Source organism: Hippopotamus amphibius, chromosome 13 (assembly GCF_030028045.1).
Source record: "Hippopotamus amphibius kiboko isolate mHipAmp2 chromosome 13, mHipAmp2.hap2, whole genome shotgun sequence".
Classification (NCBI taxonomy): domain Eukaryota; kingdom Metazoa; phylum Chordata; class Mammalia; order Artiodactyla; family Hippopotamidae; genus Hippopotamus; species Hippopotamus amphibius.
The window spans coordinates 52,334,956-52,407,044 of NC_080198.1; the positions used below are offsets into that span (position 1 = coordinate 52,334,956).

A 72,089-nucleotide genomic window follows, 5' to 3' on the forward strand; every position below is an offset into this window, starting at 1 on the left:
GTCCAGGTCTTCCTGGTTCATTTCAGAGTCACTTTTGGCCGAGGCGAGGTGAGGAAAAGCTCTGTCCCAGAAGCTCAGGTCGGGGTCATGAACCCACTTCTTTCTAATTATGTTCCAGGGTCAAGTTACCCAGAGAGTGGCTTCTGTGGTTAGAAAACTATTATCAAATCTAGCCCAAGCAACCCTCGACAGCTGACCTCATCTCTCCATGCAAATGAAAATTCTCTTATCTGCCTTGTAGGTTGAGAATGATATGAGCTTATTTATATGCAACCTGCTGGCAGACGGTATCAGTTATCTGTTGTCCCAGGGATGCTTGGTAACAGATGACCACAAAACCTCAAGGGCATATAACAATAAGTGTTTATTGCTCATGTGTTTGGTTCTGCTTGGGTTTGGCTAGATGGTTCTGCAGTTCTAGGCCAGGCTTGCTCATATGCCTGTGGCTTGTCTAGCTGTTGGCTGGCTGGTCTAGGCTGAGACAAACCGTATACCTCTCATTCTCTGTCAGGGTAGCCTGGGCAGAGGTTCAAGAGAACAAGCCCTAATGAGCAAGCCTATTGCATGTCTCTGCTTATGATGCATCCGCTAACACCGCAGAGGCTGATGTGAGCACATAAATGATTGACTCTAGTGTCAAAGAGTGAGACAGATCACCCTGCCAGCAAAGGGAAGCCACAGCAGGCTATATAGCGAGAGCCGTGGATACAAGAGGGGGAAAGCATTGGGGATATTTTGTAATATACCCCAGTAGACATTGAGTGGCTTTAAAGAACAACTGTCAGAGTTTTGGCTATCCAGCATCTGAACTTTTTTCCTACCTTTGGGATATTCCCCACCTCATAGGTCTTGATGAGGGACAGAACCCATCTCCCCCCAAAGAAGTGAAAAAAAACCTGAAATCCTTGCTTTCCTAGTGTTTCTGTGCCTTTAGAGTCCAACTCCACCATCTAGTCCCAACTATCCTGATATACCTGCCTGGACCCTGAATGTAGAGCTGGGATACAAAGAAGCACGGAGAATCCACCCAGGTGGTGGCAGCAGTGATGGAGTCCTCACACAGTTTGGGGGCAGAACTCTTAGAGGTGCTAGTGGGGGTTCCCTGAGAGTGGCAGAATGATCACATCAATGGTCTGAACTTGTTGCCCGCCTGTATCAGGTCCTTGGTTGTGTGGTTTTGCAATGCCTTCACCAAAGAGAACGTCTAGTTTCCTAGTCCTTAAAGTAGGCTTGTCTTATGACTTGCTTTGGCCAATAAGGTGATGGTGTTGCCAATTCAGAGCTTCAAGAGACATCAGGTGCCTTTGCAATTCGTCTGCTCCTCTGCCATCGCCATGGGAATATGCCTGGTCTGGATATGTGACAGAGCTGAGTCATCCTGGTGACCCTGGTGAAGGCCAGTCCAGAAAAGCTAATAGCTGCAAAGCTGGAGGGGTCCAGGCAAGATTCCAGAGCTGCCTCCCAGCCTTGGAGTGTCCCGGACACACGAGCAACATATACTTATTATCAACCTGCACCGTGTGTTTGTGGCTGCTAGTTAGACAGCATTCTTGTAGAAACAGTTAATGGATACTTGTGTCCAGTGGTGGGGTTTCGAGTGGTCCTCCGTGCCCAGCGTCTCTTTGCTCCTGTCCATTTTCAGGGACTGGTCTTCCAGCATTCTTGGCAATTACGCAAGTGACCCAGGATCTTTTCAGCAAATACCCTTTGTGTTTACATCAGCCAGAGCCGGTTTCTGTTTCCCACATTGAAGAACTCTGTCTAATACTGTGCAAAGATCGTGCTAGTTCTTAATATTATTCTCCCATTTCTGCCTCTGTTTGAACTGGCACTTATCTTCCTGAACGCGTTTCCTTCCTGAATAAAACAGCATCTGACACTCTGTCTTCCCCAAGAACCCTCTCCTGACTAATTGGGAGGTGCTGGTTTCTCCTTGTCACGTTTCTTCTTCAAGTGGCAGCATCTTCTCAGCCTCACTTGTTACTGTCTTCCACCGCGCTCAGAGCAGCAGCGAAGAAACTGCCCTTGTTCTCGTAGAAGCCATTCATCTGCTGGGTGTTTACAGAATTATCAGTGTTTGTTCATGTCATCATTGCCCATTATAGAGAGTAAATGTGCAATGGACACAGATTGTATTGATTTAAGTGATTTTCTGTACACCACGTAGACGTTCTCTTCATTCAGGTGAGTAGATCAGCTCTTTGGTGATGATGAGTAACTCAGATACTGGACAGAGACAGGCAGCTGGTGGCCAGTCTAATTTGCTTCCGAGGAGATTGCCTGAACTGAGCTGTGACATTAGAATTGAAGAAGTGTTTTGGGACTGTTGGCATGTTGAAAAGAGTGTGGACCTTGGCGCCAAAGGCTGAGTTTGCATCCCGGCTGTGTACCTTGTGAAAATGACTTAGACTTTCCAACCCCCAGTTTCCTGAGCTCTAATATGGGGACACAGAGCAGTACTTTTCCCATTCATTGGTCACAGTTGTCGCGACAATCAAAAGAAACACTGCTCACAGATGTGCTTTGTAAATTGTAAAAAAAGAAAATGTCTAAGAGCAAGGGAATAATGATGGATGCTAACTATTGTGCTCTCCTGACCCTAGGTTCACTTTTTTAGGGAGGCCAGGAGAAGATGAGAAGTCAGCACAGGCCAAGAGTCTGGAGTCAGTGTCCAAGAGGGCGTGTAACGGAGAAGAATTACTTTTGACCATGACTAATAGAGACCTGGAATGTAATGGCTTAAACAATTATTCAAGATTTTATTTTCTAATCTAAAGAGAAGTCCTGAGGTGGGCAATTGAGGGCTAATGTGGTAGCTCCAGGTACAGAGACTCAGGCTTCTAGAAATCCCCTCTGTCTATTCTTATGGTGTGAGCCCCCCCTTTTTTTGCATTTTATTTATATGTTTATTACTTAAACTTAAAAAATTGGAGTATAGTTGATTTACAATGTTAGTCTACTTAGTTTCTGATGCACAGCAAAGTGATTCAATTATATATATATATATGCATATATATATATTCTTTTTCAGATTCTTTTCCATTATAGTTTGTTACAAGATATTAAATATAGTTCCCTGTGCTATACAGTAGGTCCTTGGTGTTTACTTATTTTATATCTATTAGTGTGCATATGTTAATCCCAAACTCTTAATTTATCCCTCCCCCACTTTTCCCCTTTGGTAATTATAAGTTTGTTTTCTATGTCTGTGAGTTTGTTTCTGTTTCATAGATAAGTGCATTTGTATCATTTTTTTTAAGATTCCACATATAACTGATATATATGATATTTGTCTTTCTCTGTCTGACTTACTTTGCTTAGTATGATCATCTCTAGGTCCAACCATGTTGCTGCAAATGGCATTATTTCGTTCTTATTTATGGCTGAGTAGTATAGTGTGATCCTTTTTTCATAAGCACTGAAGAAAGCTGCCAAGGCACCAGCCATTATGTCTGTATCTCAGGCAGGAAGCATGGGAGAGGGTACTCACCAGCTGAGTCATTCCCCTTTAAAGACCTTCTCAGAAAACACCTTCAAGTGACTTCTGCTTGCATCTCATTGGTTAAGGGAGGTGGGTAAAATTACCTTACTACCTTTGCATACTGTCACCCCAAATAGACTTGGAGTTCTATTAGTAAGGAAGAATGGGGGCATTTTGCTGTCTCTTCCACAGATTTTTATGCTCTGACACCCCAGAATCATGATGCACAGTCCTCAGAGGGAAACGTGACATTTGGAGACGGTATAGCATTACTGGCTGAGTCTGAATCTGGAGGACAGATCATCCTGGTTTCAAATTTGCCTCCATCACTTGTACACCTGTGCAAAGAATGGCACTTCAATAAAATGAAATGCAGCATACCCAGACTCACAAAGTGGAGAAAATGAGGGTCATTGTTTCTAATTCTGCTTTAAAGAGCCATATAATTCATTCATTCATTCATTCATCCATCCACTTCTGTACTTCTCAAATGTATATTTATTTATTTTGGGGAGGGATTCATTTTCCTTCTCCCCTCCAACTCTATTGAGACACAATTGACATATAACACTGTATAAGTTAAGGGGTACAATATGCTGATTTGATACCCATATATATTGAGAAATGATCATCTCGCCTATTACTGTTTTTTGGTGTATGAAAAGCAGTTAAGATCTACTCTCTAAAAATATGGAACACCTGAGGAATTTGCACGTCATTGTTACGCGGGGGCCATGCTATCTTCTTGACGTTGTTCCAGTTTTAGTACCTGTGCTGCTGAAGCGAGCACTAGGAAATCTTTGTCGAGAATCTATCACGTACCAGGTATCACATTAGGTTCTGAGGAACCTTTATGGGCTCACATTCTAATGAGGGAATGGGGCTGGGGGAGAGACAGGTATATATATAATTATAGCAACAGTCAAAACGTTTCATGACGTACTGTCAGTAAAGCTGTACTATCACCTGTTGGTGAGAACAGAAATAAGGAAAGGACATTTGGCAATATTTATCAAAATTGCAAGTGCATATATCTGTGGACCCAGTGATTCCACTTCAGGGAGTCTATCCAAAGGAAATAATGGTGCAAAATATCATAAGCACAAGATTATTTATTGCAGCATTATTTGTCATACAAAGATGGGAGGCAACCAAAATGTCCCTAGATTATGGTACCTCCAGGTAATGGAATGCCATAGAGCTCTCCAAAAGAATGAAGCTTGATACAGAAAGAGCTCCAAAATATACTAAAGTGCAGACGCAGACGAGTGTAAAAGCATCTTTGTAAAAAGCAAGGAAGAAAAGAACATACTTAAGTATATATACATTGAATACCCCAAGAAGGATACTGAAGAAATTGTTATTGGCGGCTCTGCAGAGGAGAACTAGGTGTCTATAAGATAGGGTTATACAATCTTTTATCTTTCAAATTACCAATTGTGTGAAAATATTGCTTTTCAAAAAACAAAGCTTAAACTTTCAGAAAAGAAATAGTTACATCGAATGAGCAAAGTACAAATGGAAGTATGTGTAAAGTGCTATTGGGATGCTAGGTAGATTTGTGTATTATAATTATAAGGCATCCAATGGGGAGAGTTGGTGTCAGAATAGGTAACTTCTAATATCCATAGAATCCTGTGCTTCTTTTTTTTTTTTTGACTTGTATTTATTACTGATTAAAGACTAGATTCCAAAAAGTTAGATGTTAACCTAGAAAAAACTGATATCCTGAAAATGACAAATGATTTTTATCTGGGAAGACGACTCCAATGCTTATGGTTTTATTGCTCTGTAGAACGTTAACCAGTATTGAATCTTGTTTAGCAATCTTATTCCAGCCTTGATAGGGGTGTGTGTGTGTGTGTGTGTGTGTATAACCTCCTTTCACCAGCTTGATCATCTGGTGCTGTCATCGATAAGTTAAATGAATCTTTGACGTATGCTTACAATACATATGCACGAGAACTTTAATTTTTTGGAAAAATTTATACCTTGACAATATAAATGGGAGAAACTTCACAATTGAAAGACCAAGAATACTGAATAAAACACACAAATCTGCCCATATGTTGTTGGTAAGAGATGTATTTAAAACTAATATATAAAACGTTTGGAACAACTAATGCAACAGATGAGGATTGTCAGGCAACTGCTAACTGAAGGAAGGACAATATTGTGGAGCCCTATACCCTCCTGTGCTTCTATGATGATAAGAGGTGACATTAGAGGATGCCTGAACTCCTTTCAAACGCCAGAATTCTGTCATTCAATGGTTTTAAGAAATTGAAGGAGCAGAGGTTTGTGTATATGTGTGGCGGGGAAGGGAGAGCTTTAATAAATGCTAGGAGTGCTCCCAGTAACTGTCCCATCAATAAGGAAAAACAGTTAATTTATGCATGTCTTCTTCGTGGTGCAGAGGGAGGAGGCCTGCTTCCTGTGCTGATGGGCATGGTGCTGCCTGCTAGCTGCTCAGGTACTGCTCTGCCTCTTTAAATCAAACCCACCCAGGCGAGTAAATTTAGTACCAGAAGTGGGAGGCTTCTGAATAATTAAAGATTTTCCCTTTGTTTTCTTGATCTATATGTTTCTCTGAGCACACCAGCTATTTTGTTAGCCTCCCACTGTGGGAAAGATGCAACTTTGTGACTTTGGCAATTGTCTAGGAGGTTTGAAGGAAAAAAACTTAGCCAAGATTTAGTAGGTGATTTATCTCAGTTTTTAATAAACCAGGGAAGAAATGTTATGAGCCAAGGAGCAGCACTGGGAAAAACAAGCCAAGGCCAGAGACAAAAATAACCCATAGAAAAGATGCTTGCCTGCAGCAAACAGGATGCCAGGGTGACTGCCAGCCCAGACTCCTTTGGGAGGCCTGGCCTCCCCCAACAGGGGTTCCCAAGCTGTCTGGGAAGGCCCCCCTCTTGAATGAGGCCAGACCTGGTGAAGGCACAGTGGATCTGCAATGCACACGGTGGCCAATTACCATTCATCTGCTACTGGGCTTCTGGGTACCACAGTCTCTTCTGGATTCTTGCACAGAGTTTTGTGACCTCCATGTGGTCAGATTTGCTAGATTTTTCGTCCCGATCTGAAAGGAAAAGTTTATGTACAAGTCACCCTTAACGATTTTCCATTTTAATCCCTCAGCCTTCCTAGAATGGTCTTGGGGGCCACTCCTCCAGGGAAGGGCAGTCCCATTTGCTGCTAGGTCCTTAGGCCACCTCCTAGGTGAGCAGGAATCAGAGGTGTCTGCTGTACACTTGAGAGGGTTCCTAACAAAAGACTCAACCTCCCCTCAGTCAGGTGGAAAGACTCCAGTTTCCCAAGTTCAGATGCCATGGAGAAGGGCATATCCTGGAGAGGCCTGGGGGTCCAGCTGCCTCCGCCCCCCCACTCTGCCCTCTGCCCCTGAGTTTCAGAGTGACAATGAATATGCTTCTTGCCAGAGTAGGTCTTTCACATAACTAACTAAACTAACCTCCACCTCATGCCTTAAACATTTTTTTTATTGTGAAAAGATGTATATAACGTGAAATGAACCATTTTAACTGTTTTTAAGTGTACAGTCCATTAGGTACATTCACATCTTTGTACAAACATCACCACCATCCAGAATTTTTCATCCCTCCAAACTGAAACCTGGTATCCATTAAACAATAACTCCCCGCCTGCCTCCCCCCAGCCCCTGGCAACCACCATTCTACATTCTGCTTCTATGAATTTGACACCTCTGGGTACCTCTTTTGAGTGGGATTGTATTATCCCTTTACAACTGGCTCACTTTACTTTTCAAGGTTCATCCATGCTGCCCTGCCTCCCACCCCTCTTTAGTTTTTGTTCCCATCCCCACAGGCTCTGGTCTCTCCTCCCCTCACCACTTTCCCCACTCCCTGCCCCTCCACTCCTTATTCCCCATATTCTCTGGGACCCTCATTCTGATCCTTAAACTAGTCACAGAATATAGCCTCCATCTTCTCCCAGATACTTTGCCTAGAGCAGGGGACCCAGATCACATTCTATGAAAATGGACCTTTGGTATGGAGAAAAGGGAACCCTTTTACACTGTTGGTGGGAATGTAAATTGGTACAGCCACAATGGGAAATAGTAGGGAGGTTCCTCAGAAAACTAAAAATAGAGCTACCTTATGATCCAGCAATCCCACTCCTGGGGATATATCCAGAGAAAACTCTGATTTGAAAAGATACATACACCCCTGTGTTCATAGCAGCACTATTTACAATAGCCAAGACAGGGAAGCAACCCGAGTATCCATCGACAGATGAACGGATAAAGAAGATGTGGTATATACATGCAATGGAATATTACTCAGCCATAAAAAAGAATGAAATAATGCCATTTGCAGAAACATGGATGGACATAGAGATTATTATACTAAATGGAATGGCAGAGACAGAGAAATTTCATATGATATCACTTACATGTGGAATCTAATTTAAAAAAATGATACAAATGAACTTATGTGTAAAACAGAAACAGACTCAGACTTAGAAAACAAACTTACAGTTACCAAAGGAAAAAGGTGGACGTGGGTAAATTAGGCATTTGGGATTAATAGATACACATTACTATATATAAAATAGGTAACGAACAAGGACTTACTGTATAGCAGAGGGAACTATATTCAGTAACTTGCAATGACCTATAATGGACAAGAATCTGAAAAAGAATGTGTGTGTGTATATATACTATGTAATTGAGTCACTTTGCTGTACAACTATACTTCAGTAAAAAAAAAGTAATAAATAAATTAAATAAATAAATAAAGAAAATAAAACTGGTATCTTTGTAAGAACTGATTTTAAGGTCACATCCTGGCAGGAGTTATTATAATATTATCAAGAAAGAAGCTAGGAAACAGTGAAAGAAAGAGCCCAGAGGACGAGAGGAAGGTATTCACAGGGAGCCTCCCAACTCAGTTGAAACCTGGTGTTGTTGGAAGCCTCCATCCCCGGCAGCCTTTTTGGGATGGGGGTGGGGTGGCTCCCCCTCCCTCAGGCTGTTCCTTTCCCAGCTTTGGGGGAATTGTCCGGGGTCCTGCATTACGGAATAGCAGAACAAGAGCAGTGGGGTGGCAGGGGCTCCACAAATACGAGTGCATTTCCTGAGGTCTTAATGTTCAAACAGAGCAAGGGCTTGGCTATGTGAAGGGGACGCATTACCAAATCCTATTAAAAATAGTACCTAATTTCTTAATTTCCTTCCTGCTGGTCAGGTGAGGGCTGATATATCTGGAAACCTACTGGTGGAAACCCCACAGGTTGTTAATCAGGTGAGCTGGCTGGGAGGTAACTGTTACCCAGAACCGGCTGCAGTGAGGAGTGACCGAGTTTTAATGGGAGAATCAGACTCTGATTTTTCTGTTATTGTACTTAACACAATTGGCCATTATTTCTAAGTAAAGGGAACTGCCGGTAGCCTCTGTGTGGGATTTCTCTGGAAAGGCTGCTGCAGCTTACATTCATCCCTTCCTTTTGTCAGGTCATTTGTGATGGGTTAGATCAGACACGTAAACAAATAAGTTCTCTCCTATTTGATTCATCAATCTCTTGTTGGCTGTTGTTTTTTATTGGCACTCTCAGTCTTAGCTACTGAGTAATGAAATATTGTGACTGTAGTTGAAGTAGCTGAATTCAGTGCCAGTGTTTATAGGGCTCACATATTCTTGTTGTCTGTTGGTGAAGGATGGGTGGAGGGAGGCCTAGTTTTTTCTTCACTGCCCTCCCAGAGGAAGGATGCACGAGAGCAGACTCCAGGGTAGTGCGGGAAGTTGAGGAGATCCAAGAGGAGGAAATAATTGGGTGGTCAGAATGGGCTTTGGCATTTGACTCAACCTCTGCTGCTTGGCACATTCTGAAAGCGGCCTCAAGAAAGGGAGGTAGAAAAAGAGCCTGACAGAAGAGTTGCTGAATTCTAGAGTGTCTTTGAGGCCAGCTGGTCCATCGGCACCTTGCTCCCTGCTTCACCTAATTGACCACCCTGCCTCTGGGAAAGGGATCTCCCCTTGGGAGTCTCTTTCCTTAAAAACATCTTTGTAACCTGGAAATGCTCAACTTGGCCTCACCTGGTTCCCTTGATGCTGTGTGTCAACCCTTATTTTTATCACTTCCATATGAGGTGGAGAAAAGCCAGCCGCCACCCTCAGTGGATTTCCTCAGCCCCCATCACCCTAGAAGATGAACACTGTTGTGTTTCCCTTCCTTCATGTCTTCTCCAGGCTTACCAGAAAGCCAGTCTCCTTATTGAAGGTTGGCATCCTTTGCCCACACCTGCCTCTGAGATCTAATGGGTTAAATGCACAGGCTCTGCGGTTGCCTAATCTCCCAGAGGAGGGGCGTGTTGTGTTAGTAATTCTTTAATATAGGGATGGGGAGGTTTGCCCTGAAGGAATGGGGGTGGGGCGGGTTGGGGAATACAGTGAATGGGGAGTGAACTGCTGGAGAGTGCAGGGCCTGAAGCTGGGCTGCCTGGTGGAAATTCTGCCACATGCTGGCTGGGTGACCTTGAGTCAGATTCTTTCCTATGAAAAAGAATTTTAACAGAACCTCCATTCTAGAGCTTTGTAATAGGATTACAGATGACACCATGGGAATGGCTGAACACAGCACCTGGGACATGGACCACTTAATGTTGGGTGTTATTATCATCATCATTCACATCATTATTTGCTACACTGTGAGCTGCTTGTGGACAGGGACTAGATTTATCTGCACATAGGAGGGCTCAGTGAGTGTTTCCTGAATGAGGGAACAAAGGTTACACTGTGTTAATCTTTCAGCCTGTTCTATTTTTAAAATTTGTTTTTATTTATTTATTTATAAACTTAAAAAAATTGAAGTATGGTTGATTTACAGTTTCAGGAGTACCACAAAGTGATTTAATTATGCACACACATATATCTATACATGCATATATACAAGGGTGAGTCAAAAATTACCTACACTCTGGCTGTAGAATTTATTTTAATTAACTTTTAGGAAAGACAAATACATCATTTTACAACATAATCTCCTTGCTTTTCAATACACTTTGTCTATCTATCAACAAGCTTTCGTATTCCCTCATTAAAAAATATTTTAGGCTGAGCTGTGAGCCACAAATGCACCACTGTCTTCGCTTCTTCATCAGAAGTGAATCTTTGTCCTTGTAGGGCTGCTTTCAGGGGACCAAACAGGTGAAAGTGCGATGGAGCAAGGTCAGGACTATAGGGAGGATGCTTTAACACCTCAAAACAAAGTTTTTGCAGAGTGTCGACAGTGTGGGCGGAAGTGTGCAGATGTGCAGTCAAGCAAGATCACAATGCCCTTGGATAGCAGTCCGAAGTTCAGGCTTCAGCTCTTCAATAAGCATCTCTATCCGTTCATACACACTTTTTCGCTACAAAACCCTTTCTCCATACTGTGCACAGAGTCTTCGATAAATAACGGCACCAGGTACACCTTCAGACCACAAAAAACCGAATCACTGCATGGTGCTCTTCTTTCACGCAAATCACAAGCGGGGGAATCCATTTTTGCTTGCACTGAAGTTACAGATGAACTAATGTAACACATTCACACCTGCATAGCAGTGACTGGGGAGACGGTAGCCTTGAACGGAAAGCACTGATAAGACAGTGTGCCCAACAGAAGTTTTAATATAACTGGAGTGCAGATAATTTTTGACTCACCCCCGTGTGTGTGTGTGTGTGTGTGTGTGTGTGTGTAAATATACATATATACTCTTTTTCAGGTTCTTTTCATTATAGGTTATTACAAGATATTGAGTATAGTTCCCTGTGCTATATAATAGGTCTTGTTATTTATCTATTTCATATATATAGTACGGTGTACCTATTAATCCCCAGCCTATTTTGTGTAGCTATTAATCCCCTAGGACTGATTCTTGAGGCTTCCTTTTGTGTTTTTTTCCCCTTCAATCTCAAAGACAATAAAATAATAAGTGTTATTTGGGGAATAAAGGAAAATAAAATACTTACCTCCAATCTCACCAAACTAATAATGATTCTCAGTTTTTTCTATTTATATCTGGTCCTTATAGTAGATTATTGTCCAAAAATATTTACTCCCTCACCTGCACTTCCATGGGGAGAAGTATGCGTCCCTGCTCAGGGGATGTTGGACTTGGCTGTGTTACTTGCTTTGATCCCATGGGGTATGAAGTGTGCTTTCTTATCCCTTTATTTTGCTCAGCCACATGATTTACTTTGACAACGGGATGTGATGATGTGAGCAGAGGCTTAAAGTGCACTTGTGCAGCTGGACTTTCCCTCCTGTACCACTGTCATTGCCACAGGAAGAGTTTCCCTCAGCTGCTGTTGCCCTTTCAGCCTGGGCCCCAGGATGGGCATGCATGGACCAGACCTGAGTACAACCAGCATCAGGGACACAAGCCCAGCTGGACCACAGCATGATGCAAATCTGCCTAGTCAAGCCTAGTCTGAACGGGTAGATCTATAGCTAAGTAGCAGACATATGAGGAAGAGGTGCTTGTTGTTCATTTTTCAGCAAAGCTGACTGATACACTTATAAAATGTGAACATAAATTGTACATAGGCACAAGTAGAACGTAATACTATTTTATATTTTACTTTAATTCACTATGTATTGTATGGTAGCTGTGTTTCTCTATATTGCCATACAGTTTTGATAATTTTCAAGTAGCAACACTATCCTTTCTCAGTTTCATCTAGACTTTGTGTATGTCATTTACAGTGTCTTGTATACAGTTAATCCTTTCAACAATCCTAGGAGGTAAGCCTGACTCACCATTCCATCATCTCAGAGCTAGAGGTGATGTGACATACACTGAAGAATCTGGACTCTGGAGCCAGGCTGCCTGGTTTCAAATCCTGGCTCTGCCACTTCTTAGCTATGTGACCTTGGGAAAATCATTTAACCTCTTATGGTTGTTTCCTCACCTGTAAGGATGATCATAATAATAGGACCTACCTTACTGAGCTGCAGTTGTGAAATTTTAATGAGTTAATATACCTAAATATTTAGACTAGCGCCTGTGTTAGGTATCATGATAGTTGAGGAAACTGAATTTCAGAGAGGTTAGTAAGTTATAGTAAATCTATACTTTAATGATTCCCACATATTGAGCAAGTATTTGGATTTTCAGGGGTTTTTCTCCTGGAAATTATAAAATAAATATGCACAGAAAAAGTTGCCTTGGCAAATGTTGTTGGTGAACTGTTAGGCACTGTCCAAGAAGGCAGGGAGTCTTGGCTAATGGTCTTTGGGTATTAAGGCTCCATTCTCAGAGAGAGGAATTAGGTTCCAGGCAGTTTAATACTTGACTCAGAGTCACACGGTGGTAAGAGGCAGGGAAAGAACAATCTGGGTTTTTTGACTCCAACCCCAGGGATTTTTCATGGCGCCAGGCTGTTTCTCTAAAAACAATAATTGTTCATTTACAGATAGAGGGAGCGATCTATCGAAGATTAATTTTGCTGTGTAGCAGGGTGACCCACTTAAAGCTTAGCTAGGGTCCTGTTTTTCACTGCTCTAGCAAGACACACTAAACAGTTCCCTGGCTTATGTTTGGGTTCAAGAATAAAAGGGGAGGATGGGAAAGTATTCCTCCCCCATACGAGTAAAGAGCCTTCTCTCTCCTCTCTCCCCTGGACCCTTGAAGGGGGTTTGGTCTCTTCTTCAATGTTACCATTCCCTAGTGTTTTGAAAGCAGGAAGCCAGCAATGTTCATATTCCAGGGTCAAAGAGGTGAAGCTGCCTGGGGGTTTCTTGGTTTTGAGGGTCTGAATCCTTCTGTCATTGCCCCAGTGTCCTCCTGAACAGAAGGGGAGTGGAGGAAATCTTTAATGTTTGCAATGTTGCAGAGGGAACTGATGGGTGCCAGGTTTGTGGCTGTGGATCTGCAGGAGAGGAAAATGGAATAAACGATAGTTCTGCTTGGCAAGTGATGGGCTCCTGAACCCCTTTCTGACTTGGTTTCCCCGCTGGAGCCATGGTAGAAATAGTTCTTGCAGGAGTGAAAGGGCCAAGGCCCTGGATACTAAGTGAGAGGCATCTGGAGCTGGCCTTGCAGTGGAGTGAGTGGAGGCATCCTCTCTCCTGGGACAGTGGTTGCCGTGCTTGGAGCTGGACCAAGCCTTGGGTTGGCGTCACCACCAATGATCCAGAAGTATCATTGGCCCTGGAGCATCAAAAGGCCAAGGTGAGAAGCAAAGACATCGGTGGTAATAGATGGCAGGGTAGACCCCAGTCCTCTTCCAGTTGGTGGGGAAGTTGGGCTGACTCTTTTCTCCTAAGATTTTTGATTTTGAGGTTTCTGTTTCATGTAGTAATAGTTCCTGAGGAGGTAAGTTCCCCAGGGGAAAGAGAACCAGCCTCACTGCCAACATGGCAGTGGGGGTGTGGGGTGGGGAGGGGAAGGGCGGCAAGAGCTTGGGTTTCTTCTGATTTGACTTGAGGACCTAAAGCGAGGGGAACATCTCTGAACTAGGATGGTGTGAAGCTCTCCAAACCAGGAAGTCATAGCTCCTAGGAGTTAAGAGAACATTAGCAATGTCCTTGTTTTTCAGAAGGAAAAAAAAAATCAAGCATGCCTTCTTCTGATTGACCCATAGTATTTCCTCAGCACCCCAAGGGAAGCAATGGCTGGAGCAAAGGAGATGAAATTTTAAGTGTGAATTGCTTTTATATTCAGACGAAAACTACCAAACATGGTTCATGTTGCAAAATATAAAAAAGCCATACAGAATATTTAATGACATGGAAAGGTGTTCCCAACATACAGCCCAGTGAAAAAGCAAGTTCATTAGCAGGATGTTCAGTGCAATCTCCTTTTGCAACACAAGACAGATCTCCGCAGAGGAAAAGATCTGAAAAGGTGTATTCCAACATGCTCCCTGTGCTTATTCTTTGTTTGATGCAATAATGGGTGCTTTTTATTTCTCCATTCTGCTTGTCTGAACTGTTTGAATATTTTTATGATAAACAGGTATTGCTTTTGTAATAAGAAAAAAGTGCAACATAGGCTTTTATTTTTAAAAACTGAAAGCAAATCTAAACAACAACAAAAAACCCTGCCGCCTTTGTGTTCAGGACGGCGGAGATGGTAGAGCTCTTTCATCTAATGGGGGTGTAGATGTCAGGGCTGGAGGATAATGACTCAAAGCTGGTGGAAACGCAGCCTGCGGAACAAGTTTCAAACAGGAAAGTGCTTGTGGGTGACCTCTGAGGTCAGCTGCAGAGCTTACTACAGATTACACAAAGAGAGAAAGAGGATCCAAAAGGGCGTAGGGTAGGGTCGGTTGGGCAGGCGTGTCCCAGTTTAAACAAAGCGGCTTTGATGTGCGTCCCAGTGGGCTGGCACAGGAATGTAGGGCCCGTCTTTCACCTGCAGCCATTAGAGAGTCATAAACACCCATCTCCAAAGGGAAGATCCATCAGCTCCACGTCAACCACAAAGGAGAGATTTACAGGTAATTTCCCCTCCCAGTGCAAAAGTGTGATTAAGCATATGCTTGGAAGGATTTTTTTTTTTCTCTTTCCCACACTGTAAATAGAGATGCTTTGTTTTTCTCTCATTCCCGGTGATGTTTTTAATGACTTTTGCAGACACAGACTGATGTTCGGTGCTTACAATGTGCTTTCCTCACATCTATCAGGAGAGTGAGGCATAAGGACTCTGCCATTTCCCACTCTGAGATGATGCGGAGCTGCAAAGGTGCAGAGTTCTGGGCTGTGCTGGAGATCTGCTGGCCCCAAATTCCTGCAGAGCCCACTGCGCCTCCCTCCAGGCCCAACCCAGAGCACCCCAGGGAGGGGTGGACTATGTCGGGGGAAAGGGAATACACCCAGCCCCATATTTCAGATCAATTAGCTAAGGGAATGCCTGGGGGGATGGGGTCCATTTTAAGACCAACCATCTTGAGAGCTCTTCTATTTAGACAACAGGATTGGAGTGCCAAGACCTTGAGCTGAAGTCAGACGTTTGTTTGTTCAGCTCCACACCCTGCTGTAGATGGGCTGTGTGATCTTAGAAAGTGTAAGAAGTTTCCTGGAGACTTCAGTTTTGTTTTGTTTTTTTAATTGAAGTACAGTGGATTTACAATGTTGTGTTAGTTTCGAAACTGCAGAAATGCATCTTGGGAGCTCCTAGGAGCTCTGGTTCTTTATGTCTCAGCCCAGAAAGAATTCAACGAGAGGCAAAGTGATAGATAAGTGATTTATTAGAATAGGATGCTTGTGAGGTTTACAAGCCAGCGGGCAAGGGAGTGCCACGCTGAGAACTTATTGGGCTCCAGTTTTAAAATCAAAGGAAAAGTGGGAGGGGGAGAAGACCACCTTCCTCTTCATTCTTGAGTAGACGTCACGCTTCCATCATCAGCTCCTCCTCCACATCAGGCAGGGGCATTTTTTGTTCCTACATGGTCAAGCTGGGACTGTCATGGTGCAATGGAAGTGAGCAAAAAGTGGTGACATATGCTAAAACATGGTAAATCATCTCAGGTTTTAATATAATGTCTGTCACCTTTTCCTTATATTTTTGTTTTTCGTGTGTGCAGGGGAGCATGTCCTAGGGATCATTAACTTGCTGAGCTCACTGGGCAGGATGTGGGTCTCACGCCACCATTGTTTTATTGTTTGGAGGCATGTCTCATGCTTCTGTTTCATGGTTTTGTTGCTGAGCAGGCTTGCTTGGTTTTGTGGTTAAGCAGAACCTGCTTTCTTGAGTGATCATTAATTACGGGGTCTCCCAAATGTTTTCCTCTGCTTACCATACCCTAATGGGATTAACTATTTAATCACCTACTTTGTGCCTTTACTCTGCCTCTATCAGTTTCAGGTGTACAGCAAAGTAATTCTTGTGTATATATATATTTCCAGATTCTTTTCCATTGTAGGTTATTACAATGGATATAGTTCCCTGTGCTATACAGTACATCCTGTTGTTTATTTTATATATAGTAGTGTGTATATTTTGATCCCAAACTCCTAATTTATCCCTCTCCCAACACTTCCCCTTTGGTAACCATAAGTTTGTTTTCTATGAGTCTCTTTCAATTTTGTAAATACGTTCATTTGTGTCATTTTTTTAGATTCCACATATAAATGATGTCATGTGATATTTGTCTTTCTCTGTCTGACTTACTTCACTTAGTATGATCATCTCTAGGTCCATCCGTGTTGTTGTACATGCATCATTTCCTTCTTTTTTATGGCTGAGTAATATTCCATTGTATATATGTACCACATTTCTTTATCCATTCATCTGCTGGAGACTTAACTTCTGACGTCTGTAAACCAGGGGTGACCTTCTTGTGTTGGAGGTATGCTAAATGAGAGGCCTTTCGGTGCTTCAGTTGAGGTAGGTGCTGATGATTCCAGCAGCCCAGAATGAGGTGCTAGTGAGGCTGACTAAGCAGGACTTGAAAGGAGGCACAAACCCTACCTGAGTACCTACCCAGGAGAGAGCACTTAGGTGTGCACGCCTCCCTCAGAATCTTGCATGTGAAAACCTACACATCAAAGCCCATTATATTTTTTGAAAGTGTTTGCTAATGTGAGGGGCAAAAAATGAAATCTCGTTGTTTGAGTTTGCATTAGCAGTTTTGATTATTGTAAAATATAACAAGTATTAGCATGTTTATTGACCATTTGTATTTCTTTGTTGGCTCTTGACCTCTTCATGGTTTCCAATTTTTCCATTAGCCTCTCTCAGACCAGTTAAATTTAACTGTACATTTTAACGTGCACCAGTCTGCACAGGAAGAGGCAACAGTCCAAACAGCTCTGATTTCCAGCTCAGTAGAAAGACAACCTGGTGAGCCCTACACTTCCTTTTCCCACAGGGAAATCAGAACCTGTGCACATTCGTCTCCCACTAGACCTTTTCAGGTTTAACAAAACGACAGTAGATACTAGAAATAAACAGTCAAAGACAGAAAATGCTCAAGAAAAAAGCAGAACCCATAATGGAAAAATACCACTCTTACCCACAGAGCTTCAAAAAAGTGAAATTAGCTGAGTGGTGGATGGGCCCATCTTATTGCCACGTGGCCCCAGGAGCAGGAAGGAGCAGATGGTCATTCTGCACACAGGGCAGGACCCCAGAGACAATTGCTGCAGCCTCTTAAGGGCGAGTTATCTGTCTCACTCCAAGGCATCAAGAAACAATTCCAGCATTGTCAACAGCATTTTCAGGTCCTGGCTCAACATTTTTAGAGAAAGGTCTTAAATTATTTTGTCATCAAATCAAGCTCAATTCCATCTCTCAACAGAAGATAAAAGAGCTGTGTGGCTACAGAGTGTTACAGAAGAGACCCAGGGTTTGGAGAATCTTATAAAACAAAACGTCTGTTCCTCTCACCGTTTCTTACCTTCAGAGAATTTCTGAGGCTTATGTAGTGGAAGGTCAAGGGGACAAAATGTATCTCACTGTCTTCCTTTGGTTCAGTCAATATGATATGAGGGGTGGGGTAGGAGAAGCCACAATATGGTTCTTATTTTACCTTTCATCCCTCAAAGTCTTTGGCAGCTCTTTGAGTTATCAAAGGTGCCAAATCTCTCAAAATTCTCTCAACCCAACATAGATGACAACTTCAGTGAACATTAGTACTCTCTAAGAAGCTAAGGTTGCAAGAAAGAAAGAAACCAGAATCCTTGGAGTTTTGTAACTTGGCTATTTTAGAAGTTTTTGGAGCCTGTTTCTATGAGCTCTGGTTCCAGAAAATAATTAGCAGCAAATGGAAGCACTGCAGGAAAGCCTGGGGAACACTGGGCAATGTCCATGGGCCTTTAACAAGGGAGAGTTTCCTGGAAAACCAGAGCCAGCATCTTGTACCAGTTTCATTTTCCTGGTTAGCTCCTGGTTGGGTGCTTAGAAGAGATAAAATTGAAATTTTCTTTCCTGGAGGTAGGAAGAGGAGAGTCCCAGTCATATAATGGAGGAGGAAACAGGATATTTCTGTGGTCTTCTCTACACAGTAATGCCTGCTCCATTGCTCCCAGAGTCACACTCTGTTGGGTCAGACAGTTCAGTGAATGTCTTTGTTGGCTCCGGCTGCCATGACAAATATCATAGATTGGGTGGCTTAAACAACAGAAATTAATTTTCTCACTGTTCTGGAGGCTGGAAGTCCAAGATCAGGGTGCCAGCATGGTCGAGTTCCTGCGAGAGCCCTCTTTCTGGTTTGTAGATAGCTGTCTTCTCACTGTGTCCTCACTTGACAAGAAAGAGAGAGACAGAGACAGAGAGACACAGAGAGAGAGGGACAGGGAGAGAGGGAGGGAGAGGGAGAGAGGGAGAAGGAGGGAGGGGGAGCATGCTAGCACTTTGGTGTCTCTCCTCATAAGGGCACTAATCCCATCATGAGGACCCCACCCTCATGACCTCACCTAGACCTAATTACCTCCCCAAGGCCCCACCTCCAAACACTAACACATTGGGGGTTAGGGCTTCAACATGAATTCAACATGAATTTGGGGGGTGGGCAGGACACATATGGTCCACAGCATGATGCTGATGGAAACAGGGTTGAGGTCCTGATGTAGTTCTCCTTTGAGGACCTTGCTCCTCCTCCTGTCTTGTCTCTACTTCCACCATTTCTTGGCTCCTCTGGGTGTCGTGTTAGGTCCTGAGGCAGAGGTCCTCTCTGGTACCTTGCTAGCCGAGACAAGGAGCTGCAGCTGTGGTTATAGGACGTCTCACCTCATCATGAAAGTGATGTTGGCTATATCTCTGTAAGTTAGTATTTCTTTAGCGTGCCTCGCATCCCACCATGGTTCAGTGCCTTGAAGCAAGCCAAGCGCTCTGGTAAATAAGAAGAGCAAGTCCTCCAGCCCACCTGGGGACCACTGGAGCGGGAGTGGACAAACTTTTTCTTCTTCTTTCAAATGGTCAAGTATTACACGTGAAAGTTTTTTTATTTTTTTTTAATTTTTTTGGCACACGGGCTTAGTTGCTCCGCGGCATGTGGGATCTTCCTGGAGCTGGGATCGAACCCGTGACCTCTGCATTGGCAGGCGGATTCTTAACCACTGCGCCACCTAGGAAGCCCCACGTGAAAGTTTTTGTGGGCCATGACCAATGGACTCTGTCATCACACTGTGAAAGCTGCCGTAGAAAATATGTAAATTAGTGAGTGTGGCTGTTCTCCAATAAAACATTATTTACCAAAAAAACAGGCTGCCAGCCAATCTGGCTCAGGGCTCACAGTCTCTGACCCTGAGCCCCTCTCACCCTCTTTCCTGCTCCAGCACGCCCTATTAACGACCACTTTGATTGCCTTCATTGCCTGTGTTCTCATGGCAAGTGACTTGGTCTCTGCCTTTAGAGCTTAGGCCTATTCTGCTGATGGCTGGCTTGGATGGTCCCTCATCTGAGGAGTGAGCCCATAATGGGCTGTGAGCTGGCCCCTTGATCGTGTGAGACAAAGGCCAATCAGACAGAACGAGATGATGACTGCATCATCTGCTTTGGGCTATTTCAGGAACTTGGATGCCCTTTTCAGTGCATTCATCATCCCTGGGGAGACTCTGGAGCCCATAGATCAATGGCCATCAGTCTAATCCTGGTTGCCAGGCACCTGTAGCTATGGTAATCCACTAGGCATCTCAATTTAGATCTTGATTGTATGAATCTCTTGAAAAAGAAGGAGATGGCAGGTTGCTAACAAGTGGATTTACTCACTAAACAGGATTAACCATGGAGTCCGAACACCCTAATCTTAGAAAGACAGAGATCCTTCCTCCACACATCAGCTGCACTCTCAGGGGGCCTGTCGAATGATGAGCAGCCTGACAGGTGTCACTTCCCCCATAAGGAATTTCATTCCTGGAGCCCTGTCCATTGCTACCTCTAGGGTCCTAGCCACCACAGTGCAAAGGACTTTTGTACCTGGATTGCTCCCCTGGCTCCCACCTCTGCCCTCCAGGGCCACCATATTTAATATTAATCTAGCAGAGAGTGTGTTCTTTAAAAAAAAAAAAAAAACCAGAGCTTGATCACTGCTCAAGATTCTGCAGTGGTTCGCCAGAGAAAAAGTCAAAGTCTTGACAAATGCCTACAAGGCCCCAGGTGATTTGACATCCTCTCCCACCCATTCCTCTTTACTTTTTTTTAAATGTTTAAATTTTATTTTATTTTGATTTATTTTTTTATTGAAGTATAGTTGATTTACAATGTTGTGTTAATTTCAGGTATACAGCAAAGTGATTCAGTTATACACACACACAATTTTTTTCAGATTCTTTTCCATTATAAATTATTACAAGATATTGAGTAGAGTTCCCTGTGTTATACAGTAGGTCCTTGTTGATTATCTATTTTATATATATGAGTGTGTATATGTGAATCCCAACCTCCTAATTTATCCATCCAGCTCCTTTCCCCTTTGGTAACCATAAGTTTGTTTTCGATATCAGTAAGTCTGTTTCTGTTTTGTAGATAAGTTCATTTGTACCTTTTCTTAGATTCTATGTATAAATGACATATGGTACTTGCCTTTCTCTGTCTGACTCCCTTCACTTGGTATCATCTCCAGGTCCATCCACGTTGCTGCAAGTCTGCCTATTCCTCTTGCAGCTTCATCTTCTCTCGCTCTCCCTGGTGCTGGCTCCAGGGCAGCCACACTCTTCTCCACATTATTCAAACCCAGTGAAGGCTTCCCAACTCCTTCACTTAAACTAACACCCTTCCCTCACACCCTGAGCCCTTCATCCTCATGTATTTTCCTCCAGAACACTTATACTAACATACTACGTAAGTCTTTATTCATCTGTGTATTATCTCTCTTCCCCACTAGAATTTAAAACTCCAAGAGGGCAGGGAAGTCGTCTACTTGATTCAAAATTTTATCTCCAGGGCCTAGAACAATATTGATACATAAAAGGTCCTCCTGTATATATCTCTCTCTGTGTGTGTATGTGTATTTCAACAAACGAGTGGGTGAATGCATGACTGATGGAAGTAACCTGTGGATTTTCTCTATGTTCCAAAAGTTCTTCTCTTAATAAATGATCCACAGGCATAGATGTATCCATTTTTAGCTAGATAGAAAGTAATCAGGACCATATAAAACTATTAGGACCATTAGTTCTAGTGAGGGAGGCAGAATAAATGAATTCCTGTCCAAACAGGATCTAGTTTTGTTTGGAGGCTGTAAATCTCGGGAGTGAGATTCTATTGTACATCGTGCTTTTCTACATCGCATTATATTTTACCTCAATTCTTTGCTCACACAAATGAGTAAAATACTTACTAAAAACCAGTACGGAGTGAGCTGGGTTAGCCTTTCCCAAAGGGTTTCATGGAACATTAAGTCTAGAGAGCTGTTCTGTGGAAGAGGGGTGCCCTTACATGTCAGTGTAGAAAGCCTCAGATCATAATAGCTAACAATTATAAAAGCTAACATGGGTTGGTTGTTACATTACATGCACATTACCAACTTCTCTCTTTAATCCTGTTCATCCCACCATGTTATAACACACATTAGTATATTAAAGGCTCTGAGAAGTCCTGTACTAAAGAAACCTTTTTAAGTTTTCAGCCCAGCTTTTGCCAAGCTCATTTGCTTATAGAGCCACTTACTTTTCACCAGGGATACTTATTAACACCTCATGGATCTATTGTTCTTCAAAACACAAATTGGAAAATGCTGCTGTGGCTGAGGGAATTCAATAGAAAAGCAAAATTATGGCCAAACAGATTATTGCAAGGAAGTAAATAAGCATTGACCTTTAGGGCTTTTAAAATTAGGATAGCTCTCGGCTGGGTGCCAGGTGATAAGAAATGATATCATCTACTTAGGCCCAGTGGCATAATCTCCCCTTAATTGTCCGAGAAAATGAAATTGTGTTTCTAAGGATCAATGTGTACCCGAGGAGACCTTTTGCACGCTCGTAGGATAGATGCTATGGTTTCCTAACCTAAACTCTACCCATTTAAAAAAGGTTGCTGTGGATAATCAGGAAGGGATTTCTTTCCTGAGTATCAGGTTGGATAAAAATTTCAGGTTGGATAAAAATGATGTCACTTTGGATTGGAAACTAAATCATTTGAAAGTAAGCTGAAGCAGTGGTTGTGTAGTACATGCATATATGTGCATATGCGTGTGTTCACACATGTGTATGTGTGTTGCTGGAACTTTTTCTGGTCCTGGAATGTGGTCTTATACAGTGCAATACCAGTGGGGGTTCCGAAGAAGTCCCTTGTTCAGTTCCATAACCAGTGGACATTCGCACGGAGGACACTGGTGCCCCTGGAGAGTGCAGTGAGGTGAGCCACCCTCCTGCATCTTCATCAAAGTCTTTTCTTGGGAGTCAAATGTTGAACTCGGGCAGGGAGCTGAGAGTGGAGACTAAAAGGAGAAGAAATTGTTCCCTAAAGGACAAAAAACCCTGAGAATGGGTCTTACTGTCTCGTCTATTAGAAAAGGCAGGCTCGCGTCTGGCAAAATTTGCATTTCTGTGTAAGTCTATTCTTCCCAAACGAAGCTTCCCTTAATGGACTTTTATGCTAAGGCTTAATGATTCTTGCAATGGTAATCTGTCATGAGGATCCTTACTGTGATAATATGTTATTTGAGTTTCCTTGAGAAAGCACCTGTGTTCTTGCTCTGACTGGGTTGTGAAGGATTCAAAGGCAGTGGGAAAAAAATAAAAAAGGAATGAGAAGAATAGGTAAAATTAAGAACCTAACACCACTTTAACTCTTTCGAAAAGCCATTGGAGTGGGAAAATGATTCTGTGCTTCTGTTTCCTTGAATCATCTTGTGTGTACTTTAAAAAGAAAAAGTGACTTACAAATCACTAGGGAAGAGTCTGAGCAGAAATATCAAGCCTGAAACCACGGGGACCTCATTCATTGTTGTATGTGATACAGCACAGAACCCAGAGGGCCTTATGCTTCGTGGGGACTCGGGAGATGTCAAGAGAGGGCATGACGGAATGAGTAAATGTCCAATTATTCAGGCTATGTGCTTCTATTTCTGAGAAACTGATATGTTGCACAAAAGAGTTCAGGATGGGAGTGAGGGAAAGGGTATGAAATAGGAAACACTTATATAGACCCTCCTGTGTGCCTTCTAAAGGCTTTATGTATTTTAACTCATTCAATCCTCACGACAACCATCGGGGGCAGGCTTTATCATTATCCTTGTTTTACAGAGCAGGACACACAAGCATAGATAATTGATGACTTTCCTGGGATCACACAGCTGGTGGTGGAGCCAGGCTGAATCCCACGTGGACAGACTCCTGAGTCTGTACTCTTAACCACTGTAGTGTGCTGCCTCAGAAATAACACAAGGGCAAGGGCAAGGGCAAGGGCAAGAGGTGGGGGCCGGACCAGCTCTCCCATCCATTTAGCCTCCCATCCATTTAGCCTTGGTTTTCCCATTTAGAGAGTGAGGCCATTCATTGTTCCTATCTCATAAGGCCATTGTGATTATTTAATGAAATACATGCTAAATGCTCAGTAGTTTGGCACCTAGAAAGCTTCCAATAGGCAGAAGCATCTTAAAAAATGTGAACCTGGGAAGAAATCTGGACCACTTTCACCTAGCGCTGTAGAAGGGGAAAGGATCTAACAGTCAGAGCAGCTGTCCAATAGAACACTGTTAAGATAGACATGCTCTATCTGCACCATCCAATATGGTAACAATCGTGGCTACTGAACGCTTGAAACATGAATAGCACTACAGAAGGAGTGATTTTTAATTTTATTTCATTGTAATTCATTTAAATAGCCAAACAAGGGTTGCCTGGGATGGGGGCGGGGGTGAAGGAGCAGGGAGCTGGGGAGGGGCAGAGAGGGACAAGAGACAGTCACAAAGGGATGAGGCAGCCTTGGGTGTGATGGATGTGTCCCTTCTCTAGATGTGGTGCTGGTTCCATAGGTGTGTACTTACCCACTTGTCCACTCTGCGTGCAATTTGTTGTATGTCATTCACATTTCAGTAAAGCTGTTAAACAACAAAACAGACTCATCTAGGATAAATCCAGCTTATGCGTGGCTTCCAACAGTGGTTTTCAAACTGAGTTTTGAGGGGAGCCTGGGGTTCCCAGGGCTTCTGGGACTGGAGGCTGAGGGGAGGGTAAGGGGGTGCAGGCTGACCGAGCCCAGCCTCCAGCCCTGCTTCCACCAGATGAGCTGCTCACTGACCTAGTGTTTTCAGTTTGCTGGCTTGCCTTCTCTCCTACTGAACCCGTGGGCTCCATGAGAACAGGGGTTTTGCAATCATGATCTCTGTCTCCTTGGTGAGTGCCAACCAGATGCTTGTTCAGTTGAGATTCTGAATATACTACTCCTATGTTCTATTTAGCCAACACTTGTAAGGTACCCACTCTCAGCCAAGCAATGTTCTTGCACCTTGAAAACAGTAACTCCTTTAATTCTTTAACCACCCTCTTTGAATTACATGCCCTCAAGGCATGGGGAGGGTAAACACTTGCCTGGGGTCTTTTTTTTTTTCTATCTTATTTACTTATTTATTTACTTTTTATTTTTTGGCTGCATTGGGTCTTCATTGCTGCATGCAGGCTGTCTCTAGTTGTGGCGAGTATAGGCTGCTCTTGATTGCAGTGCATGGGCTTCTCATTGCAGTGGCTTCTCTTGTTGCAGAGCACTTTGCCTGAGGTCTTATATCTCGTAGAAAAGAGGATTCAGACCCAGGCTGTCTGGCTCAGAATCCAGCCTAAGAACATGCTCTCACCAACATGGGGTAGAGATCACTTCTGGTAGAAACTTCCTTCCAAATCAAGGATTCTTAAATTTCTGTGTCCCTCCTGCATTCTGGTAATGCCTATCATACTTTTATATTGCCTAAAAATAAAATGCATAGGAAACCAATGATACCAAAATATAGCTATTGAAAATGTTAAAATATCTTAATGTGTTCATTTGTGTTATGGTAAAGTACATGCCTCTTTATTAACACATGAAATAATAAGAACTAGCAGAGGGTCTAATCACTCCTGTAATTCCCAAACAGTCATCACTAATATTTGGAGAGATCATAGAGTGAAATTTGAAGCCATCTGCAGCAGCAGTGGAGGGACATTGAAGAGATCTGAGATTTCTATTGGGGACAAAATCACAGGTACTCCTCCTACTGCTGTGGTTTGCTATCTATGTTCGTAATAGAAGGAAATGATAAGTTTCTGTTAGTAAAAATAAAAATGCATCAATACATGTATTTTTATCATCCAAGTTCATGGGCCCCCTAAATTCAGGGCTTCTGTGTGGACCCAGGTCAAGGACCCCTGTTCTAGATGCTCTCCATGTAGACCAGCACTGCTGGCATCACCTGGAAGCTTGTGGAAATACAGAATCTCAACCCCAGCCCAGACCCATGTTTCAGAATCTGCGTTTCGACGAAAATCTTTGAGTAATCTGTACGTGCACAGAAATTTGAGAAGCAATGCAAAGTAGATGTTTGCTGAGGTCAGAGCATCAAAGAGCTGTGATCTCGTACAGGATTAAAAAGGTCTGATTGCAGATTTGTTTTTATCCTTCTGTTTGCCTTTTATAACCTCCTTCCCAGGGTGGAGGACGATTTAACGGATTGGTGACATTGGGACAATGGGCACTGCTGGCATCTTCTCAGTGCTCCCTTGGGACCAACCCTCGGGGCAAGGGTGTTCTTCTCCTCTAGATTTGCCTCCTCCAGGTCATGGGTGGTGCCAGTCAGGTTCTGCTCCTTGGAGAGGAGAAGTCAGTATTTGTCCACAATTTTACATGGGACAGTGGACCCAGTCATACCCTTCAAGGGGAAGAATATTCGGATCTCAGACCCAAGTCCAGTTCTCCAATCCAGCTTTTCCAGCATAAGAAGAGAAACAGTATTTTACTTTCTTCCCAACTCTATTTCTTAATTAGTTCTGAGCCTTCTAAAAAAGGATCTGATTAATTAGTCCCCTCAAATTCCAACAATATTGGCTGTTAAAAAACTCAGAGCCAATGTATAGAACTCTAAGAAGGCATTTTTGTAATTTCATTCCTGAATCATTTCTATGACCCTACTCTTGTTCTTCCTTTTATTTTCCTGTTTGAATTTATGTTCCCTTTCTACTATCTTGTTCTATTTTCTCTATCCTTATAAGCCTCTTTAAATCATTTTTATTTTATTTTTTTTTTAATTTTTTATTTTTTTATTTTTGTTCAGAACTCAGATTTATTGATTTCCACCGTATTGACTTTTAAAAATGGTATGAAGCTGACTGCAAGAAAGGGAACCGGTGATTTTAAGTTAAAATTAAGCTAATGGTGAAAGTACATCACCTCTGGCTTCAGTCACCACATCACCTTAGATTGGATATAGATTTTTTTTGAACAAAATTCCAGAACTCTGAAATCCAGGGATGCTGCAGGCCTCTCCCAGCAATGTCCTTCACTTTGGGTCAGTCTCCTGGGCCAGAGGTGAAAGTGCTTTCAAAAATACTGCCATTTCCCCAGCACAGTGTCTTTGATTGCATCCACATATTGAGTTGGAACCCAGTACACCCAGTAGTAAGAGGCTTCCGTGGGGCCCAACTGAAACGCCATCATGTGGTAGTCTTCGTGTCCTTCGATAGGCTCACTGACCACATTTTTAATGGAACCCATGGGCAATTTCTCAGTCCGCTCTTTAGTGCCAATCCACAGCTGGTCCTGTTCTAGCTTAAAGGTAAGTCTCACTTTCCCTCCGGACTTATGGTACATGCCGGATAAGGGTACAGCGGGCAGGCGCTCCTGGGCGCCCTTAACAGACGGCATCACATCTTCAGGTTTTCCTTTATCCAACACTTTCCTGTGTTGTTTCTGCCTGCAGAGAGGCTCCTTCTTGTTCTCTTCGGCCTTTGCGTCCTGTTGGGCAGCATCTTTGGGTGTGTTTACTGCTAAAACATCATTTATCGTGGAGCCAACCACCATGATCTTGGCCCCGCTGGTCACTTTTATTTTTCTCAACGTCTTATGCTCAGGGACAAGTCCCTTATACATGACTTTCTGCATGGCAGGCGGGAGACCTGTCATCGAGTGAATCTTCTGTTTGAGCTCGGAGCCAGTGCTGTCCAGGGGGAACTTCACGTCGTGCTTAGTCTTGTTCCAGATGATCTTCAGGTCCACCAGCTCCCGGCCCGCGCCGCCGCCCGCATCCTCGCCGTTGCTGACCGAGGCCTGGGCCGCAGGGTCTCCAGGGGGCTGGGCCGGGGCCGGCTGCAGGCTGCCTCGCGCGGCGCAGGAGTCCGCGGCCGCCGCCCCCGCCGCGGCTTCGGCCTCCACGCAGTTGAGCGGCCGCGCGGGCGCCTCGGTCACCACGGTCTCGGCCTCCGTGTCCATGCCAGGCTCCTCCATGCCATCCGGGGCTCCGGCCGCCGCCATGATGATTGTGTACCTAAATCATTTTTAGAATAAGGTAAGGGCATAGATTCATAAATAAAGATGTAAATATGAAGACAAGCAAATATCCAAGTCTTTGAGACAGAGGCTGAACCTAGGCAGGGCTGTTGCATCACCTAATTTCAGGGGGTACTACCCTTGCTGTTTGCGAAAATCATGGTCTTTGAGGACAACAGGAGACCACAAGGTGAGCCTGGAATCAGGCCCCTGGGGGCTGTAATCCAGGTCCCCTAACAAATGTGGTCTCTGTGGACCAGTTGGCAATGTGTTACTGAAAAACATGAAGTTTCTGGTAACCAAGGGCATTTGGGGTAGGCTGTTCATTTGTAAAGCTGTCCTTAAAACATTCTAAAAATATTCTATACTCTTGGGATACGTGGGTGAATGCAGGTGGCCTCCCTGTTCATTTAGCTGGAACACTCAGTGATTTGAAAGCCAGGAACTGAAGCACTGCAGACAGGCAGGGCTGGGCCCTTCTCTGCTGAGTGAGTGCAAACACTTCCCACCACACTGAGAACTCACCGGGCCTCAGGCCCTGTAAGATCCGGCTTACCTACCTGCTTTACCCAACTCCCAGGGCCATGCTCCCCTGTCACTGGGCTCCCATCACCAAAGCTGTTCTTTGGTTCCTTGAACAGGCCAAACTCCTTCCATCCTCAAGGGTCTCTGCTTATTCTTTTCCCTTTGCCTGGAAGCCCCTTCCCTGCTTCCTTTCCCAGGCCCGGGCCCATCAGTATCCTTCAGGACTTGACCCAAATGTCATTCTCTCTAGAAGCCTTTGCTGACACTTCATCCCATCAGGTCAAGTCTGCTGGAACATGCTTCACAGCCCTTATCATGGTTTTAGTGAATAACTGTTCGTGTCATCATTTCTTCAGGGTCATTTTCCCTACTGGACCATAGGCTCCTGAGGACAGGGGCTGCACTCACCTTGTTTCTGACCACTTTGTTGCCAGCTGGGCCAGCAGTGCCTGGCACAGAGCAGGGCTCATTGAATAATTTGCTGGATGAGTGAATGGAAAAGTAGGAAACAGATTCACAGACACGACTAAAGCTTTGGAAAATATATTGCATGAGGAAAAATGTAAATGTGAAAGGAAGTATATTTATGTCATTTAAAAAAGAGACAGGAGAAAGTGGTTTCCACCCATTTCCCAGACATGTGGAGAGGCTGCCGTATGTGAGCTGGACCAACCATGGGGCTCACCGTGGGAAATGAGCAGCTCTCTTATTCTCAGGAAATTCCCAGTGACAGAAAATAGGTTAAAATTGCAGCAACAGAAGGAAACTTAGACATCAATAAATTTCTGAATCTTTGGATATATGTACACATATAGCTGATTCACTTTGCAGTACAGCAGAAACTAACACAACATTGTAAAGCAACTATACTCAAAAAACAACAAAAGAAAACAAAATCCAAGCAATAATTGGATCCCCTTTTAAAAATATATATGTTCAAAAGAAAAAATAAATCTGAATCTCAAGAATAATGAAATTTGAACAAAAAAGACAATATATCCTACTGGTGAGGAGCCAGACCCTGGGATCAAATTCTGACTTTACTACTTACTAGCTCTGTGTCCTTGGGCAAATTACTAGACTTCTCTGCATGTTGCTAAAAAAAGAAAAAAAAAAGAAAAGAAAAGATAATAATTTGGCCCACCCCACAGGCAGGTTTGAATATGTAATTTATCCTTTAAACTCAAAAGTTACTTTTGAGAATAGAAGAGGGGGAATGCTGTTAATAATTTTGCTGGGCTAACAGGAATAAACTGGGACTCCACCCAGTTTCTGGAGAAGTGTTAAAAGGATTAAAGAAAGTAATACACGTAACTCCTTGAGAGGCATGCCGACACGTAGGGAGTGCTCAGTGATGGCCAGCTGTTGAGAAGCAATGCTTCTGAAGACTCTGGGAAAAGATGGATAGTTGATTATATGGGATGGAGGTTATAACTTGGGGTGCACCAGATTGTAATTGCTTGATTCTTTTTTACACTTTCTTCCTTTTCAATCTTTAAAAAAATCGAAGTATAACATCCTTAGAAAAGTGTACATATAAGCAGTCTGTAGCTTATTGAATTATCACAAAGTGAACACACCCAGAGGCCACCCAGGAACCGCCACCCAGATCAAGAAACGGAAACTTCCAGAACTCCAGAGGCCCCTGGCCCACCCCTTCCCCATCACCAACCCATTGTGTCTGCCCCAGGAGCGACTGCTTTCCTGACTCCCAACCCGGAGACAAGTTTTGTCTGGTTTTTTTTTTGGAAATGTACACATAAGTGGATGCTGAGAGATGCGTTCCTTTGTGTCTGTGCTTCTTTAGCCCAACACTTGGCTAAGGTGGTTCATTCATGCTATTGATTCAAGTCAGAATTGATTTAATCTCACAATGGTGTCATAGTCTATCATGTGAATAGATCACCATTTATCTATTCTGCTGCTGATGGATATTTGGGTAATTTCCAATTTCTGGCTATTGTGGAAAATGTTACAGTGGCCAGCTTATCTCTTGGGATGTATAGCCTGTGTTGTGCTGGGTGTGTAGACACTTAAGGGTGGAAATGCTGAGTTCAAGGGGTGTCCCTTTAGTAGATCCTGGTGAGCAGCTTCCCAGGGTTGTTGGACCACTTCACCCTCCCGCCAAGAATGCTGCTTCCTCCCCATTCTTACCACCCTTAGACATTGCTGACCATTTCCGGAGGTTATCTCATTCTGGGTTTTTAAAAAATTGCTTATGAATTCTACCTAACTCTAAAAACAATAAACGCAGAGTGTCTAGTAAGTGCCAGGCCCTGAGCCAGGTACCTTGTAGAGAAGACCTCATCACGCATGAGCCCTCGGAGCAAGGTCCTCACTGCCCCAGAGGACCCGAGTGACTACAGAACTTACTCAAGGACTCAGAGGTCCTACGTGGCAAGGCCCTGCTCTCCTTGGATCCCATTCAGTCTGACCCTGGGATGCAAGCGCTCACTTGATTGTCCTATGGTACTGACCCCGCAGGGTCAAGATGAAGGAGGGAAGTGGGGGCCTGAGCAGATGCTCTGAATCCAGCTGTGCCCTTGGGGCGGCCTGCGTGGTACATTCCCAGTATAGATGGGGCTGGGGGATGGGCGTGTCCTTTTAGTGTCCCCACAGGGAACTGTGTGTACTTCCCTTCCCGAGTCATTAGAGACCGTCGTTTGTTCCCCAGAGACAAGCACTTCAAGGGTTCTGAGCCAGAGAGCCAGAATGGACACCCTGTCCCAGCCGCAAAGGAAGATCAGATAGGGTGGCTCTGCTCTCCTGCTTTTTTTTTTTTTAATTTTTATTGGAATATAGTTAATTTACGATGTTGTATTAGTTTCAGGTGTACAGCCAAGTGAATCAGATATATATATATATATATATATATATATATATATATATGATAGTATATATATCCACCATTGTTTAGATTCTTTTCCCAAATAAGCCATTATAGAGTATTGAATAGAGTTCCCCGTGCTATACAGTAGGTCCTCTTTGGTTAGCTATTTTATATATAGTAGGTGCATATATCCATCCCCATCTTCTAATTTGTCCCCTCCCCCAAGTAGAGTCACAGATGTAGAAATTCTGCTTCTTTCTTGAAAGATGATCAGTCCTTGGCTGAGGAGGTGCCCTTGGGTCACTCCACACTGGAGCAGGGCGGGGGCAACGGAGGGGGTGGGTGGGTGGGGGGACTTGGGTTCTCCTTTGGTCCAGAATGGTGTTGCTCTCATTCCCTGCCCTTGAGCAAAGGGTCCCATCATTGTTACCTGAGCTTCAGGAGGCTGTGATGCTGACTCTGGGAGGAATCTACTTCCCCTGGGGTCTCCTGAGGTTCCCCACTTGCCTCCCTCCCTCCTCGGTCACGAGTCTGGACCTCTTTACCTCCCCCCATCTCCTCTCCACCTCACTGCCCTTCCGAGGACCATGTCTGTGTGTGACTGGGCTGTGGCTGAGCCCCTGGAGGCTTGCTCCCAGCCCCCACATGCCCACAGTCCATCTCAAGGACTTGAGAAAGGAGACATCTTTAATCCAGACGCTGGTCACTTTCACATTGTAAAATAAACATGAAACAACCAAAACAAACAACCTCATGAGTTATTTACACAGCAAACACCCTTGTAGCCACTGCTGACCACCCCAGAAGCTCCCATGTGCCCTGACCCATCACCACCCCTCAGGCCCCCAAAGTAACCTCTTTCCCACTTGCACAGTCATCACATCCTTGAGTGACTTTGTACAGTTTTGTCACCAAAGGGGGTGTCTCTAGACTAATAGCAGATTTTCCTTTTTGGAGAATGGTGCAGGGGTTTATCCAGACCCCCAAGCAGTGAAACGTCCTACAGCCCCTCTCTCCTTTCTCTCTCCTCACCTGTCCCTCACCTGTCCTCCCTTTCTGCCTCTGCTTGCACACTCTGTGCTGCCCTATGACTCCCCTCCTCCCAGGACCAGCTGGCTGGTGTTCTCTCGTCTCCCATCCTGACTGCCTTGTTCCTTCTGGGGAGCAGCCCTTGGAAATCCTGGTGAGTCGATTTCTCCATCCCATTCTTCGTGCCTCCTGCCTCTGTACACACGGGGAGTAACTTGTTTCCTCTTTGACCTCTGGAAAACTTATTCCACCTTTCAAGACCTAGATCCCAGGTCACTTCTTCTGTAGCCTTCCCTAACTCCCTCCGCAGACTCATTTTACTTTCTTCTGTGTCCTCCAAGCATGTCTTAGCTGACTTCATTTTGTGGTCCCCTGATGCCACGGTAGCATTTTGCTCAAGGGCCGGACTCCTTGGTTGGCAGGGTCACCAGGTGCTTGGCATACAGAAGGCGATCAATAAATGCCTCTTGCATTAACAAGGACTATAAAGCCCTATGCAAAGTCTTCATAATAAAGAGACTGTATGGAGTGAGAGCTCACAAAAATCATAAACTGGGAGTGGGCAGAAGCAAGCATATTTTTAGCTGTAATTGTCAAGCAAAAAACCCGCAGGATATGTGAAAAATACAGTCAGAGAAAATGGGGTGAGGGGACTCCGGGCAGAAAGAAGATAAAATACTGCTCTAATGGGGACACAAATTTTAAGCAAGGAGAATAATTTAGTTTTTTTCTTTTTCTTTTAATTAAATGACATTTTATAGTTCAGGAAAATCCTTAAAAATATGTCAACTGCTTCTTTTTTTTTTAGACAATTACAGTAATATAAGCATACTGGTTAACAAGTATTCAAACAGTAAAAAAGGTATGAAATGAAAAGAGCAAGGTTTTCTTTCCCACTTCACCCTTAAACCAGTTGTCTAGTTTTCTAGCATCTTTTAAAGAAAATTCCCAACTACTTTCTTAGAGCATTATAAAGCACTTCAAATATTTACCTACCCATTGGGGGAGAGGGTGGTTCAGAGAGGACTTTGGCGTCAGTCAGATGTGGGTTCTATTCCGCTGCTTATTCCCTGTTTGGCCCACCAGAGGCAAAAGCGCCTCCAAAATCTTGAGCTAAACTTTGGCTTCACTACCTTGGAATCTTAAGGATGATAACAGTTTACCTTTTCTTCCTCAGGCCCGTTTTTCTTGAGGTTGTTGATGTTTAATCTCTTGGATCATTGGATTGAAAGTCAGAAAACCTGAGTCTTATCCTTTTCAGTCACAAAGTTTTTCCATTATCTTGGGTTGGACCCCTCCCCGCCCCCACAACTCCTTCTCTGTGTGACCTTGAGCAGCCCCCAAGCCCTTGGGTCTGAGCTTCTTCACCTGAAAATAGGAATGGATTTCATGAAACCACTCTCCATCTGTTTTTTTGTTTTTCTCCATTATCTGGACTACACATATACACCCCAGGCCCTAAGATCTTTCTTAAAACCTGGGATAGCAAACTCTTCCTTACCTCAGAAGAATGAAGGAATGAATTACTGCTAGAACCTCTCTGAACTCTCCATTGTGGGAGAAGTGCGGTAGGAAGAGAAACCATGGCTTATTATTATTTTTAGAAATAGCCTAAAGGGAGATCAGACAGCACTATCAGCAGAAGGCCTGCAGCAGTCTACTTCAGCTGGAGCTTTCTTCTCTCAGTCAGCCTGCCCACTGATTGCAAATCTTGGGAGCACCCAGGGAGGAATGGTTCTGTGGCCTGGGGTGACAGCAGAAGAGAAAATGAGTGGCCTTTCCGGAAGGCTTGTTGGCCACTTTATGTTCCCCAGAGCGTGCAGGGGGGCATGTTGGAAAAAGACATGTTTAAATCAATACTTGGGGTATTTGTTGCAGGGCTCACAGTGATTTAGGTTTTTTAAATACATGTAATGCCGTATTTCTAGCGCGCTGGGAAATAGAGCGTGCGCTCAGTTCTCTCATGTTGGAGTATGGTAAATCACAGGACTGTAATAGAGACGCGAAGCAGGCGCCAAGCAGAAAACAAGCAGGCAGAGATGAGCCCTTCTGAAGTGTCATCATCTATTTCAGTTTTCTAAGTGAAATTGGATTTTCCCATTGAGCCTAAAATATAGTTTCCCATCTCTAGCTGACACGAGCTCTTCACAGCGGCTGGAGCTGGGGAGGAGGGGGAGGATTGGAGGGGGGGGAAGGGCTGGAGAGAAGAAAAGCCTTTTAGTAAATTGCATGCAACGTGAAGCTGGAAATAAAGTTGGCTTGTCACAAGCTGCATCAAACTCATTTCAAGAAACTTCTGCAGGCCCTCCACAAAGAAAGGAACTCCAAATAGCCAATAAGCTTATGAGAAGTTGCCTACCATAATTAGACCACTGGGAATGGAAATTTAAGCCACAAAATCTGCTACTCTAGACCCATTAAAATGGCTAAAATGAAAAGGACTAACTATACCAAATGCTGGTGAGGATGTGGAACTATAGGAACTTTCTTCCTTTGCTGGTAGGAGTCAAGCTGGTTAAAAATGGCTTTGTACAGGTAGTCTTTGGAATATTGCCTGGAGGTATATTAAAGTTGAACATAGGCTTATCCTATGGCCTAAGCAATTCCACTAAAAACATGTATGTGTAAGACTGTTCATATCATCTCTATTCTTAACAGCCAAAACAGGAAACAACTTAAACGCCCATTCACAGTGTAATGGATGAATAAATTGTGGTGCATTTACACACCACGCAGCAATGGGAAACCACTGCTATATGCGGTGAGATGGAAGACCCTCAGCAATGTAATGTTGAGTAAATTAAGCCAGATTCAAAACAGGGCTTCCCTGGTGGCTCAGTGGTTAAGAATCTGCCTGCCAAAGCAGGGGACACAGTTTCGATCCCTGGTCCGGGAAGATCCCACATGCTGCTGAGCAACTAAGCCTGTGTGCCACAACCACTGAACCTGTGTGCTGCAACTACTAAAACCCATGCACCTAGAGCCCATTACCCGCAATGAGAAGCCACTGCAATGAGAATCCCACGCACTTCAACGAAGAGTGACCAGCAGCTCACCACAGCTACAGAAAACCCTCGCGCAGCAGCGAAGACCCAATGCGGCCAAAAAACAAAACAAAACAAACAAACAAACAAAAAGAGCATGCACTGTGTGATTCCATTATATGAAGTTCAAAAATAAGCAAAATGAGTCCATGGTGCTAGAAATAGGACCAGCGGTTACTTTGGGGAGTGGTGCTTATTGGGAGGGGCACAAGGGAAACTTCTGGGGTGTTGGAAAGGATCTATGTCTCAAATGAAGTGGTGGTTACACATGTGTAAACACATGTAAAAGTTTATCAAGCTTTACACTTTACATTTGTGCTTATTGTCAATCAAAAAGGAAAAAAATCAAACCCATTTGGCTTGAAATTATTGCAAATTAGACGCTACTGGTGTTTTCTGGGAAAAAGAGGCTTGCATGTGTGGTCCCATTATACTGTGAGCACTTGAGGCTGAGGGCTATTTAATTTCATGTCAGAATCCACAATATCTTGGCATGTGACATGCCCACTAAAGACCTCTGCTAAGTATGTAGGCCCTGGATTCTGCTTTTGATGGGCACCTGAGCTGCAGTAAAGTTGACTTTTGACATATTCCTTCCTTTTAGAAAATGAGTAGTTTTATTTCTCAAATCGTGTCCTTCTTACGGCCTCCAGAAAAGGGTGAGGCTGCTCAATTAGCTCTCGGTCTGATCATAAATAATATATAAAATATGACCAAGGGCGAAGACCCCTCTTTCACCGAAGGCAGTGTTTTACATCAGAAGAATGTGGACTTTTAGAATCAAACAATTTAGAGATTGTGATCTGCCACTCCCAGCTTTGTCACTTAGGTCACTATTTTGCCTCTCGGTCTGGAATGAGGTCAATGATATTTACTTTGCAGGCTTGTGATGTGGATTGAAATTCTAACATTGGGAAGGAAGTTGGCATAGTGAGCCTGGTATCCAGTAGGTGCTCAATCAATGCAAATTCTCTCACCCATTGTCTTCTTTTCCTTAACCAGCATCAACATGCTTGATGACATGATTAAATTTCCAGGAAGTGGCATTTCTCTGCAGCTTCATAGCCCACATCCCAATTGCACAGATTCTTCCACTCTGAAAGTGGGCTCATTATCTTGTCTGTGAAACACAGAAAACAATTCCCAACTGCTCTCTGAGAATTATCAACACCCGTCATGGAGGACAAAGAATCCCTTCAAGGTTATGATGAGAGGAAAGAAATACGAAGATGAAATTCTATCTTTCCATACCTCTGCATGCACTTCCTCAGAGCTTTTGCATCTGTCCAGTTTATAAGTTACACCAGATCACTTATGGGACACTTTGGGGGCAGTCTTTGAACTCAAATGCGTAAAACATGCCCCAAATCCATCATGATAGAAGATTTAAATCTACACTTATGCCAACTGAGCTTCAAAATCCTTTCCCCATGATTTCCTCATACCTCCGCAAAGATCAATAGGAAGTTGTTAAAATGAAATCAAGTAGAAGTAATGGCCTCCTACTTTAATTTGAGGGGAAAAGGAAACATTAAACCGTGTGTAATTATGAGGTCAATCGTCCTGAGTTTGGTTGCTTTAGTTCTATGAAGGTCAAAGAAGTTGAGTTGTAGAGAACGGAAGGAAATGGGAATCTCATGCTAATGGCTGTTGAGGCTTACCCAGGTCCTCCCAGGCCCAGAGGTGAAAGATAGAGTAAGACTTACAGATTTGTGAAGGTGATTGAAAAGTACAATGTTCTTCTCAACTTTCACATTCTTAACGCCTGCCAAACTTTTTTCTTAGCCAATAATTGCACATAGACAAATATTTCCCACATTCTTCCTTACAGAAAACATGCCCTGCTATGTGCTCAACAAAACCAGTATCTCCTGGACAAAGAGATTTGCGCATCCTAGCCTACTTTGCCTCCTTGGAGATTTACATTTACTTACATTCAATCAAGAAATTCCCAGTGTTGTTAAACCTGTCTTTCTCTAAATGATTTGAATCCTGGAGTTCTGTTTTGTTTTATGAGTAATGGTCCATGGGGTACAATGTGGAAAATGCTGGCATAGATATATGCTATCAGTGACTAAAATCTAATACTGAATTAAACCCATCTTTCTCTAAATGACTTGAATCCTGGAGTTCTGTTTTGTTTTATGAGTAATGGTCCACAGAGTACAATGTGGAAAATGTTGGCACAGATATAGGTTATCAGTGACTAAAATCTAATACTGAAAGTGTCTTTTCCCACAAATATGACTATTGTACTCAGATTTGTAAAGCGTTGATAAAACCTATACAATTAAAATTACAAACAATCCAATTTCTATGCAATTATCTCTACAACTTAAAGTTCCATATGGAACCTAGTGCTTTCCTCTCTCTATTCATTTAGATTAAATCTCGTATTCAAAATTCAATTATGTAAATAAAGTGAGGTGGTATGTGTCAATCTTGTTTCCATTTAAAAGTGTATTCTCTTATTAGCACAGGCTCTAGTGCCTATTTCATAGGTTTAAATCCATGTCCGTGTACACACATCTTCTCTAGAATATATACTTCCTCATCCCGATTTCTCAGTTGAGATTTCTACTGTGGACTCCCTGACATAGTAAGAGAATCAGGGCTTTAGAGTCAGGGTGACAGAGGTTTGAATTTAAGCTCTGAGCCAAGTTATCCTAACTCTCTTAGTATCAATTTCCCTATCTTTAAAGTCTGGATACTAAAACTTACCTTACACAGTTGCTGTAAGGATTCAGTGAGATTCTCTCTGTCTGTCTCTCTGTCCCTCTGTCTGCCTCTCTGTCTCTCAAACAGCTTGACATCATCCTCCGGGGCATATATGTAATTACTTTATAAATGGTTTCTCTGTCCTTTCTATAGTTGAAGTTGATTGACCTTCTAAAATGCACCCCTCTCACCCTGATTATCTAATTTCTAACTCACGCTTTGAATGAGGTTGTTTTCTATACACACAGCCATGACTGAGCCCATACCGCCATGATATGTAACGGGCAAAGAGTAGCTTAGATTTGTTTCCTGCCCTTAATATTTTTTAGTTCTGTGGCTATAATTTTTTAAAAGTCATTCTGGCCTTGGAGTTGCAGGTGAATATTGACTGTCATGTTCATCTACCGCAGGATGCCTGATCATTTTCATCTGACACTGTTGTTTCCTCCATCTCATATGTTGAAGATGCATCTGATAAGCACAGGTTTCAGTTTTCTGATGGAAAAATGCAAATCTGAGGGAAGTAAAAGAACACAGACTTCACACTTCAGATTGAAACCTGCTACCTAAAGGAATAATGCTGATGCCTGTCAGGGGATGATTCCGTCCACTCAACTTTTCAGGACAGAGCTCCAGACTGTAATAGTACTTTGGCTGCCAAGTCTGGTGACCTGAAATAAGTTTTCAATAGTGAATCTGAATCCAGCTGGGTTCCTTGCTTCTCCTTGAACCTGGGAAAGACTAAAAACATGTGCGTTCTGTAGAATGTTTAAGTAAGTGGAGTGTGCGTGCGTGTGTGCGCCTGTGTGTGTCTGTAAGTGTGGCTGAGATGGGGGGGGATGTTTGCATGTGTGAATGTATGTATTTGTTCACTTTGAGAAAGGCAGGCAAACTTATTTAGGGTGGAGACTGAGCTTTACTGGTTTGGTTTAAAAGATTATCGCATCACAAATTAAGTCTTTCAGATTTCTTTATTCTCCAGTTAGGATTGTCTTTCAGAAGGCTTGGAAAAGCCATATTTCTGTTCTTTTATCAGAATCTGAGTGGTGGGAATCTGTTCATACAGGACATTTTCTTGAGGAAATAGCCAGAGTGTGGTCTGCCAACCAAGAACCCTGCATCCAGGTGGTATGATTAATTCTGTGGAGAGTTGATCAGTAGAGTTTTCCGAAAGTTCTTCAAGTTCTCTTTGTAATTACTTTTCCTTGAAGGATGAGGAAAGGAGAACAAAGGTTGTCATTGTGTGAACCATGAGAACTGTTACAGGAAGTCTGCCTCAAATTGGTCTCTCTTGACTTGGTCACAAAAATGTGTCTGCCAACGTAGGACAAAGTCAGTGGTTGAGGAAACTCCATATTATAAGAAAGAGACAAGATGGTGAGATAGCTTGTAAATTATACATTTGAACTTGACCTTAAAAAACTTTTATCAGCCTAGTAACAGCAGCAGTAGGGTGCTCACCCATCCGCAGCTCTAAAACTCTTCTACCTTCTGAAGGAACAAGAGCTTCTTGTAGGTTATTTGATTACATGTCTCAGATCAGGGTTTCTCAGTCTCCACACTAATGACATTTGAGGTCAGATGTCATTTTGTTGGGGGCGGGGGGGCAGTCCTGAGTATTGTAGGATGTTTAGCAACATTTGTGACCCCTCTCCTCTGGGTGCCGGCAGCACCCCGGCACCCTCCCACGTGCTCCTCCCCATCCCCATGTGCTCCCACTCAGCTGTGATAACCAAACGTGTGTCCACACATCACCAAATGTCCCTTGGAGGGGAACTCAGCCCTGGCTGAAAACCACTGTCTTAGAGTAAGAGGAAATAAGGATAATCTGGAACATACTCTGGTTACCAAGAAAAAAGAACGTTTCTGAGAACACCAGAGCAAATAATAGAAAGAAGTGACTTAAAGGGGCACATATATTATTATTGTCAACGATGACGATAAAATAATAATAACAGCCAGCTGGATTTATCAAAAGCCATGACTTTTGGTGATGGTTAAAAGAGAAAGTTAATCTAAAGTGTACGAAAAGTGTAATACAAAATAGGGATGTATATACCTTTATGTTTAATTTTTATTGGTTTTAATAAGTAGGGAAGGACTTCCTAGGTGGCGCAGTGGTTAAGAATCCGCCTGCCAATGCAAGGGACACGGGTTCGAGCCCTGCTCTGGGAAGATTCCACATGCCGCGGAGCACTAAGCCCGTGTGCCACAACTGTTGAGCCTGTGCTCTAGAGCTCATGAGCCACAACTATTGAAGCCCACATGCCTAGAGCCCATGTTCCGCAGCAAGAAAAGCCACTACAATGAGGAGCCCATGCACCAAAATGAAGAGCAGCCCCCGCTCTCAGCAACTAGAGAAAGCTCCTGTGCAGCAACGAAGACCCAACACAGCCAATAAATAAAAATAAATAAATAAATAAATTTATTTAAAAAAAATAAGTAGGGAAGCATGAATATATATGGATGTTTTCTATATTCAGTTACACAAGATCATCTAGGAGTATAGATATGTGTTGTTTTTACCTGTGTAAGCAAGAAGAAATGAACAAAATTTAAAAAAAATTTATTGAAGTATAGCTGATCTATAATGTTTCAGATGTACAGCAGAGTGATTCCGTTTTTTTTCAGATTCTTTTCCGTTATAGGTTATTACAAGGTACTGAATATGGTTCCATGTGCAATACAGTAGGTCCTTGTCATTTATTTATTTATTTTTTACATTTTATTTTGTTGAAGTATAGTTGATTTACAACATTGTGTTAGTTTCCGGTAGCAAAGTGATTCAGTTATACACATATATACATATACATATATATATAGTGTATCTGTTCATCTCAAATTCCCAATTTATCCACCCCCCCCATACCCCTTTCCTCCTCTTTGGTAACCATAATTTTGTTTTCTATGTCTGTGTCTAAGAAATGAACAGAATGTGTCAGGAAGCCGAAAAAGAACGGAAAAGGGAATTTGGTACCTTAAACAGGGAAGTTGGATCAGTATTAGTGGTTTCATTTGGTAACGAAGTAGAAGACCCCAGTAGCTAACATAGTAGTCATACACATTAACTATTTAAAAATAGAACCCAAGTGTATCACAAAATTATAAATTGGCCAGCAGCTTGAAAAGGAGAGCTAACTACAAACTCACTTGTTTCTCAGATAAACAAACTTCAATCTGACCCTACTAATTTTAACAGTTTTAAATTTTAATAAAATGCTAGTAGACTAATCTATTGAGCTCTTAATTTGTTATTGAGTATATCACTTCCATTTGGTCCTTTCTTTGTGGTTTTTAGTTTGTTTTTTTTTAACTGAAATTCTCTATTATATCTGATTTTTTGAACATATTAATCATATTTATTTTAAAATCGTGTCTCCAATACTTGGTTCTCCTGTAGTCTTTTTTTTTTTTTTTTTTTCTGACCTTGATTAGTTTTCATATTCTAGCATGTCTGGCTATTTTATATGGAAAGCCGGGTATTATTTATAAGTTTCAGCCATAGTTTAAGGCTGTGGACTACATTATTTTTGACTAGATAAGGTTTGCATCTGCTTTTGTCAGGCAGCTGGGATGGAGAAAGCTCCCTTGTGTCTAACTGAGGACTGAGTTGATTTGAAACTAGGCTTCAGTTTTTGGTGGATTGGTCTGTTTTGGGTTTCTGTAACTCTTAGACTGTAACCCTTTGGGGAGTCCCAACTGTAATTCACACCTCTTTGCCAAGGTCTCTTCCTAAATGTGGGCCCTGAGCTCAAATTTCTCTCCACCTTAGGCTGTGCCTCATCTCCACCCCACCTAAACTGCCCCAAACTATGCTTCTCAGATTGTCTCCATTCTTGAACCAGCAGATGCCTCAGAAGTTACCAAATATTGGGCTTACTTCTCTGAGTTACCCTCTCTTCTTGAATTTTTTTCCTCAAGTCCTCACTGCCTTAGTTGTTTTCAGTGCCTCCTGATAGACTTTTATGTTTGCTTGTGTGTGTGTATCATATATATTTTACATTTTTTTTGAGGAGGCATGCATGTTTTGTATGCATTGATGTGAAATTTATGTACAGTGAAATGAGTAGATCTTAAATATATAGTTTGATGAGTTGACAAATGTAACCCCTGAAACCAATACACCAATCAGGATACAGAACGTTTGCATCACCCAGAAGTTTCCCTCATGCCTCCTTCCAATCTGTCCCCAGTCCACATGGGAAACCATCACTCTTGTTTTTATCACCGTAGATTAGTCTTGCCTGTTCTTAAATTGTGTATAAATGAAAATATACAGTATGTGCTCTCATGCCTGGCTTCTTTCATTCAACATTTGGAGGATTAATCCAGATTGGTACATATAGCAGTTTGTTCTTTCTAATTGTTGCATAGTATTTTATTATATGAATAAATATAATATTCATACTTATTTAATAATAATAGTTCATATTTATTTAAATAATTCACAATTTGTTATTCCATTTTCTTATTGATGGAGAGTGTTTCTGGTTTTTGGCTATACAACTGCTGTGGACATGCTTGTACAAGTTTTTGTGAGCGTGTTTTTATTTTCTTGGGTAAATACTTAGGAGTGGAATTTCTGAGTCACAGTGTGGGTATAGGTTTAGCTCTATAAGAAATCCCAACTAAATTTTGAAAGTGGTAGAAATACATATATTTTTTAACATTGCCAACAAACCAGGTCAATATTTGTAACGACAGGACAATGAGAACGATTGTTTGTTAAGTCTAGACTTAAAGAGTCTCATTTTGGGAGAAGACTCCTAACCTCAGAAATGAAAAGCATGGGTGTAAGTGTCCCATAAGTGAAACTTCTGTGAAAAATGTATTTGCCCTGGTCATCAGAATACTGTCAGACAAAATCCTATGTTCTGCCCAAAAGCCACCAGGTCATGAATCCAGCACCTGCCTTCCAAGCTTTTTTGAGATGGAACTCGTTTCTTTCTGGGCCCAGTAAAATCACTAAAACTCTAGGAAATTTTTGAAATGGTCTCTGTAAGGATTACTGAAACCCTAGGAAACATGGAATTTGAATGCCTGAAAAAGATAAACATTTGGGGAAAAAAAGTTTAAATCCATGATTTTAACATTTTAGGAGCTTTTTTTTTGGTGAAAGAGTTTTAAATAGTTTTGGAATCATTGTACTTTGTTTTGTCTGTTCTTTAAGGCATCGAAAGCTTTTAGAAGAATCAGCCATACAACATTGGTAATTGCAATTTAAATTGTATGAGGGAATTGAATTCATCAAATTTGTAATCAATGACTAAATGCTTAAGAATAAAAGGCTTTCAAAATGTGCTTTATTAGGTATATGAGTTGAATGAATTGAGCATTAAACAAAATACAAATACCAGTGCCTGTTCCTTTCTGTACACAAAAGCCCCACGGACATTAGAGAGGCTGATACCCTTTTAATTCCTGAAGTTATTAAACTTTGTCTCCCTGAATAAGATAAGGCAGTTAAGCCAATAATAATTAGGCATACTACTTCTAAAGAGTGGGTCTTAGGAGCTTATTAGTCAATGAGAAATGTCTCTTGTTCTGGTACAACAGCCTTGGGGGAAATGGACAAGCGTAATGCTTTTGTGAACCATGAATTGCTAGAATAACCTCCTAAGTGGGCCAACACTGCGGCCATCGCCCAAGACGCTTCATTAACTGTGTCTCCAAGGCCCACTACCTCAGACCCAAATTGTGAGACTCTCTCTCCTGTGGTCAGGGGTGGAAATAACAGCTGGATAGGGGTGAGCAATTTTAGTTCTTTTTCTTTTTATTTAATTTTTTTATTGAAGTATAGTTGATTTGCAATGCTGTGCTGGTTTCCGGTGTACAGCGAAGTGATTCAGTTATACATATAGATATATATTCTTTTTCATATTCTTTTCTATTATGGTTTATTACAAGATATTAAATATAGTTCCCTGTGCTATACAATAGGACCTTGTTGTTTATTCATTCTATATATGATAGTTTGCATCTGCTAATCCCAAACTCCCAATTCAACCCTACCCCCCCACCTTGGCAACCACAAGTCTGTTCTCTATGGCTGTGAGTTTATTTCTATTTCATAGATAAGTTCATTTGTGTCATATTTTAGATTCCACATATAAGTGATATCATATGGTATTTATCTTTTCCTTTTTGAGTCACTTCACTTAGAATGATAATCTGTAGGTCCATCCATGTAGCTGCAAATGGCATTATTTCATTCTTTTTCACAGCTGAGTAATATTCTGTTATATATATATATATGTATATACACACATCTTTAGAAAAAGATTACTTTTTAAATCATTATTTCTAATTATCCAGTAATTTTAAATTTAATAAGGTCAATTTTTTTTCCTGCTTTTCTTTTTTTAAAGCTCTTTTGACTAGGACTCACTGCCTTTTCTAAAGGACTGGGATCAAGAAGGTGGCGACCCCGTCCTCTGTGGCAGGGTTAAGGGTAACGTGGTGAGTTGTTTCCCTGGCCCTGAATGTCTCTGGCTAACTTAGAGGTCACCTGAATCACAGATTCCCAGTGTCAGAGGAAACAGTGACTGGAACCGCCCGCCCTGGCCAGGTAAAGACAGTAACTGCTAGCGTGAGTTATTTTATGACAAGAGGGCCTGGTAAGGAACAGAGACCTAACTAGCCACCGCCAGCCGGAAGACTATGGGAAAGGTCAAAAGGAGAGAGGAGACGCCAGTCCACATGTGCTACCCACCTCCCAGAATCCTTCTTGCTGGAATCCATCCTGGCTGAGTGATGTGTGCGCCACCAGAAAAGACCCTGAGTCAGAATGATTGGCCAGAGAAAACCTGGAAACTAACTCCATCACTGTAAAACCTGAGACTGTGAGCCACGTGGCAGAGCAGTCCTCCTGGGCTCCCTCACCTTCCTGCTCTCTGCCCGGGCACCCCTTCCCAATACAGTCTCTTGCTTTGTCAGCACGTGTGTCTCCTCGGAGAATTCATTTCCGAGTGTTGGACAAAAGCCCACTCTTGGACCCTGGAAGGGGTCTCCCTTCCTGCAACACCGGCAGACCAGGAAAAGTGACTCTCCATGAAATAAGTAACACCTAAACATCTTGGAAGAGTCAGCCAGCTCTAAAAGTGAGAGCTGGAATTACTATTCAAGACACTATTCGTCAAACTTTTTTCCTGAGAAGTTCCAGGGACATTCCAATTGAGCTGAGGTGATGGTTGATAATCCCTCTTTAGGAAGCAGGACTAGAGTGCGACTGTACTTAAGAAAGCTTAAACAGGATCATTTCTATTGTCCTTCTTAAGAAGCAAAGGTGCTCCTGGGAAGGGGGTCAGTGTGAGCTCCTCAGCCCCTCCTGCTTCCCCACTGAGCAGCACATTTCAGGCTGCGAACAGAGCAGGTCGGTGTTTCTAAATGGATGTATTGTCCCTTCAGGAATCCCCAGGTGCTTCTAGTTATCCCTCCCCTCTCTCCCCCATCCAGATCAATACTGTAGCATTCTTTGCTTTAGGAGGAGGCTGGATGCAGCATAGAACAAAGAGATCATTGTTATCTTTGACTTTTAAGGGTTTTGAGAGTCCACGCCTGTAACAACAGTCTGAAAACCAAGTTGATTTTGATTGGTGGGAACTAAGCACTTGAGATAAAAGGGACTTTTATTCTGCATCTCCAACAAGGTACAGCTTGAAATACATTTAGTTTGAGCTGGAGGACTCAGATCTGAGAATTAACGCTGGAGTATGAAAGGATACAGGGCAGGGCATCAGATAATCTTGCCCTCGTGAAAAGAGATCCAAATGCTGGCTCTTGGTGGGAAGGAGGAGAATGAGGAGAACACAAAGGTGGAGTGGAAGCAGCATTTCTCACGGGGTGTTGGAGCCCTGAGAGCGAGGTGGAGGCACTGCCTCTGCTGACCTCTGGGTGCCACAGCACTGCACATGGGCTCTGCCAGCCTGCTGGCACCTCTGTAAGCAGCTCCTTCATCAAAAGTTCTTCACCCAGGTGTTGGATAGTGTTTCCTACCACAGCCCTGATGGTTACAAGCTGTAACTAGAGCTCCAGGGAGAAATTCAATCCAAGGGCACAAATGGAAGGCCACTGCCCGTGACGTGCAGAGTGGACACTGCACAATTCTAGGTTCACGTGAGTGTCTATGAGAGCAGTGTCTCCCCATTCATCTCTGAAATGGTGCAGAGCCCAACCTGCACAACTGTCCATAATGGCCTTGGGCAAGCAGAAGTCGAAACCGAGGAAGGCTTCTAAGATGGATGCTGGAAAAGATTAGGAACAGACTGTTTTTTCTCGAACACGCAAATCTGATCAGGACGCCTCTACCCCTTAAATATCACAGAGCTTCCTAGTGTTACCGGGATAAAGAAAACTTCCTAAGATGCTCCAAGAGGCTCGGTTGCTCTGACCCTATGTTACTCCCCCGTCTCACTTGCATCATGCTGTCTCTGTAGTAGCCCCGTGTGCCTCCTTGGCATCCTTAGAACACATGTATTCTCCTGCCTCAGGACCTTTGCATTGTCTATTTCCCCTGCCTAGAGGCCTTTCCTCTCCTCCCTGTGCTCACCACTTTCTATTCTTCCTTCTTATCGTAGCTCACAGGACACTTCCTCAAGAGAGTCTTCTCTGATTTCCCTGAGCAGCTTGCATCCCCCAGCAAACACCCTCCTAGAATGGTGTACCTCCCCTTCGCAGTTCTGCTTAGAATTTTACCTTTGCTTTTGTGATTCTTTGATAAATGCCTGTCCTTCCAGACAACAATCAGAAGAATCATAGTAACTGCTAGCATGTATTAGATGCTTTCTTTGTTCTGGGTCTTCTTTTTAAGGGTGTCTTTTAAGACCAGATTAACTCATTTGATCTTCTCAGAGACTGAGTGAGGTTGCTACTATTGGCACCTGCTCCTATTTTACAGATGAGGAGACTGAGGCACAGAGAGAGTTTATGTAGACCACATCTATTTTGCTTGCCCTTGAATACCCAGTAGCCCAACACCTAATATAGCAAATAATTGCTATTTCTCGGCTACTTGAATGAAAGATGTTTGAGGTGAATCACAGAGCTGGGTATTAGTGCCAGATGGGGAGGAGGTTTGGGAGCAGGAGGAGGCTGAGAGGCAGATTGGGAAGAACAGGACAGAGGAATCCAGAAGAGAGGCTGTGAGGAAAACTAGACAAGACGTATTCCTTTTATTGGACTTGAAGCAGGTGGCAGGCCTGTGCGTTTCAAGGTGAAGGGCTAGGCCCCATGGAACACATGACAGATGTTAGAAGTCGCTGGTGGTGACTGATAGGGTTACTGGGAAGTAGACCCCAGGTAGATGCCAAAAAGTCTACTCCTGTGGAAGAGGCCACCTGGGAAAAAAATGTTTGGGAGTCATAGACGGCCCTCATTTCTTCCAGTTCATTTTAGTCTTTCTCCAACAAATAACACTTCACCAAAGCATATAATTGGAATCTTGCAGCCCAAGGGCATATTTCACGAGGAAAGAGCTATAGAAGGTCTGTACATTCACCTTGACTCCAGGGAAAAGCAGAAGCTGAAGGGAACACAATCATGATAGATTTTGCTGGGCAGTGCCTGCTTTGGCAGCACATGTACTAAAATTGGAACGATTTTGCTGGGCAACCGGAAGCTGTAACTAAATAGTCAATCACTGAAACACAGCCTCTCTCTGGGGTCACCCAGGTGCCTTTGAAAGCTTGGTCTTTCATGGAGCTCTGAGTTCCCCGCGTTGATTCAGGCTGTGAGGATGCAGGCGGTGGGGATGGCACACCAAACTCAATAACACGAGTCGTTCTCTGTTGGTGTCAAGGGGGGAGCATTGGCTGAGGGATCCCAGGACCTACTGTTGTCCTTGCCTTTAACCTTCCCTGAGACCTTGATGGACACTTTCAGGTCTCCGGACCCCAGTGTCCACCTTCAAAAGATGAAGGGTTAGAACAACCGCCCCACTGTCAATTTTCCGTGACTCGGTGTGGCACGTGTATTGGTGGTGGTTGTGCTGTGGGCAGCGGCGGAAGGCAGGAGAGCGGAGGGGCTGCTAAGGTTTACCGCCTGCAGGAACCTGGAGAGGATCTCAACATTCAGCGGCTCTAAGGGTCTGTAAATGGAGGTGGTGACAGCAGTAAGCATAATGGTTTAATCCGTAAGCTATGAGGTGCATTTTAGCTCCTTGCCAAATTCAGCAATTCTCCTGGGAGGCTTGGCTGTCACTTCTGGCTGCTGCTCCTGCCTGGGAAATTATGAACAGTAACAGGCAAGCAGGCCCTCTTCATAAACCTATTTGCTGATCAGTGCCTGATACCAGGAGGGAGAAATGACCCGAAAACCCCAGCTCTGTGATAATCTACAGCCTGCGGCGCTTTTAAGGGAGGCTTTCTCATTGTGAAGAAGATAGGCCATCAGAAAGGCACAGATTATACACCTTCGTCAGAGCATTTTCCTCTCAAAGAGCTCTCCCATCTCACAAAGTCCTATCTCGGATCTGCTCCCATCTCTCCCAGGAGAGAGGGAGGAAGAGAACAAATCTCCCCCCTTTCATGGATGGGAGAACTAAACCAGGGGCTATGACTTTGTCCAAACTCACATTACTAACCGGCACCAAGAGTGGGCCTCATGGCCTAGTCCTTTTTGTCATCACTTCCAAAATACTATGTTTAAGACATGCTTTGTTTGGTCTCCATTTTATCCTCTTTTCATAGCTCTCTCTGTGGATGGAGCTGCTTAGAATAGAATACCAGCTCCAGAGTGTATCTTAATTCAACAGCACCGTTGATAATAGCTAGGGATCGTTAGATGACTTTCCTTGGGCTTCTCCACTCGGTAGTGATTCTTCCTGATTTTCCCATCAACTTTATCCTCCAACTCTGATTTTTATCTTCCCTCATTTAATCACTCACTTCTGAGCCTTAAAGGATGAATGAAGTGGGAAATGGAGAGTGGTGGTCAGAGTTGTATTGTATTGTTCTTCTATCTGCTACTTACTGCTTTCCGCACTTTGAACATTGAGTACTGTGCGCCTGCCCCTGCGCTAATTTACAGACAAAGAAACTGAAGTTCAGAGAGGTGAAGCAACTTGGCCAAAGTCACACAGTTCAGGGAGTGGTAGGTATGGTCAACTCCATAGCCCATGTTCCCAACTCCTATACACTCTTACCTTCCAAGATTTGTGATGTGATTAAATATTAGGTGTTGTCTCAGGGTGAGATGGGCTAGAAGAGAAAGAAAGCATCTTTTCAAAACTTAAACCCTGCTTAGGGACTTCCCTGGTGGCACAGTGGTTAAGAATCTGCCTGCCAACACAGGGGACATGGGTTCAAACCCTGGTCCCGGAAGATCCCACATGCTGCAGAGTAACTAAGCCCATGCACCACAACTACTGAGCCTGCACACTAGAGCCCGTGAGCCACAACTACTGAGCCCATGTGCCACAGCTACTGAAGCCTGTGCACCTAGAGCCTGTGATCTGCAACAAGAGAAGCCACCTTAATGAGCAGCCCATGCACTGCAATGAAGAGTAGCCCCTGTTTGCCGCAACTAGAGAAAGCCCGCACACAGCAACGAAGACCCAATGCAGCCAAAAATAAATAAATAAATTTATTAAAAAAACAAAAACAAAAAACAACGCAAACCCTGCTTAAAAGAGGTACCCATTTTTAGGTCCACATTTTCAGCCCTATCTTGCCCACGTCACCAATATGGGGGCATACATACAGAAAAGTCAGGGCTGAAAAATTAAGCACATACAGGCTTGTGAATAAACATACAGTCCCATAAGCTCCTATGATTGATTCAAATCTGTTTGCTGTACTCTAGAATAGCGATTTTATGAATAAATTCGTTTCACAGGGCTGCTGCAAGAAATTACCGTAAACTTCGTAGCTTAAAGAACAGTTTTGGAGGCTGGAATCTAATTGTCAGCAGGGCCCTGTTCCTGCCAGGGGCTCTAGGGGAGAATCCTTCCTGGCTTCTTCCAGCTTCTGGTGGCTCCTGCATTCCTTAGCTCGTGGCAGCAAATCTCCAATCCCTGCCTCTGTCTTTCCATGACCTTCTTCCTTACGTGTTTCTGTGTCAATCTCCCTTTGTCTACTCTTCTAAAGACTTGTCACTGGATTTAGTGCCCACTCGAATCCAAGACAGTCTCGTCTTGAAATTCTTACCTGAAGTATGTCTGCAAAGACCCTTATTCCAAATGAGGAACATCTGAGGTTCTAGTGGATGTACATTTTGGAGGCCACCATTCAACACATTACATAGGCTTATGTGCTAGGCAAGCATCACAGCTCACAGTCCTCAGTTTCTACATCGATGTGATGTTCCACTTGCTGTTTGTTCTTTCACACATAACTTATAAGGATGATGAGAGTCTTGGGGAGGCTCTGCGCTTTTGGGAGTCCAGTCAGATGGCGTTAAGCTGCCTTCATTCCTTCAGCAATAGCTGTCTGTCAGTAAATTAACATCCAGACACTTTACAGAACTAACGTGTCTTTCGAAGTTCTCACTCTCGGAGAGAAACTTGAGAAATGGGAAAACTGGGCTCAGTATGTGTGAAAGAACTGTGTCTCTTCAGGGAAAAGCCAGCGCATATGTTTCAGAGAGTAGCAGTATTATAGAAAGGCACGAACACACAGCAACTAAGTGAAAAATCGTTGCTGCTGATATGCCCATCCGGGAACTTGCTCCATTTCCCAAACAGTTTCATGAAAAACTCTCCCTCTGAATTGCCTGAAAAGAATCAATACCAACTGGATACATCGTTATAGCTGCGCCCACCCTGACAGGCTGGGAGGACTGCCTAGTGAAGTGGCCATCAGGCCTAGCGAACGCTTCCAGTGGCTTTGTTTACCTTTCCCTCGACCAAGTTCAAGGGACGTGAAGTCTCCGTACCTTGGTCAGATCGCAACCCGGTCAATTAGGATCAATTAAAAAGTCTGTTTCCTGGGAAATTACACAGATGCCCGTTTGTCCAATGTCTGTCTTTTGACAATTCAACACATTCAGTTTAGCTCAGCAAATATGTCCTCACTGACAGCTCAGTGTGGGGTACTGTGTCTGCACCAAGCATAGGGTGGTCCTGCCTCCCAGGACCGTGATCTAGAGGGAGCAGGCTCAGCAGACAATCAGAGGTGAGCGGGCATCCGTTCACAGAGATGCAGAGCTCCATGGCAACACACCTGGGTGACAATTAATCCTTCCTTATTGCAAAAATAATTAATGATCCTGCTAAAAAAATACAGATAGGGAAAAAGAAAAATAAAGGTGGCATATAACAGCACAGCACAAAAGTAATCATTCTTAACATTGGGTCTGTGTCCACATCTGTGTGTATCTTTGTACCTGTGACTCCGCCTACAATGTGTCTGCACCATTGTCTGAAACTGGATTCATGTTAGGCTCATATCTGTTGGTATTTTAATACCAAGATCCTCCCCTGACATGCACACGCATCTTGTTTTACAGTCTGTTTTTGTATTCAACTGTGTATTGTAAACCTATTTCAATGTTATTTAGTTCATAATTTTTAATAGCTATATATTATTCTATTCTATGGGTGGCACTTAGGTATTTAACCAGTCTCTCATTACTCCAAATTTAATAATTTTATAGATAAACCCATGCCCTAATCCATAATTTTATTCTTAGAAAAAACATCCCCAAGTTGCGGTCTCAGGGTCAAAGTAAAGGAGTGTGTCTAGAGTTTTTACCTTACAGGAGCCTCAAAAATACAGGCACTATTTTTTAAATAGTAGTTTCAACAGACAATAATTGCTAAAAGTTTCAAATGCTTCTCTCAATTTCTGTTCTCACCTTGTTGCAGACCTGTCATCAACCGTGAGCGGTGCCTGCACTCCAGGAAGGGCACTGAGAGTCACCCAGGTGTAGCCTCCACTCTTCAGAGAATCAATCAGAGGGGCCTCGACCAAGTAGCCAGCTTCTTGCGATGCTGCATGAAACAGTGAGTGCGTCAGGATGCCTTGTATGTGGGGACTGGGTGCAAACAGGAGCAGTGTTTGGTCTTCAGCCATTTTGTTTTATGATAAAAAACATTATTTGGTGTTTTTTTTCCCATTTTATGCTACAAATTTTTTTTTCTTGCTTTTATTTCCTCCAACCATTTGGAAGGTAAATATTCTGCTTTTTTTCACACTGTAAGTAGTTTTCATTAAGTTTATCAACAATTTTTGGCATGTATATTTCTGCAAACATCAAAGGAAACAAAATGAATCACTGTGCTCTGACTTCTTTAAAATGAGAAAGGTTATACATTTTAAATTCTATTTTTCCCTTCTTGACTTTTGTTAATATGAGGTTTTCTACCCCAATGTTACTATTAATAGATTCTTATTATAGGGCTTATTTGTTTTATTTGGTGATTTCTGTTGATAGTGTGTAACCACATTTATAACATGTATTTGAACAGAGCTCTGTGTTTTACTGTTCAGTGTTTACGGTTGGTGCTTTTATATCAAAGCTTTTTTTTTTATCGAGTTCTTTATTTTGAATCACCTCTTGGGATGACTGATGAAAGCATTAAGTACAATTTCTGTGATAACTAGTAGTGTGTGTGATATAAGAAGAAAAGGCGCCGCTGACCTCCCAGAGCCAGCCTGCATCACAGCGGGACTTTAGTGCCCTCCTGTTGGTCATAAACGATTGCACAGGACGTCAGTATCAGACCTGGCCACTCTGTGACTATGACAGATCAAGACAAAGATGAGATCACTTCACAACCATGTCTGAACGTAGACCAAATGTGACCATTGTCCAAACCACAACATGATCGAACAACCTCCGTATCCTGGCTAATGCGAATGACTGCTGCTTGTTTGTTTTTAATTTTAATTTTATTGGAGTATAGTTGATTTACAATGTTGTGTTAGTTTCAGATGTACAGCAAAGTGATTCAGTTATATATACATTCATTCCTTTTTAGAGTCTTTTCTCATATAGGTTATCACAGAATATTGAGTAGAGTTCCCTGTACTATACAGTAAGTCCTTGTTGGTTATCTATCTTATATACAGTAGTGTGTGTGTGTGTGTGTGTGTGTGTGTGTGTGTGTGTGTGTGAATGACAGCTTTAGCCTTTGTCTAGTCTTCCCTCCTTCTAGATAAGATTTATCAAGATGCCCAATTTTAACGTTACCTCTGCTTCCTGAGAGCATCAATCCGGAGAAAAGCCCTGCATCCCCAAATTACTTAACACAAGCCCAAATCCTATCACAAGCCCTTTCCAATATCCCCTTCCTGAGACACCCCAAGGTTTTCCAGGCTGGCTTCACCCTCACCAAAATGGATAGTAAACCCAATTTGCTCAGGGGTATTCCTGGTGGTCTGTGGCTGGAGAGCATGGAAGAGAATGATCACACTGATGGCTCCACTAACTGGCCTCCTTGTGTCCAACCCGTTTGTCTGGAAATGGTGCAGTCCTCTCCCATCTGGTTCTGGTTCAGTCACGTGACTTGCTTTGACCCATGAAACAGTAGCAGACGATGCCAGCAGAGGCTGGGAAGCACATGTGTGTCCGCTTTCTCTTTTGAACCCCACTACCACCATGAGACAGAGCTAGCATGATGGAGGATGAGATACATGGAGATCAGCCAGGTGGACCCAGCTGTCCAGCCAGGGCCACAGACATGGGAGGTAGCCTAGGTCACGTCAGCAGGACTCTGCAACTGACTCATAATCTTGTAATGATCAAGTGGGATTTATTTCAGGGATGCAAGGATGGTAGCTTTGCCATTTTTTTCAAAGATCAAAGCAAGTGGAGGCTACCAACTGTCTTTTACCTGGGTCCATTCTATGTTTTAAATCTTGCTGTGTAGCAAACTCCTGGGAAACTTAGTATCATCTGACCCCAAGCCTATATTTCTCATACAATAGAGGATGAGCTGGGGGCTCTGATCCAGGCTGGATGTGGACAGGGCACCTTAGCTGGGGCCTCTTTGCCCATGTCTTTCTAGCTGGCCAGGTGGACATGTTCTCTCAGCAATGATAGAGGAGCAGGAGCAAGAGCAAGCCTGATCTTACAAGCACTTTCCAAGGTTCTGCTTATACCACCCTTGCTGACCTCCCATTGACCGAAGCGAGACACATGTCAAGCCCTGAATCCAAGTGACGCGGCACTGTGACATTCAACGCAAAGAGCCTGGATACAGGAAGGGATCATTTCCCCACTGTAGTTAGAGGGAATTCCTCCAAACATTTGGAGAAGTACTGATTTGTCTAGTTTCCAATGATGTTTCAATTTTGCCTCAATGGGAAGAGAAGGGTCCGTCATGACTTGAAAGTCCCTCGCTCTGTTTATACAGAAGCTTTTTTTTTTTTTTTTGGCTGCTTAAGTTTTTGTTTTTAAGTTGAAGTACAGTTGATGTGCAATGTTGTGCCAGTGTATAGCATGGTGATTCATTTGTACATATATATAATTTTTCAGATTCTTTTCCATTATTAAAAGATATTGACTATAGTTCCCTGTGCTGTGCAGTAGGTCCTTGTTGGTTATTTATAGACCACAGTGTGTATCTGTTAATCCCAAACTCGTAGTTTATTCTTCCTTGTCCCCTTCCCCTTTGCGCACCGTCCTTTTATGTTCTATGTCTGTGACTCTGTTTACAGAAGTACATTTTTAAGTCCCCCTTAAACTGCTTTTGGAACAAGCTGTATCATTGCGTAATTAAATAGACGATATTCCATCCTCATTTTAGGTAAATGTTATAAGAAATTTCCTTGTGATTGTTCAATTAGTAAAGATGGTTTTTTACAATTATTTTCTCATGATTGTTATTAAGTTTTATTATTGTTAGTATCTATCACACAGAAAAGCAGCACTTCATATGTCCCTATGACCAAAAAGGAAAGTGAAATCATCCAGGTAACATCTATTTGCCCACACAGGGTTGAGTTGCTGCATTTGGAACAAGGGTAACAGTTTCTAATTGGAGCAGCCAGCTGGATAGAGGGAAATGTTCAGGCCAAATGTTTGCTTCCAGCCAGTCTGTTGACCGTATTGAGAAGGGGTCACCAGCGAAATATTTGCTATCACTTGTAGAGGAGGATAGGAACCATGGAGCAGCTTTACTTGGAACCAGGTAGAAAGGATTTACATTCCAACTTAGCCGCTCACTAGCTGTGTGATACTGAGTAAGTTCTTTCTCTTCTGAGAGCCTCCTTTCCTTATTTAAAGTGAGACCTATGAGCTTCCACCCAATAGGGCCGCTGGAAGGACGATGTGAAGTGTCACAGCAGTTGGCCGAAGACACGCACAGGAGCAGGAGCTGGGTTCCACTGCATCTAGGTAGGGAAGTCAGTCCCTAGCTGCTCTGACTCTATGCAGTGGGAGTCATTTAGCGAGGCTGAACTGTTTTCTAGTTACAGCTCTTACTTATTTGTTTGTACTTGAATCTATTCATACGTTCTTTTTTCCGCTCATTTGTTCATTCAACAAACGTGTTTGCTGTTGGTTGGGCTCTCCACTGAGTTAGAGTTTGAGCAGCAAAGTATTAGGGACCAACATTTATTGGACAGAGGGAGAAGCCACACCACAACATGGACAGAAAGGGGGGATCTGGAGCAGATGTTGTCTGTTGGGGTCGTCCTGTGGACATCTGGTCAAAGTGGCTGTGCCTCTGTACCCCTTTCTTGCTCGTTCACTGGATGAAGGCTGCTCTGGGAAGACCATGACGTCAGGCAAGAGAAGGCACAGCTGAAGCAGTTTCTGAAGGCACTGATGACCGAAGGCTGTGTGCAGAGGACAGCAGGTCCTTCCTTAAACGGGGTCTGGGTGGTGTGTCTTTGTGTCCATTGCTGGTAGCTGCCATGGGCAGACCCCGTGCCCAGATCTGGGGCTGCAGTGCAAAACAGGGAAGACAAGTCCCCTCACCCAATGTAGCTTCCAGCCTAGGCTGGTTTTGGGAATTTTCAGTTGTCTCTATCTTCTTTAGATAGATCACCCCACTGTGAAGCTGGGAGAAGAGACTAATGTTCCCAGTTACTACTCAGGAGAGGAAGAAAGCAACAGCTGTCCTTGTTTATCGTAGCACTGATTCTGGGCTGATTTTCTGTCTTGTGCCAGGCACAGTGTTAGGTGGTAGGGGTACAATGATGAACAGTATACAGTCTTGTAGGAGAGACAGACACATAAAGATAACCTCAACATAAAATAAAAAGTTATGAGGGAGTGACATGAAGACACCGCTAAAGACACTCAGAGGTAAGACAACTTACCCTGCCCGGGGGGTCAGGAGAAGCTTCCCCATGGATAAAATAGTTGAGCTGAGACTAGAAGAAGAAATATGAGTAAGCCAGAGAAAGTTCTCTGCTCTTAAGTAATTTTCCTCTATTTCATGGGAAAAGAGGACACATTAGAAGTCTTAAACATTTATAGAAAGTAATCATGCCAAGAGAATCAAGGGTACTTAATGGGATGAATGGACTTTGATGGTCCCTCTCAAGGAGAAGTTTTCCTTCGTTTTAAGCCTTGAAAGCCTAAAAGGTTTTCCTGGGGGCCAGAAAGCCATACAGTGGATGATGCTGATTCTTTGTAAATGATTTCACTCTGTTAACAGCCATCATGCCTCTAAGAGGCCATCTATAAAGGAGAAAACCTGTGCACCCCTAAATGTTGTGTGATGCAATGGCTTGATTTCATTTGAGTTCTCACACATTTTTCCTGACCAACAGCACTGTGGAATCCTGAAAGAGGCAGGAGGAAGGAATAAATGTGTGCAAATGTGTGAGTCTGGAGCTCAAGCCCTAGGCTCCCCCTCAGCCTGCATTCCTCTCCATCTGCTTGATTCTTGGGTCACACATATTAGGACTCTGAAAATTGGGGGTCTTAATAGAAGCATGTTAGATGGAAGCCATGTTTCTCTTTATAAATTTTAGAAATGCTCTTCAAGATCCACGAGCTGAGGCTTCTTTGCTGTTATGAGTGCTGGAAAGCTTCAAAGGCAAGAGGTCTGTTGGCAGACCTGGTAAGTATCAGACTGCCACTCGCTTCTCTGAAATTTCTCCATTGTTTGTGGGGTTTCTGTACTTGAAGGTGTTGTGATGCAAATAGAAGTGATTGCTCTTTTTCCTCTTGAGAGCAAGGAAAACAAAGAGAACATCCAACAAGCTAAGGAGAAAGATAACCTGGCCTGAGAGAGTTAAACATTCCTTGTTTTACTTTAACTGTCACCGATTTGTAGTAACCACATTTGTTACTAAAAATCTAACTCCCTGATACTATGTAAATTACACCAGCACCTATCACCCTTAACTCTGTGTGAGTTACATCCTGCCTCTCATTCCCTAACCTTATTACAACTTGGAACCTGCATTCCATATGACCTTTGTAACAAATTTTTCTGCATTTCAGAAAGAAGGTCTCCAGCCAATAAACCAGAGGCAAAGGGACAATTAACAGACTGCCGGACCCCAATTACGGGCGGCCTAACACCAGCTATGACTGTTTTGAAATAATGGGAAGGAAAAAAAGTGCAAGACCTTCACCACCTTGATCCTCATCACATACCCCAGACTGCAAGCCCCAAGTATAAAATCTTCCCTGACTCCTGGGGGGGTGGGGGGGGGGGTGGGGGGACACAGTTCTTCAGGTGCTCGCCTGCTGTGTCTTCCCTTCTGCCTGGCAGAAAAATAAAGCCATCTCTCTCTTCCTCCAAAATTTGTCTCCCTATTTCTATTTGGCCTAGGTGCACAGAGTAGCCATTATAATGGCAACAAAGGCTCCAATGCAGGGGAAGAGCAGGTTTGTGGAGGAGTTGCAATGCCAGCATGTCAAGCCTAATTATAACCTCACCATGTACTGAGGATCTGCGGGGGTGGCAACCTGAAATCAGCTGAGTTCACCTTTGCCCTGAGGCTCTAGAGAAAATAGACCCCTGTTCTTATTTCTCATGGTTTAGGAAGTCCATGCTTTCCCCAAGATTTCTGTTGCTTCTGATGACTTTGCATTTCTCCTGGTCATCTCTGACTCCTATTCCTGGCTTTTGCTGAAGGCTTATTCTCTGTTTATATTCTTCTTCTGTATCAGTATCCACCCAAATGGAAGTCAGTGGCTCTTTCTCCTTGAGTATCTGTCTCTCCATATCCCCCCAGATATCTCCCATGTGAACTGTGTGGTTGCTTTAAGTAGAGATTTTTCATGGGATAAATAATACCAATAATATTGGATTTCTCTATTCTTGAATAAGATCCTCAATCATTTCTGCTGCTAGAGTTTCAGATACCATAGCATAAGGCTCTTCTCTCTCTCTCTCATTAATCTCCAGACCTCTTTTCTTTCTGTTCTGTGCATCTGCTTTTGCCACTCAAGATTATTGCATATATATATATGTGCTTATTATGTGTCAGGCACACTGAAATACACAGAGGCTGTGTAACTTGGTTAAGATCCTACAATTAGAAAGAGCAGAGCTGCAATGCAAACCTAGATGTTCTAATGCAAACTCGAATGACTACAAAAATCACCTGGGAATCTTATTATAATGCAGATTCGGATTCTGCTGCTCTGGGGGAGGGGCAGGAAAGCCTGCATCTCTGGCAAGCTCACACCAGGTGATGCCCCTACCACACCATGGCCCATACTCTCAATTACAGAACCTAGAAAGCACTGCTTGCTTTTCTGTTTTCCATATTTAAACCAGCTGGGGCTTTGCGTAGTGGCTCAATTTCTCATGCAATCTCTGAATTTTTCTTCCTGAGCCAAAGGGGCTGGGGAGCACTTCACTCCAAAGATCCAGGACTCCTCCAAGGTCAGAGATTCCATGTAACATTAATGAAATTAATTAATTAAAAAGCCACCATCACTCAGATCTGAAAAATAAGGTTCCCTCTGGAAGGGGCAGGAAAGATTCATGTAGGCAAGGTGATTTAGTGTTGAAAGGTAGGACGTTTGATGTTTAACTGTGACAGTAGATGTTTTAAGTTCTGCCCTTTTGTCCTTTTTGTAGTCAATTTGGTGAGAAATCCACTTTGCCCATCCCCAAGCTTCTATGAAATGCAAACTGCTAGGGGAGCTTGAAAGAGCTTTTAACATTTACACTTCATTCCACAGATGCTCTTTTACTGAAGGCAATTTCTTCCACAATGATTTTTATTAAAAAAAATTTTTTTTTAGTTGCCGCTCTTCATTTTGATTTTCAAATTCACTGATGCTCTGTGACTAGAGCGAGGGGTAATTAGTGCTTGGGAAAGCCACTTGTCACTGAAGCCTGCTGCTGCAGGGGGAAAGGGCAGGGCCACACTGGGCAGGGCTCAGATGGCCAGCTAGCTATAAAAGCTCTCTCATTACAGGAATGGCCGGACTTCTGATTTCCTTGCCAAAGCAGCAAGCGTTGAGTGCATCATACCCTACGTGGAATACTAATTACAGAGGAAAGTTATAGGTTCCAGTTGACAGAATCATCTAATCAATATTGCTTACTCCAAACTCTAATTTACTTGTCTTACAACTCATTAAATTTGAAATATTATTGATTTTCAAGTAGATGGCTTAGAGGATAAATAAGTCCATTTTATCTTGGGGACCTCCGTTTGAGTTTGATCAGTGGACCTGCAGAAGAGAAAGCTCAAACCCCTTCATTAGGTGGTGTTTTCAAAATAATCACATCAGACACTCCACTGATGCAGATAATTTGCCAGGACCCCATATTTCCCAATAGCTCACGTAGGATGGGCTATTTTCCTGTTTCTGAGGGGGGGTCTCTTGATAGCAGGGGACAGTGAATTGTATGACTTGGAGACACCCTTCTTCAGAGCACACACATCTCTAAATGTAATTTCTCTGTGTTCCACAACTCAAAAAATGCTGTGAATCTTCCTTTTCTTTTGCACTAGAAATCATCTTCTTGGTTTTCAACAACCTATTTTCTCTTTTAACCTTAACACTCTGGACCAGATTCTGTTTTCATGATGGACAAACATCCTCCAATGAAATGTCTCAGACGCAGCCTCCTGTGTACCCTGGAACCTGACAAGCCCATGGGCACCGTTCATCAGTGTGCACTGTCCACCCGCTGAGGGGGAGAGGTGGTTTGGTGTCTAGGCAGGGATGGTCAAATGTATCACATTTCTGCTGATTTTCACTCTGGGAGGTGGCCTTTTAAAAATGTAACTTTTTGAACCATGGCCCCAAAACAGTCTGGCACAAAGGGGAAAAAAAATGTAACTTTTTGAATAGGTGCCTATTGACCTATGATTCAAAAATCTAAAATTATAAAAAGGCACCCAATGAAAAATGTTCACTCCCTTCATTTTGTTTTCTTCTTTGCCTTCCTCCCTCCCCTCCCAATAGGAAACTACTGTTTTCAGTTTCTGTGGTATTGTTGCAGAAAAAGCTGATTCCACGAGAAACCAAGCACCACACTCAGAGAGCTGGAGAACTCAGGTTTATTGAGCCGTCAGACTCAGACCAGCTAACGCTCCAAAATTCTGGGGCCCCGTTTCAGGGGAGTCTTCTCCTTATATAGGTTAAAACATACAGCTATAAGTGGTACAAACTGATTGGCTACAAATTACTATAGGTCACGGGCAGTTACAGAGCAAGGGAGTTGCCATGGGTTACACACATAGTAGGGGGTCCTAACAGGAACTTGTAGGAGCCGGACATTCCATTCCTATCAGGTAAGGTCACAATTTGCATTCTCACATTGGTTGCAGGTTGAAGTTAATGGTCACTTAACAAGTCTCTGTGCAAAGGGTCTCAAACAAAGGCTTGGGGTGGGTGCCTGACAGCGAGACAGTCTTCCCTTATCTGATCACTCTTAGTAATTCATTTTACTGTTTAACTGAGAGTGGCGAGCATGCCTTTGCAAGATAGAGGAGAGAAAGCAATTACAAGTATGGAAGTTTCAATTTCCTCATCAGTATCCTGGCTAGAGTTTCCTTTTGTGTACCGAAGCAAAACCAGATGTAGTTTCTTATTTTTCCTAGTTTTATAAAAGGTATCACATCCTACACACTGTTCTGAATCTTTTTATTTTTATTTTTTTAACTTACTGGCTTATTAGGGGGATTTTTCATATCAACACATAGAAAATACCTCATTTTAAAAAAAAGAGCTGGGCAGCTTTCCATCATGTGTATATACCATAATTTATCTAATTAATCTTCTGTTAATGGACCTTTGGATCCTTTCAAATATTTGGCTATTACAAATGCCACTACAGTGAATAATCCTGCACACAGGTACACAAGTGTGAAACAACTTTGTAAGCAGCTTTGCAATTGTGCAAGTATACACATCGGATAAATTCCCCCAGGCAGAGATCTGGGTCAGGGGATCCATGACAGCTTTGCCAAGGTGCCCTCCCTTGGTTTTTACCCATTCACCCTGCTACCAGCAATGTATGGGATCTGCAGCTGGCAGTTTTCCTCCCCCGTGGCAAGTACTTACATTTCTAGGTGAGAAACTATAGTTAGGGTTGCAAATAACAGAAAGGGGGTCCAGTTAACTTGAGGCAGGAAGAGTTTATTGGAATTCATTGGAAAACTGGGAGACCAGGGAGGTGAAGCTCAGCAAGACTCGCCATGGGAGCAGTCTCACGAGACCTGCGGCCACTGGGCATCTCTGTGGAGTCAGGGACCCCGCCCCCCAGGTTAGCCCTCCCTGTACAACACACTGGCCCTAATTCAGCTTCCATATGGTTACAGTAGGCTGGGGAGCGGGGAGAAGGGTAGGGAGGTCTGCAAACCTCTCTTTGCCTCTGAAGACGACCTATCTCTTCATCTTCCTTACAACCTGGGTGCATCCAAAGGTATGTTCTTGGATTTGGTTTTAGGATCTGTGTTTAAAAGCTCTTCCAGCTTTGGGATCTGAGTTGGACCTAGCATCTGCCACTGCACATAGGAGGAGGTCAAAGCATCATTTTAGGGTGCAGTCAGTGACTCTACCTCATTTACTTGTGACCTTCTGCTCACTAAAGAAGCACACACTTGGCCAAGGACTTGGAGTCAGGAACTCTTCCACCCAATTCCTCATCAGCCCTTTTGCTTGGTGACTTAGCCTTGGGCCAGCCATTCTTCTGAAGCCTATTTTCTCATCCATGAAGCAGGGATAATAATATTGACCTACTTTCTGGGTTGTTGCTGGGATTCATTAATTTATAGCTGCAAAGAACTCTGAAAATACTTTAGACCCCTCGTCCCCCCGCACCTCTGTCTGCTGATCTGTTTTCCCTTCAGCACTCCTGCCATGTAATGTGGGAACAGGTGATGGACTGGGATACAGACATGACTTGTTCGGCATATTCAGAGACAGCAAGCCTGAGCCAACGTGGCAGGAAGGTGGTTAGCGTCAGCAGCTGCTGTGAGGTTTTCGGTGGCACCACTGCCACAGCTGCAGCCATCACGATCCCCAAAGGGCAGATGCCCAAGTCCTGACTGCTTTCCCTGGTTGTCATCCTCAGACATAAACAAATTAGCAGCCGAGTCCTTGACCCCGGTGGTCTGAAAGGCTCACCCCGAGCAGCTGTTACGGAGACTCTGATGTTAATCACCGGCTCCCCTCAGTGGCTTTGTCCTTAAGGCGAAATTCCTGCTCTGGTCCTCGCAGCCCCACAGAACATGTTTGTGCCTGTGACGATGAGGGAGAAGGTTGGATCCTTATCGTTAATATCATCACAACAACGTTTTTGTATTTCCTTAGGGTTTACAGGGCATTCTTGCATTTGGGCTCTCCGTGGAGCCTTGGCAATATCTCGAGGTGGGCAAAAGTGATGATCTCCACGTAGTGATAGAAAAACCCAAATTCGGAGAAGGTCCCGGACCTAAGATTATACAGCATGGAAATGAAATCTTTAGCCTGGCCAGCCTAGCATTCTCTGTATTATGTTACTCTCTTTCTTTAAATGTCTCTACTCCCCTTTGGTAATCAACTCAAATATATCATAATATGCACACCCATGCTTGATGAAACGTGCCCCTATATGCTGCATACTGTGCTTGGTGTGTTACAGGCAGAATAGGATCTCATTCCCACTCTGTTCTACTGGGCAGGTATCTTTGTCCTGCTTAAGAGATGAAACAAACCGAGGTTCAGAGAAGTTAATAACTTGCCCAAGGACACAGAGAAGATCCAAGCACTCAACTGCAGTTCTACACCTCCCACCGCCAAGAGCCCAGTAACAGACCTGCCCCGGGGCAGAGGACTGGCTTTTAACAGTGAAATAGAGAAAAGGGGAAGCTGCCTCTGGCCTCTTGTATCATGGGCTGTTCCACTCCAGTTTCTCTCATCCATCAACTGAGAGTTTGTTTCTATCATTTCAACAGCAGAGCTGTAAGCCCCGGGCCTTGTAGCCAGCTGGGGAGGGATGGAAAGTTTTACAGGGGTTTGGTGGGTCATGCCTGGTTGCAGGCACTCAAGCTCTTGACATGGTCTTGCTGTCTGCTGTCTCAAGTGTCCCCTCCTACCTCCTGTCCCCTGGGAGGCAGACACACCTGTGATTTTAGCTGTGACTGGGCGAGGAGGTTCAGAGCCTACTTTCTGTTCCACTCTTGCCCACATAGTCCAGCTTCACACAGGGCTTCTGTCTTCTGTCTGTGCTTTCTGCCCTAGAGCTCCCCCGAGGTTGAGATGGTTGAGAGCACCCAGTCGGCCCACACACCTTGAGTGAGGGATGATATAGGGTGCACCATCCCTTCCCGTCGGAACTCCTTCTGGGAGGATTCTCCAGACATCCTGTGCACTTGGGCTCTGCTGTCTATAATCAGTCAGGAATCTTATTTCGCTTCTTTCTCTTTTCCCACATAACCCTCCTCTACTACCTGGGATTATCTTAGAAGTAAACTGCCTGCACCCACATTCCTGTCTCAGGTTATGCTTTTGGGAAGAACCCAAACTAAGAAAATCTATTTCCTTTAGAACAGCCTTGAAGGTGTTATTCACACATTTTTTCTTCTAACCTGGGTGGAAAAATTATGCGGTCATTAGGATCTAGATTTGCATTCTGACTGCTGTGTGACCTTTAAAATTACAAGTTATGTAATTTCACTGAGCCTCCGTTCCTTATTTGTAAAAGGGGAATTGAAATAATACCTTCCTCCATCCTTTTTTCTGGCTTTGTTGAGATGTAATTGATGTAACACTGTATAAATTAAGGTGTACAATGCAGTGACCTCATGTATATACATATTGCAAAATAATTACCAACAGTAAGGCTTGTTAACATTCACAACCTCACACAGTTACAACATTTTTATGTGTGTGGTGAGAACTTTTCACATCTACTTCAACAACTTTCAGATACACATACAAGATTTTTAACTCTAGTTACCATGCTGTACATTAAATCCCCTGAACTTATTCATTTTATAACTGGAAGTTTGTACCCTTTGACCACCTTCACTCATTTCCCCCACTCCTCACCTCCCATTCCGCACCCCTGGCAACTGCCAATCTGTTCTCTGTTTCTATGAGTTTGGGTTTCTTAGATTCCATATATTAGTGGAATCACACAATATTTGTCTTTAACTTATTTCACTTAGCATAATGTCCTCAAAGTCCATCCATTTTGTTGTAAATGCCAGGTTTTCCTTTCTTTCATAGCTGAATAGTATTCCACTGTATATCTTTGTTATACAGTCATCTGCTGATAGACACTTAGATTGTTTTCATTACTTGTCTATTTTGAATAATGCTACAGTAAACAAAGGAATTATATGTGTGTGTGTGTGTGTATATATATATATATATAAAAATAATAAATAATACCTTTCTCATGGGGTAGACCTTTCTGTGTGTGTTAAATCTGTGAGGCAGTGTCTGGTGTCCAGTAAGTTCCCAATAATTGTCTGTTGCTGGTCCAGTTACTGTATACTGTGGTGGTTATAAACACAGGTTTGGAAGTGGGAGAGATTTGTCCACATCCATCTCATTCACTTGATGTCGAGTGGCCTTTGGCAAGTTTCTTACCTTTGTCCACTTCAGCATCCCCATGTACACAGCAAGGCTAAGAAGACTGCCTACATCCCGCAGTTGTAAGAGTTAATAATTGTGGGAGTAGCTGATACAGAGCCGGGTGTGTAATAGTCAGTGCTCAGTGAAATAGAGCTGCATTGTTGAATCCTCCTGGTCCCCAAATGGATTTAATGATGTCTCCTGTGAATTCTTTTGATGCCTCCATGGATACCTCCTAACCAGGGCACTGTGCACGACCCTGGTATCTCTCCCAAGACTACATCCTTCTTAAGGGAACATTATAAGGAGCCATTCCTCCCAAATCATCTGAAAGTGAACCGTCACACGCAGGCAAGCTGATCAGAGAGAGTCATATTAGAGTCAGAAGAACTTTGGGAAATGATCTAGTTCAGCCTCCGTAAAGGGTGGGAAAACTGTGGTCCCCAAGCTCAGAAGACTTTGGCTGAAGACTGTTCACTGGAAACAGATAGAGCAGGCGGAAGACTCATGAGAAGCAGGGAGAGGACCTTGGTTAAAGCGGCTTTTCTTGGAGAGAGTCACGGGGTTGAATTGTGGAAGGGGCTCTTTATCCAGCAGTTTTGGTGAACATCAGATGCTCTTTCTAGGAGGCACTTTTCAGCGGTGGGACTGTCAGCCCAGCCATGGCTTTCCCTGAAAAAGAGATTCACGGTGTACTGGGGAGCAGGATGGGGGCCTGTCTGCAGCACCTGGGCATGGGGCCATCCTGGCTATGAGTGAGGGGGTGGAGGGTCTGGGAAGCTCTATTTGACCTTCTTTCCATTTCGTTCCATGTGTGACTACATCCTCAACATCAAGCAGATGAGGATGAGCGTGTGGCCCAGAGAAGGTGGGGAGGGCTGGCACCACTGCTGGATAGAGAGCAGGGGGCGTCTGGAGAAGAGCCTGGGCAGCTCCTCAGGGCTGGCGAGGCGATCTGGCCGCGTCACTCCGAGGGCCCTCCTGAGCTGGTGATGCATATTTGGTCTGTGCACCTTTCATCCCTGCACATGACATGTCAGGTGGCAAACCTTTCCCTACTGGCAGCATTCTTCATCTTGCTACACCCATCATTGATCTCATTGGCTGGCACTTCAAAGAGGAAGCTTGTTAAACTAAGCTGTTATGCTTGTGGTTTTAGAGGTTGGCATGGTAGACAGTTCTAAGGAAGGAAGATGTGTGCATGAACGGACAGAAAAGTGTTTCTACTACAACACACACATTTCTAGGAAAAACAATATCCCCACTAGCACTAGGCGTCTCTGAGTGCATTTTGCAACAGCAAACTCCTGGTCTCCCCAGCCCTCTGACTGGCAATGGGAAATGTGAAATGATTTCCTTGCTTGGGAGAAGGGGGTTTGGTGCAGGTTCCTGGGTCCATCTGCTTGTTGTATTAGGACCCACAGATGTGGTCTTATTTCATCTTATTCACCACAATTTCTGGGTAAGTCAAGTCAATTATAGTCCTATCTCCTGTTCACACCTTCATGCTCAGCTTGGTAACTGAAAACAGGAATTCAAGTGCAGGGGACAAGTTAATAATAGTGATAATGATGATAATAATATTAGGTACCCTTTTTAGGCATGATACGGACACCTTACATCAGGGGTCCCCAATCCCCAGGCTGTGTCTGCGACCTGTTAGGCACTAGGCCATGCAGCAGGAGGTGAGCAGTGCTCTCCATCGCTCCCCATGGCTCGCATTACCCCTGAACCACCTCCCCCTACCTGGTCCATGGAAAAGTTGTCATCCACAAAACCGGTCCCTGGTGCCAAAAGGTTGGGGACCACTGCCGTACACTACATCCTCAGCTCTTGTAGCTAATTTGCAAACCAAGTGCCATCCTCATTTTACAGGGGAGCTGGTCATTTGCTTGTTAGCTCTCATACTCATTTTCTGCCCTTTCCTTCTCTTCTTTAGCTTCGTATTTCGGGAAACTTCATCTCCCAGGCCCCCTTGCCAGTGACCCTCCAGGTGGCTTCAGCCAGTAGGAGGTACTGGTGTGAAACCGTGGGCGAGAATCCGGATTTTCTCCTCATCCTCTGCCCTGCCTTGGACAGCGTCCTTTGCACAGCTGTATCCGCTTGGGCTCCTTTGGATGTCTCCAGCTCCCAGGCTCTGATTGGTCACGTCACTTCCTCCCTGGGTCCTCCCCCGAATGGTGTGGTTGCTTCCTGCTGCTGTTAATCTCTGAGTTGCCTCACTGAGTCCTTTTGCCTCCTCGATGCTCACAACTCCTTGGACAACCAATGCTCTCTGTTAATCCCCTGTTCCCCTTCACTCCCCCCATCATTCGAATGGCCTAGCCTGGTTTCTGGTTTCCTGGCTGGCAGAAGTTAGCAAACTTTTTCTATAAAGGGACAGTAGTAAATATTTTAGGCTTTGTGGCCCAAGAGGCAGAATCAAGGCACTTACATGTAGGTATTTCTATAAGAGGGAAAACAAATTTCTGCAGATTATTTCACTCACAGGCCATACAAATGCAGGTGCAAGGTGGATTTGGCCAGAGACCCGTAGGTTGCTAACCCCTGAAGAATGGCGAGGAGCCTGAAACTTATTTTAAGTGATGTGGAAAACCATTGGCCCATTCGAAGGAAGAGAGTGACAGGATGGGATAACTCTTTTAAGAAAATCCCTCTGGCTGCTGTGCTGAGAATAACAATCTGGAGAGGGGGCAGGGAGGGCAAGAAAGGATGTGAGGAAAGTTAAAGTTAACCTGGCTTCAGTTAAGAAGCACAGCAACAATCCAGGCAAGAGTGGGGGGTGATTGCACAAGGGTGGTGGCCATGGTGATGGAGCACAGCAGGTGGACGGGAGTCGTGGTCTCAATTCTGAAGCCTGAGTGACTATCCTGAAATACAAACCTGATCATGTTGCAGAGACAAGCCGTTCCAAAGCCATGTATTGTCCACGGTCCGACTGGTGAGTCCCATGGACTCAGTGACCATCTATTCCAAGCCCCCAAATGGGGATATTGATAGAAAGGGGACAGCTCAGGAAACAAGACAGGAAGTGGTGTGGTCTGGGTGTCTGTATTGCAGCAGGGAAGAGGTGAACGAACGTTAGCCTGGAGGGATTTGGGGAAGGCAGGCATTATCGTCACTCTATGATGCCTTCCCTGTCACTTCATTCCAGATTTCAGGTCGTGTAAGGCCAGGGCCTGGGGAATTTGCACAGCACAGTTAAATTAGAAGACAAATGCAGGGCTTCCTAGGTGGCGCAGTGGTTAAGAATCCACCTGCCAATGCAAAGGTCACAGGTTCAATCCCAGCCCCAGGGAGATCCCACATGCCGTGGAGCAACTAAGCCCATGTGCCACAAAAAAAAAAAAAAAAAAAAAAGAAGATGGATGCATGCTTTCTTATAGTACTCACAGTGACCAGAGAGGGTCACTGTCATTTTAAACTCCCATTTACAGCAGAAGTTCTTAACCTAAGGCACATGGAGAGACTGCAGCAATCTATAAACTTGGGTGGAACAGATATTACTTATTTATTTTCACTAACATCAAAATGAAACTTTACACTTCCTTCGGTGATAAATGTGGGTCAGAAACGCACAGCAGAATTAACAGTTCCACTAGACAGTACAGATATTTTCATATTATCTAGCTAGTATTGTAGATATCTTAAAATATTTATTACTTCCATAACTCTAAATTCTCACACCCACCACTACATCTTATTTAATGTTTAATAAAGATGCACAGGGAATTCCCTGGCAGTCCCGTGGTTAGGACTCCACGTTTCCACGGCAGGGGCCCAGATTCGATCCCTGGTTGGGGAACTAAGATCCTACAAGCCACACGGCCAAAACTAAAATAAAATAAAGGTCATCCAGCCTTAAAAAAAAAAAAAAAAAGATGTACAACTATTACTACTCCATCACCAATTTTTTTTTTTTTTAATATTTTGGTGACTGTATTTCAACATCATTGACTTCTCTTGTAGTCCTACATATTTATTTTCTGCCCTTAAAAACATTCTTTGGAGAAGGAGTTGTAAGTTTCACCAGGTTGCTAAAGCCAAAAGCAGAGCCCATGGCCACACAGTCAGGGCTTCTGCTCACAAGCAGTGTTAGCGGATGGTGTTGGTCCTGGTTTTGGGGTTGGGTACAAAGCAGAGTTCCTGAAACTTCTCTTTCCTTCAGCACTTTTATACTTAAGAAGGAGCTGTCTGCCTCCCCAGTCTTCTCCACACTTCTAGAAGCATTTAGCTAATTGTGCTGAACTCGGGGCCAGACCTCAGGGAGAGAGAAGCAGCCGGTCTGGTCCCCTTTGGCAATCAATTATTCCCCGAAGCAGAAAGATTGATGGCTTCTCCACATCTTGGTCCAGCTAATAATACTGCTGATGCTGTTTTCATTCCAAAGCACATAGCCACCCCCAGTCTTCCATTTCAGCCTCTTTGCCTCAAATGCGGGCTAAGCCTCCCGGAGACAGAGCAAATGTGCCCCGTGGGGAGAAGAGCGCATCTGCTTTCTGGCCATCAATTTGGATTTCTTCCCCATTCTTTGATTACTTTTCTCAGATTTTCTTTTTAGGTCACACCGTCTCCTTCCCTGCATGTTCTGAAATTACCTTTGTTCCTACCAGAGACCCCTTGAAATTTCTTGTCCTTCTCAGGATCTTGGCAATCTTTGATGGGGCTGCAGAGAGCAGAGGCCTCTGGGTCTGAGTGATGGGTTGGGAGAGAGAACGGAAGAGCTGGCAGCTGTCTTTCCCCCTGTGAGTTGCTCAGAGAGCCTTGCAACAACTCCAGGGCCCCGGAAAGACATTTTTTAAAAGTCACATTTCTCCTATGACATTTCTAAGAACTTTTCACTGAGAATACAACGGATTTTCAGCCCAGCCTGAAAGGTCAGGAGTTGAAATAAAACAGTTTCTGGTGAGTTACCCTGTGATTAAAAGTGCTGGACTTTCCTGCTGCAGTTGCCGAGAGCAGAGCTGCCTTCCCCTTGCTCATTGCTAACTTACTCCCTTCCTCTGCCCCACTATCACCTCTGGGGGCCGTCCTCCCATCATGGGTCAGAGAGAGTATTGCCAACATGTGGCCCTGCTGGGAGCTTCTCTCTGAGATCTTGCCGAGGCCTGCTGAAACTGGAAGATGAGTGTAGCTGTGTGGGTGGTTTTGCTTTTGTCCCTACATTTCAAGCATAGAAGACCCTAAGAAAGGAGGTATGATTTTTGGCTCCTTCTGGGTACAGGATTCCATCATTCAAGCATGTTTATTGGTTGCACCTGTTGTGGTAACATGCTCTGATGCTGACCGTGCTTGGGAGCTTCAGGAACTCTTGTAGGCTTGGCTAGTTTGCATTCTTCTTCATGGATTTCTTTCCTTTTTGCCTCCCAACACCACCCTTCAAACGAGAAGCCAAATGTTCCAGGCAGGGTCCTGCAAGGAAAACTAGTTTGGAAAAAATACCCTAGGAGGTATGCAGGGATGCCAAGACACCCAGGGACACCTTCCCCAGCCCTGAAGGGGCAAGGGGAACAAGCTGTATTCCTGGTGCCCCCGGGGACATGAGGAGGGGTTTCCTGCAGAGTTATAGCATGTGATAGGGTTTGCTTCCTTTTTTAAGGCCGAATCATATTCCATTGTGTTTATTTAGTCATCCATCAGCAGACATTTGAGTTGCTTCTACCTCTTGTCTGTTGTGAGTAAAACTACAATGAACATGGCTATACAAATATCTCTTCGAGATCCTGTTTTGAATTCTTTTAGATATGTAGCAGAAGTAGGATTGCTGGATCATACCATATTTCCGTTTTTAATTTTTTGAGAAACCTCCATATTGTTTTCCATAGAGCCTGCGCTGTTTTACATTCCTGCCAACAGTGCACATGGGTTCCAGTATCTCTGCATCCTTGCCAACACTTGTTATTTTCCAATTTTTTTTTGATAGTGTCCATCCTAACGGGTGTGAGGTGAGCTCATTGTGGTTTTGGTTTTACATCTCCAATGACTGATGTTGACTGGGCATCTTTTCATCTGCTTGTTGGCTTGTCTTCTTTGGAAAAATGTCTATTCAAGTCCTTTGCCTATTTTGCGGTGGAGGGACGCGGGGTTTTCACTGTTTCATTTCACTTAATTTTTAACATAAAGGAAAAACAGCCAGCATTTGGGGCAGAACTCTACCCCTTTGGCAATGGCAACGGGGTGAGCAACTTACTTGTGACACTACGGTGACAGTTATAAAAAACGCACTGGATTTTGCAAGGCATACCGAGGTGACAGCCGCATGGAATTTACAATGAAGAGTTGCGTACAGTTGTCCCTACACGCACACATTGTCAGAGAGCTGGTGTTGACCACTCTGGGGGCGCTGGGCGGGGTCTGGGCTCCCTGGGGAGCTTGGCTTGGGCGGGGCGGGAGCAGACGCGCGGCGAGGCTCCTTCCCGGAGCCGCCGCCAGGGGGCGCGTGCAGCGGCCGGAAGCTTCGCGGTTTGGCCTCTCGCGCGGCCCGTCGCCTGGCTCCGAGGCGGGAAAATCGCAGTGCGCCTTCGCATCTCCTGCCTGGAGGATGGAGAAGGACGAGGGGACCGGGAGCGGCTGCGACCCTCGCAGCGACAGGTACGGGGAATGCGACTCGGCTAGGCTGGGGGAGAGCGGCGTGTAGACGCGGGGGAGGAAGAGCCCCCGCCTCGGCCAGCTCCGGTCCTGCCGGGCAGCCTCCCCTCTGCCCCTTTTAAATCCGAGTCGTTGTTTTGTTCGGGGCTTGAAGGTGGTCTTTAGGTATTCTGGCTGCGAGCCTCTTGTCGGAGATCCGATGTGCAGACATGCGCGTATTCCGTAGGTTGGCTGTTCACTCTTTCAATTTTTTCAGGGCAATTCACAGGTTTGGCCTAACGTTATTAATCCCAAGAGGCTTTGGGCTTTTGTTCAAAATGCATATTCCCGACGCCTTCCCCTGAAAATTCCAATTCAGGGCATTTGGCTCGGAACATGAGTCTGTATTTCTAACAAGAACCTGTGGGGGTTCTCCAGTCAAGCCAGTGTGGAACATTCTGGATTCTGCGCTGACAGTGTTTCTCAGCGGGGAGGCACAGGGCATCACTGTGGGAGCCGCAGAGGGATGGAGGCTGGTCCTGGTCTCGGAGTTCTGGAGTTCACGGAGAGTAGTTAGCCCTCAGTAGAGACCTGTGGGGTTTTACGTGCTTCCAGGGGTCACTGATGACCAGCCCGGTTGAGCGCCCG

The 72,089-nt window shown here is 43.7% G+C and overlaps 1 protein-coding gene, 1 long non-coding RNA gene and 1 other non-coding gene across 3 annotated transcripts; 1 reads left to right on the forward strand and 2 right to left on the reverse strand.

Annotated features, from left to right (window-relative positions):
* Positions 1-4,165: 4,165 nt before the first annotated feature.
* Positions 4,166-4,271, reverse strand: LOC130835449 (U6 spliceosomal RNA). Its single transcript, XR_009048932.1, has one exon. It is a non-coding gene; the product is annotated as a U6 spliceosomal RNA (small nuclear RNA).
* A 10,614-nt stretch (positions 4,272-14,885) lies between these two features.
* LOC130834997 (uncharacterized) lies at positions 14,886-57,502 on the forward strand. The gene is made up of 4 exons (XR_009048812.1): positions 14,886-14,949; positions 51,796-51,933; positions 56,861-56,949; positions 57,336-57,502. It is a non-coding gene; the product is annotated as an uncharacterized LOC130834997 (long non-coding RNA).
* On the reverse strand, positions 26,639-27,839 carry LOC130834996 (ubiquitin domain-containing protein UBFD1-like). The gene has a single exon (XM_057706160.1). The coding sequence runs from the start codon at positions 27,831-27,833 to the stop codon at positions 26,904-26,906; it is 930 nt and encodes a 309-aa protein (XP_057562143.1). The 5' UTR covers positions 27,834-27,839; the 3' UTR covers positions 26,639-26,903.
* Positions 57,503-72,089: the final 14,587 nt, after the last annotated feature.

Coding starts and splice junctions, on each gene's coding strand:
- LOC130834996 (XM_057706160.1), bottom strand. CDS start 27,833: ATGGCGGCGGCCGGAGCCCCGGATGGCATGGAGGAGCCTGGCATGGAC.